The sequence below is a fragment of the Ursus maritimus genome, unplaced genomic scaffold (genome assembly GCF_017311325.1).
Source record: "Ursus maritimus isolate PB19 unplaced genomic scaffold, ASM1731132v1 scaffold_1, whole genome shotgun sequence".
NCBI classification, from domain to species: Eukaryota; Metazoa; Chordata; class Mammalia; order Carnivora; family Ursidae; genus Ursus; species Ursus maritimus.
The window spans coordinates 49,514,974-49,587,062 of NW_024423343.1; the positions used below are offsets into that span (position 1 = coordinate 49,514,974).

At 36.0% G+C, this 72,089-nt stretch overlaps 1 pseudogene; it reads right to left on the minus strand.

Moving 5' to 3' along the window:
- Positions 1-29,134: 29,134 nt before the first annotated feature.
- LOC121104227 lies at positions 29,135-31,294 on the minus strand (annotated as a pseudogene).
- Positions 31,295-72,089: the final 40,795 nt, after the last annotated feature.

Here is a 72,089-nt window from a genome sequence, read left to right on the forward strand (position 1 = left end):
AAGTGGCACAAAGAAGAAAATTCTAAGGTAACTATCCAACACTAAAAGATGATGCCTTGGAAAGTAATAATAATAATAATAATAATAATAATGGCTTAATAAAAGTAATGCTAGTATTATTAAAATTTTTTGAGGGCTTATTATACGTTGGGCATTGTGCTGAGTGAGGCCCATGTATTGTTTCATTTGTATAACTCGGAGTTAGGTAGTAATATTATCTTGATTTTACAGATTAAGATTCTGAAGCTCTGAGAAAAGTTAACTTGCCAAAGTTCACACAAGTGGAAGTGATGGAACAGGAATTCAAATCTAGGTCTGCTTAATTCTAGAGCCCACGCTCTTAACCACCTCACTGGATACATCATCCATGGAGATGTTCAAGCCTAGTTCAGAAGATGGCTTGGCAAGAATATGCAAGAAAGGCTTCCAAAATCAGCTGGATGGTTGAACCAAGTGAATTAAAACTTTCAAACCCTGAGAATATGTGATTCTATGTTTGTATCAGTAAGAAATGTATTTTTATGTACCTTTAGACTTCAGAAGGAGAATCGTGACTAGAGTTTCATCAAAGATGGATTTAAAATCAGTTTTAATTTAAAACACTAAAAAGGAATATGAAATAATTTAGAAAATTTGGTTCCAAAACAAATGTTCTCTTCATATTGTGGGTTAAATTTAGTCAAAGAAAATGGTGCAACTTCTTTGAGAGATGCCTTGCTTCAGGCCCTTGTATCTCATCTAAATATCGAAATCCCTCTTCCACTGATCTCCCTGCCTGAGACTCATCTCAATCTGTCATTTATCCCTGTTCTTGTCAGTCACCACACAAAGCCCCAGGTTTCCTGGCAACTCCATCTTCAACAAAATCCCAAGATCCTTGACCTCCTGAATGGTGGCCTCTGCCATGAGGTCATTCTGTTCCTGTAGGCTTCTCAGGTGGTGGCTGCTTTTTATTCTATTCTAGTTTTTTTACAGCTAGACCTGAAGATGGGGGCAGACATTTTCTTGTTCCTCACTGCTGCTTTCAGATAATTCATTTTCTATCCTCTCTAAAACCCTGAATTCACGCCAAATTTCCAACTGCTTCTCCTTATTGCTCTTATCAACTAACTCAGGGGACATCCTCAACCCCCATTCCTCTATGATTTTAGTTTCTGTCTTACCATCACTTTCTCTACCATTGTGCTATTATTTGTAAAGATGAAGCCTTTAACAATTGGCCTCCAATTTTTTAGATCTTCTCTTCTACAGTGATCTATCTGCCACTCTACCTCAATCACCTATAGCCATTGTCAAAAGACTCTTCTTCCTCTTACCCTGCTCTGCAATTTCTTTTCCCTCCCCCACCAATCTCCAGCTACAACTGTTATTTATCACCTTATAATAGGCTGTACAATTTATAATTTATTATGCTTGTTTTAAATTGTTTCCCCCAGATAGAATGCAAATTCCTCAAGATTAGACATCTTTTTGTTTCTTTGTTTACTGACTCTAGGAGATATTGGCTAGTTACTTTTCAAATCTGTTTCATTCTTCTGTGGGCACACAGTTGTCCTATATTTCCCAGCTACCCTTGCTTTTTGGTATATCCTTGTGACTTCTTTCTGGCCAATGGAATGTGCATGAAGTGACACACACCATTTTGAGGCCTGGCTTCCATGTTCTTTTTCTTCCCCCTTCTGCTGTATGGACACAGATGATCCAACCATTGGCTGATGCTCTCTATAGGATAATGGAGCCACAAGATAGAAACAACCTGGGTTCCTGAATCACCTCCTGATGGTTGCTCACCAAACATACTCATTAATCTCTTACCTGACACAAAAGTAGAATTCTATTGTGTTAAGCCTTGAAAATTGTTATAGCAGTTAGCCCATCTTAAATCATATAAAGATGTATCTCAAGCCCTTGAATTGTGGCTAGAACATGATAATTGCTCATTAAAAGATATATTTTTTCCTTTTGTCTTCAATATGATGGAATTAAAGTCTTCAAAATCACTAGAAACTGCTTAACCAGTATTTCAGAACTAGTAATAGATGAAGTCTAACAGAGAATATAGCCTGACTTGAATTTCCCTGAATTCTTATGATCTATGCCAAAAAAGTAGTTGCTCAAAGCATGATTTCTCTGGAGAACAGGGTCCTACTCTAGCTATAACAACAGAATAGAAAGACTAATGAAATGCTCTGTGAATTGATTTATTCTAGATTTAAGACTGCAAATTAGTTTGTTATTTATTTCATGATGTTTAAAAACCTTTGTTTAGAACTCAGGAAATCTGGGACTGGGAACAGACAAACTGAATTGGATATTTATCATTCTCACATTTCTTTATTTATAGAAAAAGTTCTACAGTAAGCTGGACAGATTTAAAGCCCTTACTTACATATTTTGTATATTTTATACTTTTTATTTTTAATATTTTAATACTTATGATTATCTTGGATATTTGAGGTCAGAAATAACTTTTTTTTTCTAGGAATCTGCCAAGATTTACCAAACATTTATCAAAAATGTTTATTTTGGGGGGCATCTGGGTGGCTCCATGGGTTAAGCGTCTGTTTTTGGCTCAGGTCATGATCACAGGGGCCTGGGATCGAGCCCCACATTGGGCTCTCTGCTCAGAAGGGAGACTGCTTCTCCGTCTCCCTTTGCCACTCCACCCGCTTGTGCTCTCTGGCTCTCTATCAAATAAATAAATAAAATCTTTAAGAAATGTTTATTTTTCTTCATAGATGGGAAAAAGTCTGACGACTTTGAATGACTATGAATGTACAAATAAAAAATTTCCCTGGAAAAGCTAAGTAAGATATAAAGATAATACCTAAATTCAGAATAATCAGGCTTTCTGCTTGATTTCATGTGTGTATCAGTTTTCCTTAACAAATGTCACTATTTGCACAAATGAAATCATGTAACACAGACAGCACAAACTACTTAATGATTCTGTGTATAAGTAGCATGAACACATATACAAATATGACAAGAAACACTATCTCTCAAAGAACCCTAATAACTTGGAGAAGGAAGGAAAATACTATATGCTAGGAACACTATTGCTGTTCTCTTTTCTCTTTTCTGTATTGTATGTCTATTTAAACTGGAACAGAATTCTTCAGTTTTTCCCTTACCTACAATGAATGATTTGTAGCAATAGTATAATCTAGATTAAAAAAAACCACATTTGTCTTCCTATTTAAGTAGACTATTCGATCACATTTAGAGACATTTGACAGAGATCTGCAAATCATATTTTGATTTCCCAATTCACTCTTTTCTTCTGCCACATACTATACATTCTATGTATAATACATGTTGTGATTATATTACCATTGTAACATGGTATTGTAGTTATATTACCATTAATTCCTGATTTATGTCTAACACATGACTTTTCAATGTCCTGTGTTCTTTCAGAATTAATTAGCTTTGTGTCTCTTTGAATTATTAGTAATATTTGTAATTCTAAAGAGGAAAAATCTGAATTAATAGAAACATAGTTCTGACTTGCAAGTTAAAGTAGATTATCCTCTGAAAAGCTTCAATAAGAATTGATTGTGTTTGGTGTTTGTTACATTTTTTTAAAAGACTTTTCTTGAAAAGGTTATTCAAATATACTTCTAACACTTTTTGAAATACTTTTCCCATAAGAATAGCTTTTTCAAAGTATTCTGAAACCTTGATGATTTAAAGATTCAATGCTACTATAATCCAAAGTGTACCATATTTGAGAACTTCAAAGTAGTTTATAAATAATTTCTTTTATAATGTATTATTCTAGTATACAGGTATCTTCACTCTATGTTATAAGCTGTATAAATTGGGGTTAAAATCTTAAACACATCTCTGCTTCCTGTTAGCCTTGTAAATTGTGATTTTAGAAAATGTTTAGTTGGTTATTCACATGGAACATTCTTCCAGGAGTGGTCTGCAAACATTTAGAGATATGTACTGGTCAGTTTTTCCATCAAAGAGTTGCTGTTTGACCTTAGCGTGACCTGAGGGAACCCAGAACCACAAATGAAATCTGGTTCCAAGTGGGGAAAATATATTAGTTGCATGATCAAAGGAAGTACCAAAAAGGTCTAACCTACCCCAGATGGAAGTTTAGTCACTGGGAGAAAGAACACTGTCCACATAGGAAGGTGGAAATCCTTAATTTCAGGGAAATATTCTAGCACCCTTATTTAAAAAAAGAAAATTCCCTAAAAGTCCAGGAAAAAGCAGTATCTGCCTCCTTGGTCTGTATGTGTTTTTGAATAAACTCCCAAGTGTATCTTTGACCTCAGCAGTTTATTGAGAGCAGTTGGCAGGCACAGATTTGGGCCCACATTCCCCTAATCTGCCTTCCAAATTCCTTCTTGCATTTTGCTTAGTTGTATCCTGTGTTTCCACTTGGCATTTCAGTATTTGTCACTGATCCTATTTTAAAAATCAAGCTTGCCGTTGTTTTGGCTCAGGTAGTTTAAAAACAAGAGTTAAAAGCAAAGAACTATTCAGGAGGTCTTGGGAAAGAAGGCAATGCCAGCTGTTTCCTGTTAATAAGAGTGGAATCTGGAAAATAGGTTTCTTCAGCTCTGGTCTTGACTTCTGTCCACTACTCCTCTTCTGGTGTCTGAGCAAATACACATCAACTGACTTATGATGAGAATAAAAGCAAATTCTCTTTCCAAATTTCAGGGAAGTTCTTTGGGAAAAACACAAAGTTGGAAAAGGAGATGTTTATTTTACATAAACTTGTGATAGTAATGAAATGGGACAGCAGTCTGATCCTAAGAGAAATTGTGGCAATTGTTTTAGGGCAAGCCATTCCCATTTCTATGTTCCTCTCCTAGTTCCTACTTCCCTGACTCTCAGAGACTGCTGCAATAAGCTTGTCACTTAACTTTCTTGAAGATCCCTCTTCTTCAAAACTTACTTGTTCTGTATACTAACCTCTCAGAGAACTAGAACTAATTAGTGGATCAACTATGTCAGGTGAAGCTGTTGAAGAATACCTAACGAATGTACTAGCTTTTAAATTTAATTAAGTGTCATTTAAATGCCTTTATTCCAATCACAGAAATTTCTGGTTTTGTGATAGGACATTTCCGAGGATTTTTTTGAATCAGAATGGGCCGTTCAGTAGCTGCCAAGGCACATTACATAGGCAAGAGCTTAATCTACTTACGCGCAAATCAATGTAGGCTTTTATTTTCCCCCAGGATGTTTCTCTATGTAACTTCCCATGTAATCTGAAGAGTACGCCAAATGTCGGTACGGTATGGATTATGCATTTTAATTAGCGTTTACTGGGTACTGTTGGTTAAGTAGGCCTGACTGATAAAAAACAGTTTATGTGACAAAAATCCTGATGTTCTTAATTAGTTCTTGCCTGGAGTCCTTTCAGTAAGCAGATGTCCTATGCTCATAAGATCTGGGGTTAAATCATATCAACTTCAGTCGGTTTCCTGTGGCTTTGCTTTTCTCCTCTTTTTTTATTTTTTTTTACTTATTTATTTTTTATTTTTTTAAAATATTTTATTTATTTATTCGACAGAGATAGAGACAGCCAGCGAGAGAGGGAACACAAGCAGGGGGAGTGGGAGAGAAAGAAGCAGGCTCATAGAGGAAGAGCCTGACGTGGGGCTCGATCCCATAACGCCGGGATCACGCCCTGAGCCGAAGGCAGACGCTTAACCGCTGTGCCACCCAGGCGCCCCTCTCCCCTTTTTAAAGGAGAGATTCAGTTTAGGAGATGAAATCCTACTAGGCAGAGATGAACAGCAAGAAGGTGATACATCAGAAAGGGTATGCCTGAAATGTAATATGGGAGCTCTACAATGGGATAGAAACCCAGCACTCAGGAAGTACAAATGCCTCTCTATTTTGCAAATGCAATTATTGACCAGGGCTATCTATGAGGACTTTTTTGTTAAATTCTATTTTGTATCTATTTACTCCTCATAATCCCTTATAATATACTTTCAACTTGTTTTTGTTGTTGTTGTTGTAGTTTACAATGTGAGTTCATTTATAGAAGAAGCCCCAGATACAGTTAGTTGAAGTCAGTTATCTGGTAAGGATAGAATCATAAAAAAATGATTTGAAAGTAACTATATTGGTGAAATTTCAGCTTGAGGGTAAAAACATGAAATGGATAAAATTTTCAATACTTCTACTACTCCTTCAGTAGCAGTTCTTTGAAGTTACCCATCTTTCCTGCTCGGTAGTGGGCTTCCTTAATAACATATCAGTTAAATTACATAGTATTTCATCATTTATAGTTAAAAAACATTTCATTTTGGTCATGGACACTCCGTTCTTCTCCACACTTGTTCCTGTGTTATTGGTTTGGCAGGGAGGGAAAGGAAAAAGATTTCTCCTGCCCCTTCTCTATGCTCTAGCTATATCAGGGGTTTACTTATCAGGTGCTCAGCCACTTTCAGATAAGAGAGGATTATTAGTTCTTGCTTTAGTAGCAAGGGGTGACAGTTTGGACACTCCTTTCTTGTTGGAAGGATGGAGCCAGAGGACCAATTCAAATGATTTTCCTCAGCCACAGGAAGGGCAAGGGGAGGAATGGTTGTTTTCTAGCAACTCTGTAGTGCTCCAGAATGTCACTCCTTATTTGCTTCCAGTTCTTCTCTGTTGGGGTTAATGTAAAGCGTGAAATCAGCCATAATACCTGGCTTGCTAAAATGTAACTGGGAGGCCGCTGAGGGCAGGGAAGGTTTCTGAGAAGGGAGTCGGCCTTTGGAATGCTGAGGCTTGAGTGAGCACTCTGCCATTGGAATGCCAGGGGAAGTGGACTTCCTGAAACCTTTCGAGCCCAAACAGTCGACCTGTGATCTAAGAGATGGAGGCATTGTCCCCTAGGCTATGTTTAGCAGAACTCTTAGAACACACCCAAATTAGCATATGGTATCTTTCCCGTAAACACATCCTCCCAGTTTCAGTAAGACCCCTTGTCAACATCATGTGCTTGAGGAACAGTGATAAGGATTTGTGATTATCTTGAAGGACCAATAAAAGCGGGAGCAAAGAAGAGCAAAGGGTCTTTGCGTCTGAGCATTGACCCCCTAGCCTTCTCCTCTCTTTCACGGCAAAGTTTAGAGTGGTTTTTCTTCCATCGGTACAGGGATTGCTGGCCATTCCTAGCAGTTCTCTTCTATCTCTCTACGGTTCAAGTCACCAAACCAATTTGGCATCTGTTACTCACTAATTACTTTATGAAATGACACAAACAACTGGCATAAACATGTCTTGGAATAAATACAACCAACTCCTGGTAAGAACATATATCAGTCTAGGGAGGGAAGTATAGACTCCTGGAAAGAGGACTACCAGCTGTGAGCTTTCACTGTGACATGGACATTAGTATATTTTATGAAGGAATGGAGAGTTCTTATGAATCTGACAAGTCTATTATTGGAGATGAGTTAGAGAGTTTTCACTGTAAACTATAATATTTGAGCCATAAAGCAATTTTATGAACCTAAGGTTGAAAGATCTGACCCAAACTTTTCAGCTAATTAGTCATACTTAGGACATGAAATCAGTCTGATTTCATTTGTAGGGCTCTTCGCACTATACTATTTGTATCCATCAGGGCTCAGTCAGGAAAATAGAAACTGTTCTACATATTTCAAGGGGAATGGATAGATGAGAGAGAACTACTTACATTAGTCATGGAGGAGTCCTGACAGTGTACAGGGAACAGTGAAACCACTCAGAAGATATCAGCTGCAGGGAGCTGCTACCACTCCTGGGGGTCAGTGTGTTACTGGAGCCCATGAGGTGGGGGCTGACACCACAGCAGGGGCTGCTCGGCAGAAATTGTGACCACAGAGGATGGAGTTTTCTGGTAACAGGAAGAAATACCTGTCTTCTTCCTTCATCCTGTGCCTTTGTTTTTTCCCCGGAACTTATATATATCTTACAATTTGAAGTTTGTACCCTTTGGTACATTCTTCTACCTGTGCCTTTCCTCTCTTTCCAATTCTTGCTTTTGGGGAATAGATATGCAGTAATCCTAATAGTATTACTTAGGGAAATACGTAGCTTTGGATTCAGAAAAAAACATGGCATGTCTAATAACTTAACTCAAAAGGAGCATATTTGAAAAGTAAAAAGAAGCAATCTCCCAGTACGAAGGGTACTTAATTATTATAAAAATAATAAACATTACATTATCCACACTAGCCAAAGCATGGGAACAACATAAGTCTTGATGGATGAATGGATAATGTGGTGTGTGTGTATATATATAAATATATATATTCACAATGTGTGTGTGTATGAATGGATAATGTGGTGTGTATGTGTACATATATATGCAAGTATATATATACACATGCACATACATATGTATAAATATATATACACGATGTGTATAAATATACATTTATTTTATAATCATATTTTTGTATTATATTATGTTAGTCACCATACAGTACATCCCTGGTTTTTGATGTAAAGTTTGATGATTCATTAGTTGCGTATAACACCCAGTGCACCATGCAATACGTGCCCTCCTTACTACCCATCACCAGCCTATCCCATTCCCCCACCCCCCTCCCCTCTGAAGCCCTCAGTTTGTTTCTCAGAGTCCATAGATATATACATATATTTATACACACACACACAATGGAATATTATTCAACTGTAAAAGGAAGAAAATTCCTCCATTTGTGACAACATGTATGGACCTGTAGATATTATGCTAAGTGAGATAAGTCAGACAGAGAAAGACAAATATGGTATGGTATCACTTACATGTGGAATCTAAGAAAGCTGAACTCCTAGAAACAGAGACTAGAGCAGTGGTTGACAGGGGATAGGGAGTGAGGGAAATAAGGAGATGTGTGCCAAAGGGTACAAACTTCCAATTGTAAAATACATATGAGTTTGGTGGAAAAACAAATATTACACAAATAGCAAATGATAAAATTAAACACAGCCAGTGTATAACTTATTCCTATCTTCATCACACCTTTTACTGTAGTTATACCTCTTTGTCTTTTCCCATCACAGAAAAAGAAGAGAGACAAAGAAGAAGAACCCGAAAGAGAAGAAGAGGGGGTGGGGATCATCAGAGATACAAAATGTGGAAAGAGTCGAAAGAATCAATAACTGCAATTATAAATTAAAATGTTGAGACAATCTTATGTATTCAGAATTTTAATGGACATCCTCCCCATTTAAGTAAGGGGAAGGAGGAGGAATTAGGAAGGTGAATAGGAAAGATTATATCAGACAAATCCTCCTCCTACTGCATTATTTTCCCTTAGGCTGATTTTGATTTCTTGCCACCAGAACAGGTGCCACAGATGTTTAGTCCTCTGAGTTGGTGGTATGTCCCCAATCTCATGTTTTTATAACTATTTTTAACTTTTTTCTTATGACTGAAGTGCATCTAGACTGAGGGGTTTAAATGTAGACAGCAAAAGGAAGCATAAACAGAAAAGAGAATCATCTATTTTCTTACAGAATAGAATATACTTAAAACTTGCCTATAAACAGGGGCGAGAAACCAGACAACTGTGTTGTACTTCAATTCTCATTCTCTCTCACACACACTTTTTTTTTTTCTTTTCTCTTTTACTATTATCTGTCAGGGCTAGTCTAGCGGTTGTTCTGAGTAATTCGCTGTGCTTTAATTTTGTCAATGTCTGTTCATCACCTAGCCCTGGTCTCTAATTGTGGTCAGATAATTTTTTTTGTCACCTCTTACCCCATTTGGAAAAGTTTATACATTGAAAGTCTTATAACTTGAAAGAGGTCACTGATTTTTAATAAAGTTAGGGTTCTTTTTATTTTCTGCTTTTCATGATTAAAAGACATTCATTGAGAATCACAGAAACTATCATGTCAGTAATTTATATCAAAGGCACTCAATATCATGACAGAATCCAGGATGTGCTGGGAGACTGGCAGGTGGGGAAGGAAAGACAGAGAGGAATAGTTGGCAAGACCCATGTGTATCATCTTCTCAGTTTAGAAGCACATATGGTGCTTCATAATGCTCTGCTCAATTGCTATATAGTTTTAGTCTACCTCCTATTAAAAATAAACTCTATTAAGGAGAGCATTTCGGAAAAGTCATGAATCTCATACTATAATTGACAGAATTTTTCAGGAGGAGGGTTTTGAGTTTAATATAGAACGAACCTGAAAGATAAATTGAGACATCTACTTTTTTAATGAAAAAATAAACTTATTTCTAAAAGATGTTTCCACTCTTTAAAAATTGCTAATGAAAAATTACAAATTACATGTCTTCGATTGATGTAAAATTTTAATGCTGTGAACAACAGAAAACAACAAAATATAACAAATATCCCCCCCACCCTGGTCCAACCCTCCCAAAGCCATCTAGCATCTGTAATGAAGTCATGCCCTCTTTCTTTTGTAGCTTGATGTATAAAGGTGTAAGTCCTAATTCTAAATCCTGAGGAGAAATCACAGGTCCTGACCTTCAGAACCTTGTAATTTGACTTATATGGTAAGATATAGCTACAAGAGCAAGTTGTAGTGACTCACTACAATGGTTAGTGATGTATTAGGGACTAATCTTACAGTTAGAGTAGTGTGCCGCTGGGAATTAATCATATAAGTTCTACTCAGTTTTCAGGATGATTTTTGGAAAGTGAAAAGAAATTAAAGGGAACGAGACTTTATTTTCTATAATCTTCTCCATATATTAATACCTGAGCTATGTACGCTCTTATCATTTCATATATAGTTTTGTTACAAAGCATGATTGAAGTGGTCTTCAATATTTACACTGTCAGTGTAAGGGGGCCACACTGTCTCCTGATGGCTATCCTCCCTAATGCCTACTGCTTCCTGGATCTCTAACTTAAGAGAAACAGATCAGCTGCCTTGAACAGACTCACTCAGAGCACACTCACAAAAACAGACTCCTACAAAGGGCAAAGGGAAAAAGAGATATGGAAGCAATGCATATCAGTGATAATTCTCACAAATGTACTCACCCTCTGATTTCTTTTATCATTGCCCTGTAAGTTCTGGCTTTCGGATCTGGAGACATATGCTTATTTTCATTAACATGATTTCCCCTAAAAGATAAATATATGACTTTGGCAGAGAATTCAAAACAAATGTGAAAACTGAGAAACATCCAAGTTATTATCTTGACAATTGGCTTTTATACACTAGTTAGACATCCTCAAGAACCAAAGATTTATCATCCATTGACGTAAATCCATGGTGTGGAAAGTCTAAAGATATGCCATGAAACCAAGAGCTTTCTATTCCCAAAATAGGTATTAGTATTTTATCGCCTACTAGAATGATAGAACATGCTATATAGGATAAAAATGAGATTCATAAAAACCTTACATACTAAAAATTCAAATAACAAAATAATTAATCGAGACAACATATAGAATATATCAGATTTATATGTAATTTAGTTCATTCTCTTTGAGCAAAATGACAGAATGAAACTCTGACAAATCAAATATTCTAGTTAGTACATAGTAACAATGTACACGTGATCTTAGCAGTCTTTTAATGAGGTCGTCATTAAAAGCAAACAAGTTACAAAATCTGAAAAAAATGGCATATAATAAATAAACTATATTTAGTTTTTCTTTTCTGACTCCAGAGTTATGTCAGTGTTATTATTTGGACCATAAATTAGTTTCACCTAGCAACTAACTAGCATGGCCCTTAGTAAACATGTATTAAAGAACGAATATGTGGGGGGCGCCTGGGTGGCACAGCGGTTGAGGCGTCTGCCTTCGGCTCAGGGCGTGATCCCGGTGTTACGGGATCGAGCCCCATGTCAGGCTCCTCCACTATGAGCCTGCTTCTTCCTCTCCCACTCCCCCTGCTTGTGTTCCCTCTCTCGCTGGCTGTCTCTATCTCTGTCAAATAAATAAATAAAATCTTTAAAAAAAAAAAATAAAGAACGAATATGTGGAAACATATGCTAATATGATTCTGGTTGACAGAGTAAATGGCTAACATTACATAATATAGGTCACATTTACAATGACCTTACAAAAAAGTTTAACTCATACAGAATGTTAGATATTTTCATACATTTCCAATGATTTTTTTTTACCTCAAATTTACTTGGTAAGTCTACTTGATGAAAGTTTGGCATTTTCTTTAGTGTTACACACAGATACACCTGTCCAATAAAGGACCGAAAGGTATCTTGTCTTTGGTTAAATAGAGCACAGTTTAAAAAAAAAAAAAATCACAGAATATGTGTTAACATATTTTGAAATATTTAAGGTTGGGTTTTTACCTAAACTACATATTTTTCCTGAAATTACGTAGGTTTAGATGTTATCAAATGATAAACTAATTTAAAAAGGCATGCTTGATTTAAAAATAATCTAATAAAAGCCATATATTTTATAATTACATTAAATTATTAAACTGAATTATTTTTGGCAAATGTTTCTAAATTCCCAACATAAAACTCACAAATTGATTTTAAATTTTTTTGTGTGTTTTGGACTTGTAATTAGTTGGAAAAGGAATTTTAATATGTAAGCATAGCCTTAAGCCAGTCATTTCCTGCTCTAGTCACATTAAGCTTCATTTCCAATTGTTGATGTGGGATTCTAAAACTCAATTAATATTTCCTTTTCTAACATGTGAAGGTAATTAAATCAGAAGCAGATTTGCCTACCAATATTCATGACTAAGTAACAAAACACTGCAATTTTCTTCTGTGTTCATTGCATTAATACTCCATTATCAGTTAAATTAATTAAATATGTACAAATGTAGATCTAATGGTGAGCCTGGAATGGTTTTAAAAATAATTTAGATGTGTAATAGTTTTTCATAAACATTACTAGAGGTTGAACCTCACAAGAACAGTCTAGGTTGGAAGGGCCTGTTTTCTTATACTCCTTCAATACTGTAATGATTACTCCCATTTATCAAATGTGTCTTTGAACCAAGGACCCTGGTGACTAAGTTACATGCATTATCTCTCTGAAACTTCATGACACCCCAGTGAAGTAAGTTCTATGATTAGTGATACTTTATGGCTGAGGAATCTAGAAATATTCAGTAGTTTCCCCAAGGTCACTGAGTTGGTAAGTGGTGAGGCTGGGAACACATCCAGGCTTATCTTTACCTCTTTTGTCTTCTTACGTTCAGATGAAGAAACTGAAATAGAGAAAGCTCCTGTTTAGATTGCTAGCAAGGAATAGAGCCAGAAGCTGAACCAGTTACTGTGAATACAAATCTAGCACTCATTCTACTCTATCACCAAGCTCTGCCAATTTCTTCTCGTCTTTATAAATGTGTCCACTGAAATCATGTGAGGTTAGCGATGGCTTTCAGTAGGTCTAGATTAGCGGTTGTTATATATATTTTGAATTGTATTTATCCTCTGAGATATAAATATATCTTATTTCTGTGATTTCTACTATTACAGTCAATTGACCTTCTTTCTGCTTTCCTTCCTTCTTTTTATAAATTAGATGATTGCTATAATTGTATCAGGGGTTTTGGGTAGCGGTAATAAAGAAAACAACTGAGTTTTCTTGCATGGACTAAGCATAAATATATAATTAGGTAATGAATGTTCAGTATTTTGTGGAGCTTATGGGAGGAAAGAGGTCCTGTGCATATATATATTAACATAGTACTGCAAGTATGTAGTCATGTGTTTTCTTGTTGATGTAAATTGAGATATATATGCACATTCATTGTATGTACTGAAATTATTTAAATGGATAAAGAATCCTATACTTTGACAAAATCTGTGCACATGTGAAAAAATGTAAAACTGCAAGATCACATGAAGAATGATCTTTTTTAATTTTAAAAATATACTTTTTTAATTTAAAAAAATAGAATGTGGTTAACTGAGAGACTCTTTTAGAAAAAATTACTATACATCTGTGTGGCCAATTTGATAATTTGGCAAGGTATTGAAGTAAGAGAAGTTAGTCCTTTGTGAAATAACCTTCCTTTTCTGAAATCTTCATCTCCTTCTTCATGTGCCGAAGCCCTCATGCTCTCTTCTCTTTGGCTTTTTAAGAAATGAGTTGATGTCAGTGATTTATGTCTTTGTGGAACTTTAGGTCAATGTCTTACTTCTCCAAGAGTTATTTGCATGTTAATATTTTAAAGTAACGCCACAATAAAAGCTTTTTTCTCGACATAATTTTAGGGATTATGTAGAATGTGGGGGGGGGGAGATTTGGAGGGAGGGACATGACTTATTGAACATAGCTATCTTCTATTCCACATCTACATAAAACTGATGATGAAACCAACAGATCATTTAATAGATGTTTTCACATGTATTTATTAAAAATGCATTTCACTGTCACTAAATGTCCATTGTATTGAAACTATAGTTAAGCAATTGATGCTACAGTATGATAAACTCAGCACTCTAGGTCAATGTATTCAATAATGTGTCTATAATGTGTTCAATAATGGAGTAACACAATGTCTTTATTTTTCCTAGCTAACAAATAATGAATGAAATATTCTCATAGAGCTTTACGCTAAGTGGAAAAATTATTTGCTTTAATTTTATTGCTTTGAAAGCTAAAGACTTATGCTAAGAAAATGTTTCTTTTGGGGTAGAACCTCTCAGAACTTTGGTATGAAATTCTTGGAGTGCCCTCTTAAGCTCACTGCTCTGGGGACTCAAAATAAAACTAATGTAAGCCTACAGTTTAGCTTAGCAGTTTGCAGGAGAAAGGAGAAAATCTTGAAAGCTCCCAAATATTTGTGATGGCTCTGGAGCCTCTTTTGGTTGTGTTCTGTTATGGGATGTATTTTATACATTTTACATTTGATCCAGATAACTCAGTAATTCACCATGAGTAAAATAGACTGCTTTTGTGGGACCTACCTCTGTTCAGTGATCTTGCTAATGAGATCCTATAAAAATGGTGTGGATTCTCTGGCCATTTCTAATACTATAGATTGATTTCAACATTATCTTAGGTATAGGATTAGAGTAGAGATGACTGGAAACATGAATGTTGGGTCTAGCCATGACTCACTACTATTGCAGGCTTAAATCTTAGCTTATAAAATGTTGATGTTTGAATTTACTGAATAACTTTTTACCACTTAAAATTAGTTTTACAAAATTCAGTCCCACAGAAACTGGATTCATCCAGCTTTAACAAACTTCACAGAGCATAGTAGAGGAGTATTAGACCTAAAATACTCTTGGAAGATATTTAGATTGCAAAATTTCTATTCACATTTATTGAAAATTTTCTCTGTCTGGATCACTATTGGATTAATTTTTAATTAAAAGCAAAACACCTTGGGGTGTTTGGGTGGCTCAGTCGGTTGAGTGTCCAACTGTTGATTTCCACTCAGGTCGTGATCTCAGGGTCATGTGATCCAGCCCATGTCAGGCTCTGCACTCAGTGGGGAGTCTGCTTGAGATTCTCTCTCCTTCTCCTTCCACCCTTCCCCCCGCACCCGCTTGTGCTCTCTCTCTAAAATAAATTAATAAATTTTTTAAAAAACTAAAAAATAAAAGCAAAAAACCTCAGAGGAGCTAAATATCTAAAGATATTTTGCTTATATTGCATGAAGCAAGGAAGAATAGAGACAGAGTTTAGTTAAAAAGAAGTGAAAAATATTGGGGAAGAAAAAAAATCTAAAATTTTCCAAATTAACGATTCATGAAGAATAAACTGCATGCCAGTATCTTTTCATACATTGTATCTCTTATTCTTTACAATATCTACAGAAGATATGGTTGTTCACATATTTATTTAACAAATATTGGTGGAGCACTTAGTTTATTCCAAGAACTATTCTAGGTGCTGTAGACATATCAGTAAGCAAGAGAGATATGGCTCCTATTTTCATGGGGCTTACATTTTGAGAAGGAGCAACATACCATATACAGTTAAGTACAGGGTGATATGATTAGAAGTGTCACTTGAATTAGACTGGTATTTTTGGTTGGATGGACAGACCAAGGATCCTGGCAGCAGCACACACTGAAGATATGAAGAGAAGGTGCTGAAGTAGGGAATAGGAATCTCAAATGTCCTAAGTCAGGAAAGAACTTTGCATGTTTAAGGAATAGAAAAAAGCACAGTGTGGCTGGGGCAAAATCAGTGAGAGAGAATGCTGGGGAGGGGGGGAAAGTTATCCAGAGGGTGCTTTTAATACGTGAATCAGAGCCCATCATTCTTGTTCAAAATCCACCAACAGCTTCTCATTACACATAGAATAAAATCCCCAAACTTGTCAGGGGCTTCCAAGTTTCCCCACAGATATGATTCCTGCCATCCATCCAACCACCTGTCCTCTGCTTTACTTCCCACCTGCAACACACCTCCTTGTTCACTGGTCAGTATGCTAAGCATCCCCAACCTCAGGATGCTTTTATTTGCTGTTTCCACTGCTTGGAATTTTCTTTCTGTAGATATGTGCATTACTTCTCCATTTTTAAAGTTCATTTTATTTTCATTCTCTGTTCAAATGTTACAATTTTAGAGAATCATCTCTGAATATCAATGTAAAATCTCATCTCCTCCTATTCCTTTCTTTTCCTTTACCCTGTGTTCTTCTAGTTGCTATGCCTGCATAAAAATTAAATCAAAACTTAATTCCGTAAAACAAATATCATTTATTATCTCTCATCATATCTGTGGGTCAGGGATTTGAGAGTGGTTCAGCTGGGCATTTCTGGCTTGGGGTCTTTTATGAGGTTGCAGTCAGACCATGGGCTGTGACAGGGGTCATCTTTCAGCCTTCACTCATGTATCTGGTCTCCAGTCTGGGAAGACTCAAAGAGCTGGGGACTAGAACAGCTAGGGCTCCTCAATCACCTTTCTCTTTCTCTACAGGGTCTCTCCAGTATGGCAGCTTCATGGTAAGAAGAATTCTTACATGAGGCTCAAGGATCCAAAGGTAAATGTCTTAAGAGAGAAAGAGCCAAGCAGAAGCCATATCATCATTTATGATCTAGCCCTGGAAAGTCAGGCAATGTTACTTCTGCTTCATTCTACTGGGGTTGAATGAAACAGTTGCAAAAGTTTACCCAGCCTCAAGGGAGAAGGGGGGATGTAGGCATTGCCTCTTGAAGGAGAAATGCTGATATAACATTATAAGAACTTGTGGGATGGTGTAATAGATATATAGATTAGATAGATAGATAGATAGATAGATAGATAGATAGATAATCTCTCTCCAATATTTGGAAAATAAAATTTGTCACATTCTTTCTCCAAAGCAGTTTCTACTCTGATTATTGCCTGTCTCCCTCACTGGAAGTCCTATAAAGGTAGGACTCCTGTCTGTCATCTTTGCTGCTGCTGAATCTTCCTTACTATTCACATTGATGCTCAGCATAGAGTAGGCACTCCACATTTTCTATTCTTGGATGAATAAACGTTTCTTGAACCAATTATCTATAAAGCAATGGAAGTATTATGAAAACCAGCATTTTAGAGATGGAAGAAAATTTTATAATATTCTATAAATTGTTCCAGAAATGTAATAGGGTAATAGAGCATACTAAAATTATGTTAAAGGGGGGTTAGTTTTCACAATGTGTGCCTAAATAGAAAAAGAAAAAAATGCTTCTGTTATAATCTTTTGGAAAAACTATGGCTCTTTTTAATGTTATTATATTTACTAAGTTCTCAGTGGTGTAAATTGCAACAGATGAGGAGTGGCAAGTTTAGGTTGTAATCTGCCCTTGCTTACAGATGATAACTTTGCAAATAGCATATCAATCTTACAGTCATGGCTACACAAATGCAGTCATTTAGCTCATAATAATATTAATGAAGATGAGATGTATGGCACAGGGACCTTCACTCTCTGTTTTCAACTGTTTACTTTACCATTTACAATGGGCCTAAATTTCTGCTTCTTTTAAAGTGGGTTGTGAACATACAGAAGGAAACTATTGCTTGGAACTTTTCTGTAGCCAAGAAATATTCATTTGAAACTCATTCTCCATAACACTAAGTGTCATGGTTTGTGACACAAACATGGGAATGAACCTTAAAGCTGTCCTCTTAATAATAAGCCTCAAGGACATAAGAATCATTGCACCAACAGATAAAATGGGTGATTTTTCATGTGAATTGAAAACACCTAAATACTCACAAAGAATGGTTGAGAAATTAATTATATACCACCAGCTGACATACAAGCATTTAAAAAGATGTTGCAAAAGAGAAGGCAAAAAATATTTTTTCATAGCTAACAGGAATACCTAACTAAAACTCCAAAACAATTAACTAAAGAATTAGAACTAATACAAAATTCAACGAGTTATCTGGATAGAACGTATTGTAAGAATACCAATAGTTTTCATATAAACAGATATGATTAGAAGACCAAATGGTAAAATAAGGAAGCATAATACCGACAAAATATAAAACACTTAGGATTGGTGACAAGATATGAAGGAAGGACTAAATTGAGAGACAATGCAGTAAAGAATTTAAGAAGCGTGGCCCAAACTGGCTGCCGCGACATCTCGGCAGGCCTGCAGAATGGGTCTGCAAATTTTAAGTAACAAAGTTGTCACTGGTGACACAAGACAGAAAACTGGGGCTTCTGTTTTCACCACTAGAACTTACCAGAGGATCATCTGTTCTTTGTCTGTCACAGAAAGAAAATGTGTCACCCCAGAACATAGCCGAAGCTGTGAAGGTGGCATTTCAGTCACTTCTGTGGGATCCACGGAGGCACAGGATTTTAAGTCCTAGCATGAACAGCAAACTTGGGGGTTGTTTTGCTCTGGGTGACAGCCTTGGCTTAGAAAACTCTCCCCAGATCTGGTTCCAGAAGACAATCAACAGTTCACCAAGGACGTGGATGCCAAAATGACCAATGGAATGCCAATGGAATTCTCCAGAAACAAGCAGTGGCTAATGCCAACCCCCCTCCAGGGGACCTGAAACCACTTTTTGAAGAGAGGCGTTCCAGCGAGCCTGGCTTGGCTTCCTCGGTTATCCTGGATTCCTCAAGCTCTCCCCAGACCCTGGGAAGTGTTGAAAACCAAAGGGCAATTCCAGGACGAATGTCTGGTTTGTATTCCTTAGATATTCCTTAAATAAAGGCATTACATTCACCTCTGAAATCCTGGAAGACCCTTCAGGGATGGTGTCCCAAGACAGGGAGGAGCCTCAGAGGCCACAGTAGGAAAGGGCCCCCCACAGGCTTCTAGCCGGCCCTGGCCTGCCCGGTGCAGGTGGGCGCCACCTGCTCCCTTCCCCAGTCGCCCTTTTCTGGTCCTGAGAGCACTGCCCCGGACAGCCCTTGAAGGGGCTCATGAGGGTCCTGTTCCCTCTCCCCGGGGGTCTTACAACCTGGGTGACCCAAAGTTTAACCCATTTGTAGGTGGTGGAGAGACTCCGCCCTCAGAACGCCTCTGGAGCTGGCGGGCAGGTAGCCAAGCTGCTGAGCACCCGGCGTGCTGCGGCGGAGGACGCCGCTCGGAGGCAGCCTGAGTCGGGGATTGATACACCTGCGGTGCAGACGGTGGCGCGCAGGCGCCGGGCGCGGAGGGAACGGCGAGCTCTTCTGGAGCATGGGTTCCCCCAGCTGAACCAGGGCCTTCGACTCCGCAGCGGGGGCCGGAGTCTGCCTTGGACCTCAGTGAAGAGCACAGACCCTGCTACCGCTAAAGCACCAGAGCAGAGGCCGATTATCTGAAGCAGTTTGGAACGTCCTCATTTAAGAAGATGGCTTTGAGGAAATAGTCCTTATACCTCAAGTTTTACCCGCTCCTGAAAAATAAGCCTCAGAGACCAGTGCCCCTGGCGGCCGAAACCAGCGGCGCACACAATGCAGATGCAACTTCCTCAGGGAGCCCACCCGTGGTCAAGCTGGTAGAACTTGATTCCTTCGGAGCTCCGGCTGTTCCAGGGCCAGGTCAGTCCACGCGTCCTCAGGCCGGGAGGTCCGTGGTGTCCGTGGTGCCCGCATGGACGTGCTGCAGCACAACCAGCAGGACCTGGACGCGGCAGCGGAAGGATACAGAAGGAGAGACGGTTGGTGAAGAACACCTGTGAGGGGCTCTACACAGAACACCCAAAGGTGGGGAAGATCATGGATGGGTTTGAGGGGATGCTGTCCCAGTGATGGTGGAGGCTCCGTAACAGAACTTGCCAAAGCCAAAATCCAGAGGGTTCTGAAAGAAAAAGGCCAACTTGCTGCAGACCTGAACTACATGGAAAAGTATTTCTCTGACCTCTTCAAGTGGTTTGAGAAATAGAAGGTGATTGAACGCTACTGCACGAATGAAGAATCGCTGAAGTATGTTGAGGTTAACACAAGTAAGAATTGAAAGGGAAGGCCAGAGATACCAAACACTGAAGGTCCACGCAGAAGAGAAACTCAAGCTGCTAAATGAGGAGATCACCCAGGTCTGGAGCAAGGCCCAAGCGGAGGCTTTAGCCATCCATGTGAGCTTGAGGAGGGAGAAGATGGGAATCCAGGTGCTGGAGAAGACCATTGAGCAGAAGACTAAAGTAAATGATGAACTTATCAGAATCTGTGACCTTATTTCCAAGATAGAAAAGATCTGACATGGAAATTCCTAACCAATATCTGTCTCCCTTGTCTGTTTCTCTTTCAAAAGATCTCATGTTCTTTCTTGACTCTTCAACTTGTTTTTAAACTGGATTGCTTTAAAAAGAAGACTAAATAGTTTCCCTTTAGTCAACGACGAGAACTCCGGAGGAGGAGGTGGACGGGAGGAGGACGAGGATTATTTAAGAGTAGAGGCTTTGGAATTACACAAATCTAGGTTTAAATCCTGACTCTGTCATGTACTAGCTGGTAGACTTAATCTTTTTGAGTTCAATTTCCTTATCTATAAAATGGTTGCAGTAATTGAAATATTGATGTGAGATTGACAATGTATGCCTGGAAAAAGCACTCGAAAATAATATCTATTAAATATAATTTAAAATGCATCAAAATATTATTAGTAAAACTGTAGGACTTACATAATAGACAGATGGAGCAATAAGATAGCACAGATGCTTCAGGGACAAATACTAGTATATATAAAAATATAGTTTGATAAAGGCCACAATACAAATCAATGAGGGCAGGAGAAAAATTTCAATAAATTGTTCTAAGCTGTGGGTGAGATCTTTGGAAAGAATAGCTAGATGTGTGCTTTTCACATAAACAAATTCCATAAAAGAGCACTAAATAAACAAAGTGAAACTATATCAATTAGAATAAAATCAAAGTCAGTAAGTATTGGATATTGACATAGGGAAAAAACTTCAAAGGCAAAAGAGCAATAGCAGAACCACAGAGAAGAGATGGACAGATTTAACTACATAGAAAATTGGAACATTCATGTATTGCAGAAAGGGAATAAATTGGAGTAAATGTTAAGGAAATTAGATTTATAATCCTGGACAGAATATTTCTCCTATACAAATTTGTTCATAGGAACTGGAGATGCATACAATCACTAATATGCAAAAACATATTTATTAGAGGATTATTCATCATAAAAGAAAACTGGAAAATAATTAGGGATGGATAAGTAATGGTAAAATCAAATGATAGTATACTATGCAGTAGTTAGATGAACAATTTTGAAGAAAAGTTAAGGGAATGGAAAAATGTTCATAGTAAAATTTTAAAAGGATAAAGCAGTATGCAATTTTATAAACCTCTATATCATAATCTTATTTTTAGTGGTTGTTTTCTCTCAGGGGTTATGGGTAACTTTCATTTTTTACTTTGCATTTTTCAGTATTATTTCAAATTCTCTATAATAATTATATGTATTTTAATACTCAAGAAATGTGCATAATGCTGCTCCTCATATCGTATTAAGTAAGCAAAACTACAAAATGCATATGCAGATGGTCTCGACTATATAAATAAAAGTATTTATTTTTAAATCATTTTAAAATTTTAAAAAAAAGCCTGAAAAGAGGGAGTTTTATGTCTGTTTGGCAAACAGTGGACAACCTGAGAAAGTTCACGCGCAGGGCACCATGTGATCAGAGCAGCAGTTAAGATGAATCGCCTAGGAGGGTGCTAACAGCTGGTGGGGAAAGGTGACTCAGATCAGGCTGTGGTAGACGGAAGGACAAGAAGGGGTTGATATCAAGTTATTATCAGGAGCAGAACTGAAAGTACTTGGAGACTGGGAGTGGGACATGAAGGACAAGTAGGAGCCAAGAACTCAAAAAATTCCCTGAATTTAAAAAATACATATAATTATTGTAAAAAATTTGAAATAATAAAAGAAAATACAGAATAAAGCAAAATAAAAATAAAAGTGCCAGTTTACAGAAACATGGAAATTTGGAGGAAAAGCTGGTGTGAAAGAGGTAAGTTAATTTTTAAAACTGTGTGAAGTTTGTGGCAAGAAGATATTAAAGACATATTTAAATATCTCCTTTAGTTTTTATTATGTAATACATAAACAGTAAAAAAAAATCAAACATGAGAGAAAGGTACACATTAATATCAACTCTCCTACTGAATTTCCTACAACTACTGGAAGTCCTACTCTTTGCTAGTAACCTCTTTCAATTATTTTCATTTTTATTTCCTCTGGTGATCAATTCCATATCTCCTCAAACCTTGATATCTTAATCTATCAACATCAAACATTACTTGATCAATGTCTCCATACTCTGAAAGATGAGGAACTTGTTCTCTGTTCCTAGCTTTTTAAAGTTAAATTATTATATTGGGATCCTTTTGGTAACAATTGTAACAAATTACACTTTTGTAAGTTTATACTTAAACTTCTATATCTTGATCGATCGACTTAAAACAGTATCATTGAATTCCCCACAATATAAACGGAGAATTTCAGTGATTATAAACTTCCTTCCACTTCTCCTTCCTCTGTTTTTCTCCCAATATGTGGCAGCTATACAATCACTTTTATTGAAGTTCAGAACACTTGTATTTTTTTTTCTGTAACTGTAATAAACTAACTCATATTTTGTCTAGTGGTTGAATTCTAAAAACTGATACACAGCATTTGATAATACAATTATGTAAATTCTATTGATGTAGAACGTGTCACATATTTGGGGACCCGCTTGAGAAAGAAATACAATTCTTTTTCTCTTTGCTTTTTAAACAACTTTATTGAGGTATAATTTATACACCATACAATTCATCCCTTTGAAGTATACAATTTCAAGATTTTTAGCAAACTTACCAAGTGGTACAATCTTCACCATAATCCAGCTGTAGAACATTTCATCACTCCAATAAAATACCTGTGTCCATTTACAGTCAATACCCTTCCTACCCCCCAGCCCTGGGTAGACACTAATTTACTTTCTGACTCTACAAATTTGCCTTTTCTGGTTTCTTCCACTTAGAAAAACTGTTTTAAGATTAATATATATCGTAGCATGCGTCAGTATTTCCATTCCTCTACAGGGTTCCATTATTTTGATTAACATCTTGTTAGTCATTCATCAGTTGATAGGCATTTGAGTTGTTTCCACTTTTTGGCTATTATAAATAATTCCGCTGTGGACATTTGTATGCAGATCTTTGTGTGGACCTATATTTTTTATTTATCTTGGATAGATACCTAGGAAATTTAATCCTATATTTTCCTAACCAGTCTACTCGAAGAAAAATGTCCCAATTATCAAGAGTATCTGGAATTAATTTTTCTTATATGCCATCAACTACTTTAAACCCTTCCATATTTTAGTTTGGTTTATAATCTAACCATGCTTTTATGTTCATATTTTTCCCTCTAGAGATGTAAAGCAATTTTTAAATTAAATATTTCATAAATATTAAAAGGTATAAAGATATTACCTGTCGAACTATATATTTACACCCTGTTTAAGAAATAAAACACTTCCAGGGGCGCCTGGGTGACTGTCGGTTAAGTGTCTGCCTTCGGCCGGGGTCATGATCTCAGGGTCCTAGGATCTTGAGCCCCATATCGGGCTCCCTGCTCATCAGGGAGACTGCTGCTCCCTCTCCCTGTGCCCCTCCCTGCCCCCGCTCAAGCTCTCTCTCTCAAATAAATAAGTAAAAAAATCTTCAAAAAAAAAAAAAAGAAAAAAGAAAAAGAGAGAAAGCACTTCCAAAACAGCTGAAGAAGTTTATGGATTTAATTTCAAAGCATCCTCCTCTCTCTTTCTAGAGATTACCATTATCTAGAATTTAGTGTTTATCATTCCTATGCATTTCTTTAAACATTTACTCTGTATGTATTTCCTAATTAGCAAAAAAATTAAACAAAATTATACTGTCTAAATTCTTACTGGACTTGGTTTTTGTTCTCAACATTATTTTCATGAGATTTATCCCTGTGTATAGTTTTTTTTCTCCAAGATATACATTTTCACAACCGTATTATATTCCATTTTGTGAATATGCCAACATTTATACATTTAATGTGAAGTTAACTGGTTAACTGGTTAAAAAAATTGTTTTGCTACTATAAATGTTCTTGTGTATGTCTCCTGCAATGGATTGGTGTTTGAGTCCCCCAAACTTCATATGTTGAAACCTAATCCTTTATGTAATGGCATTAGGAAATGGGGCATTTAAGGGGGCGTTTAGGTCATGATGGTGGAGCCCTCATGAATGGGATTAGTGCTTTTATAAAAGAGACTCCAGAGAGCTCCCATGCCCTTTCTGGACACAGTTGAGAAGATGACTGTCAACAAACCAGGAAGCAGGCTCTCAGCAGACACTGAATGTGCAAGCACCTTGATCTTGGGCTTCCCAGCTTCCAAAATAGTGAAATTAATTTCTGTTGTTTATGAGCCATCCAATCTCTGGTATTTTGTTATAGTAGCCTGAATGGACTAAAATGTTTCCTTTATACATGAAAGTATTTTAGAGTACATACATCTTCAACTTTTCTAGATATTGGCAAATTTCTTTCCAAAATGATTTTGCCACCAACAGGAAATGAAGTTCCTATTGCTCCACATCCTTCCCAGTATCTGGTATTGCCAGATATTTTTTTCTTCCAAATTATTGCGTGTGCAAAGTTATACCTAAGTAGCCACCTCTATTTCACCGAATACAGTTAATTTCTAACACCTTCTGTTATGCTTCCTGTCCATTTATGTTTCTGCTTCAGTGATTTTCTGGCTGCTATTTTTATCTATTTTTATATGAATTTGCTTGTGCTTATCTTCTGGATTTCCAGAAATTATTTATGTATTTTTGGTATGAAACTTTTGTTGGTTATGTTATATGCATCACAAATAATTTCTAATTCTTCTTTTGGAAATTTTGGTAGTCTCTCTGGAGTAAATGACAGGTAGGTTTACTGTCCAGTTTAATAAAGATAATCATGTTTCCTTCCAGAGAAAAGGTTTGACATGCTTTCTGCCCATTGTAAAAGATCCAAACTCTCTAAGCTCAAAGTTCTTCTCTGACAATGCAAGTCACTGTCTGTGCAGGTATCATCTGGCTGTCTTCATGTCACCTTGTGGGAATCAGAGCTCAGAGAACCTGTACCAAAATGCCAGTACTGTGGCTATGGATTTTGGTGTGAAGAGTTAATATAATTCTATTATATTAGGAGGATATATAGGCTGGTAGGCTGTTCTGATAGCTTGTATGAATGGTAAAATCTCAGAATCTTCACAGTTCTTGACATCTTTTTCTATTTATTAATAAAATAAGGCATACCAATTTTATTGATCTTTTCAAAGAGCCAACTTTTTATTTTGTTGATTACCTCTATTGTTTTTCTGAGTTTTATTTCATTGCTTTCTGCTCTGATATTTATTTATTTATGTTTACCTATTTTGCTTAACCTCTTGATTCTTAGCATGGGGGCACTTGGGTGGCTCAGTTGGTTAAGCATCTGACTCTTGATTATGGCTCAAGTCATGATCTCAGGGTCGTTGGATAGAGTCCTTCTCCCTCTGTTCCTTCCCCCATTCTTGCTTTCTCTCTCATTCTCAAATAAGTAAATAAATAAAATCTTCTAAAAAACGATTCTTAGTGTGGATCCTGAGGTCATTGATATGAGATCTTTTTTCATTTCTAATATAACTATTTGGTGCTATAAATTTCTCCCTAGTTACTGTTTCAGCTATATGTCATAGATTTTGATATGTTGTGTGTTTCATCTTTATTCAGTTCAAAATACTTTCTAATTTCGTTTTCAATTTCTTGTTTGGCCCTTAGGTTACTTGAAAGTGTATTATTTAGTTTCCAAGTATTGGGAATTTTCCAGATATTTCTGTTACCGATTTCTAATTTAATTCCACTGGGGTCAGAGAATATATTTTGTCTTATTTGACTCTTTTTAAATTTATTGAGACTCATTTTATCACCCAGGATGTGATTTCTTTTGGTAAATATTGAATGTGTGCACTTTAAAATAATGTATATTTTGCTGTTGTTGAGTGGAATGTACTATACATGTCAATTAGTTCAAGTCTACTGATAGTGTTGTTTGGATCTCTTATATACTTACTGGGGTTCTTGCTACTTGTTTTATCAATTTTTAAAGTGAGGATTATAAAATATCTGACTACATGACTTTAATTAGGAATGTGTCTACTTCTCCTTAGAGTTGTATTATTTTTGCTTTCATGTATTTTGAATCTCTGTCATTATGTGCATCTTCATTTTGACACCTTCACTTTTTAGAAGCCCATCTGTGCATTCAAAAGTATATTTATTATAATTTTTCCAATATTGGAAATGCTTTTTGGCTTACAAATTTTTGGAATAACTAGTCTGCTATACTGTTAAAACTTCACACAGTTTCTGGGTTTTTTCTTATCAATTAAGAAATAATATGCTCTCATTTAATCCATAAAATAATCTTCTTAGTTTGTTAAGATTCTTTTAAAATGTAATCCATTTTTTCTTGAAGCCATCTTTTTTGGATCCCCTTAGTTTCTTGTTCTAAATTGAACTAATTTCTTCCTAACCCTTCTTCACAGAAGTAAATCGGGGATTTTGTTTTTAATCTCCATGGCTAGTTAGGTACATGTCTCTGATTTTAGTCATTAATTACTTTTTTGTTTTTCAGGTATACTGATTCATGTAATTATTTTATTTATTTTTATTCATGCAATTTTAGAAGAGTATTTGAGTGATATGCTTTCTGAATTTGGTGCTTCTGAATACGTTATCATTTATCTTTGCTATTTGTTGGGTGTGAACTTATAAGTTTAAAACTATTTGCCCGCCAATTTATTACATGGTGCTAGTGTAACTTTAATATGAAAAACAAAGTTAGTGCCACAAATATTTCAAACATTACACTCGTGAATAAGGATGTAAAGTTTTTAAACTAAATAAACACTAGCAATGCACAAAGCAATAATGTTCTGTAACAAATTATTTGGAAAGTAGTTCATGACCAGTAAACCTACTAAAATAAATAATTACACTATAATCTAAAGGAGAGAATCATGCAATTGTATCAATAAATGCTAACAATTTAATAGAGCAGTTACTATGTGCCTGATATTGTTCTAAATTCTCTATGTATATTAACTCATTTAATCCTTACATCAACTGTATGAGAAAGATATTATTATGTTCCTTTATACATAAGGCAACAGACACATAAAGTAACTTGCCAAAGATCATATAATTCTTTAAGTGAAAGGATAGGGATTCAAACTCAGGTAGTTTGGTTCCAGTCTATGCTGTACTTTATCTTGTCATCAATAGATACTGAAAAATCATTTTATAAATTTTTGTCAACATTCCAGTAAAATATATTAGGTAATAAGAATGAAGGAACTACTTATTATAATACAGATAATTTATCTGAACACAGAATTAAAGCAAAAGTGATGGACCATATGAGAGATAAGAGACAAATAAGATCAATTTTTATGCTACATTTAGGATTATTTTCTCAACTTCTCTCCAGTACTCATATAGAACGTTTTGTTTTGGCAAGCATATTTTAATTTCTTACAATACTTTCTTGTTATCTTATTTCTCTGTCTCATGTCAGAATTTTTTTGGTTTAGTTTAATTTTATGAATGCAACGTCTCAAATTTTTCTCAACAGATTAATTAGGAAAAAAAAAAGTTGAGTGTTATTCCTTAAATTCTATTCTGTTCTCTCCAATGTGATTTATTTGATTTTTATTCTATTAATACCTCTTGTAGATGTTAGTTATAAACTAGAAAAGAAAAATGCTTTGAATTCTCTACATTAACAGAAATAACTTTGTGATGCTGCCTGAGGCTGAATATTATATTGGTCAAGGATTTAAATAATAAGCTGTTCTATGTAGCTTATTGTTCAAATTTTAATTTTATTTTATGGAACATTTAATGCAATAATTAAGCTTTTTTGTCTATGCAGTGTGTAATCAGTATACCCTGAGTTCTTAAATATCAATAATGACGGAAGTGAGATAGTGAAAGAAAGAGCAAATGAGTTTTAATGACAAAATTCACCCACACTTAAGTAGAATAGTCCTCATTTTTTACATTGCAATATTATTGGTGAGCTAGCCAATGTGAGGGTTTGAAATATCTTGGCATAATTAGGAAATCATTTGTGACTTGAAACCTCAAGATTATAACCTCAAGGACTGTGGTGTTTGGCTTACGTAATAGTAATGGTGGAGTGCTTGCATTTTATAGAGATTTTTCACTGTGATTCATCTTTGAGAGCAGAATTCAGATGTTGACTATCTCATTAAAGACAAATCAGGTACGTGTTTATTAAATAAATGTACCTAGAATTGTAAATGAAGGCGCAGGGAAGTAAAATTAGTACTTTCAGAGCAATGACTAACTTATTTCTGACTATTCCGGTAAATGCTCATAGGGGTGAGGTTGTGATTACGTAAAGCGGTCTGCTAGCTAAAGACATCACATTCAGATGGAGGTCAGGAAAATACCTTGCCGAGAAAGGAAAACCGAAGCTTCAGTTGATTTAACCTCTTCTTCTTTCGAGAAACTTCATTTTCTGCCGATGTTATTTCCATTTTCTGTTCACCAGTGTGGAGAAACGCCTGTGAGCACTGGGTGGTGGTTCCTATCTACTGGGCTGCCGGAGCAGCGGGGGCTGCAGACCCGGGTGGGGGGACCTCGCACTCCAGGCTTCAGGCGGGAACCTCTGAGCAAGCGCAGACCGCACCTTCCGCCAGCCCGCGGGCTCCCGCTGAGTAGCAGCGAGTTCGGAGCTGGGACAGTCCATTCACCCAAAGTCCATTCACCCAAAGTTCACAGCCTCTTCAGCAGCGGCCTGCTCTTCCTTTTCAATCTCTTCAGGATCTCTGTGCAAGTAGAGACCAGGCCTGACATTCTGCGGCTGCTCAGGGGCACAGTGCCACCGGCCGGTGCCCCTCCCCCCACGTCAGACCCACTGAGCGAGCTCCCTTGTTGCTCGGAGGTGGCAGTGGCCACGTGGAGCAGGGTCGGGGGTTAACGTAAGACGCCTCTGTGAGAGCTGGTGGTCAGCTCCAGGATCAGTTCCTGTGGGAAGTTGTGGCTCCCAGAAGGCTGTCTCCATCTGCTTAGAGAAGGTTCCAGGGCCAAGCAGCTAGCAATAGGAGTGGCTCCAGTGGCAGCGGCAGACTTTACAGCTCACTGGTCTCTGTTCCCGGAGGGCATGATACTGACGGCGGCCAGGTTTTCAATGGCAACAATGGCACGAGCTGCCGGCGGAAGCTTCTCCTAGGTCCTCTTCAGATCTGTGAGGTAATGACATCACTTACCCTTCTGTAGGTGATAATTTCATTTGGGAGTTAAGTTTGGGGCCACCCAAGTGGGTTCCCACTGCAAGGAATTTGAGGGCATCCTGCTCCTTTATTTACAGGACATCAAGGGCTCTGACACTGTGAAAGTTTCCTGTTATTATGGAAGCCCAGAACAACACCTGTGGGGACTGTATCCCAATAGTGCAGAAAAGCTCACCTCTTCTAATTTGTAAATCAGAAGTCACTTTCTATAAAATTTTGCAAAGATGCCATATATATATATATATATATATATATATATATAAAATGATTTTAACTACTAGATGCATTCCGTGTTTAGACACACATAGTAACTTTATATTGGAAGACTTTGTCAGTAAAATCATAGAGCCCATTTTAAAAGATTGGCTTTAGGGGTGCCTGGGTGGCTCAGTTGGTTGAGCCTCCAACTCTTGATTTCTGCTCAGGTCCTGATCGCAGGGTCTTGGGATCAAGCCCCGCATCTGGCTCCCCTCTTAGCAGGGAGTCGGCTTGAGATTCTCTCTCTTCTTCTCCCTCTGCCCCTCTCCCCCTGCACATTTTCTCTCTCTCATAAATAAATATATCTTTAAAAATAAAACAAAAAAATATGAAGGACTGGCTTTAAATCTGGGAAATATCTGTTTCTTTGTTTCCTCAACTAATTAAATGGGAATATTACCTACTTCATGGGCTCTTTGTAAGAATTTTTAAAAGGTAAATAGGTACTGGCCATAGCATCTAACACATGGTAAGTACTCAGTAAATACAAGATATTATCATCTCTCTACTATCTATGACTATCTCTACCTTAAACTTCAAGGTAACAAGCAAGGTTACTTGCAGGGAGGAATAAAACTACATGTGCGTTTCCAAACAAGCAAGAAGAGATACTGCTTTTATGTGTATTTTTCTTAGCAGCTTGCAGATAGCAATAGCTGTTATGGAGCTCATACTCAAGGTCTGTGCTTGTTTCAAAGAAAGCTCACCATGTGTTGGGAGCTTGGCAGATGACTCAGTTCTGATTCCTTTTATGTTCACTTTCTCTCATTTTTCTTCTAAAATGCACGAGCAGCACAGCATCAATTTCTCTCCCTCCTTTTCTTCTTCCCCCCACCTTCACACACTCCCTTTCCTTCAACACACACCCATACACATACACACACACGCGCGCGCGTGCATCCACACTAGTTTCATTTTATTTATCTTTTAATCCCCACAGGATTCACGGAGCAGGCTGTGTGCAGCTGCCGTGTTTTCTTCTGGTTAAATTGGCGGTTACCTACTGTGTGGAGTTGCTAGGAGAAGGTGAATAAGCATGATTACCGCATCATTGATGTACATAGTCTCTCAGTAACAACCTGTGGAGCTCTGTGGTCTGTCTTCTGTATGGCTCTATGTGTTATTTCCTCATTGTTGTCATTAATACTTGTTGCCTTTATTGTTACAGCATGATCTATCTTTAACTGTTGGTTCCAGATCAATTAAGAGACAAAAACCTTGGCATTTAAAACAGGCACTTTTTTCTCAGGGTGGTGCTGCTGACACTGGTTCCTACCATCTGCTTTCTCATTACATCCTGCCCTCCTTCCATTGGTAGAGAGGAATTCAGCTTCTTCTGGTGCGCTAAAGTCATTCACGTTTCTCTTGTGCATAATAGATCTTGTAAACTGTAGGAATTCTGATGTGCTTCAGTGCACCGAACAGTAACAGATGAGCTGCTTTTGGGGAGAGCTGGAGCGCTCAGTCGGTCAGTAGCACAGTAGCAGGCTCACATGTGCGGATTGTTCCTGTGAGGTCAGAGGATCTGTTTATAATGCTGTCTGCTTGGGGGAGGGGAAGCGGGTGATGAGAGCAGTGGATATGCCTGTCAAAGTCAATAGCAATTCTGGCAGAAGCTGTCCTCAGCTTTGTAAATCTGCAATGTTTTGATAGATGAGAGATGCTACTGTATAACTGTTTGGGATTTGTAGTGGACTGAGGAATGTTTGTTCTAGCTGCTGAAACTGACTGTAACTATATTGCCCTAGGAGTACCATCATGGGGTCAACTGCTACAGAAATTGAAGAATTGGAAAACACCACTTTTAAGTATCTCATAGGAGAACACACTGAAAAAATGTGGCAACGCCTGAAAGGAATGTGAGTAAGCTCTTTGCTTGGTTCTGTGTTTTTATTCCCCCGCTCCACCCAGAATTTGACTATTAACATGACTAATTGTTCCTACTCTCTGAATTTGTGAACTAGTGTTTCCTTTAGAAAGATTTTCTCTTAGAAAATAAAATGTGTCAGTCTCAGCTAGCAACTTGCTTGAAGGGTGGATAATCTTTTTTGCACCTGTAGGTTTAATATAAAGTAAGGTAACTCCCTGAGAATTCACTTCACTGTTAAAACACATGGCTTCTTTTATACATTCTGCATGTATTCTTTAGATAGGTGATTTAGATATGCAGAAACGAACTAGGAAAGATGCTTGCCAGGATACTTGCAGAAATAAAATTTCCTTCGGAAAAATAGAAAGATTACTACTGGTAGTTATTTCTCTGTGATTAGATTTTGAAAAAGCAAGGGCAGGATTAATGTGATACTAAGTGTTTATACTCCATTGTGCTTATTCTTTGTCTTAATTGATATATCTTTAAGAAAAAATGTAAAAACACTAGTAACATTCCAAACTTATTGGAGAGTTTTAGCTTTAAATTAACCAATTCACTTCTTCTGAAAGTACAGACTAGCTCATGGTATAAAATAGACCTTACTAAGATGGGTCAAGAGATGTGCTTATGTCAAACATGAATTGTAAGTACCGGAGTCAAACTTTAATTGCATTGCTATTCACCTTGCTATTTAAATAACATTTAAGTTTTTTTGTTGTGTATGCTACCAAGTTCTGTTTAGTTCTCCAGAACCCTATGTTTACATGCTTTATTTTAATTATGTCATAATTTAAACATCAGCTTTAACATTTCAATAAAAATGTGCAATATGAATATTTACAGGCCATTGCAATTGCTTAACATATTTGCAAATCTCAAATGAAAATATATTTGCTTTTCTATAGTAATAGCTAAAGGAATCCTATACAATGCAAAACAGAGGTTTTCTAGGATTCATAGTTCTAATGCTGGATTTACATACTATTATATACAATGCAACATCTGAGTAAATTTAATGTTGCTGTTTTGATATATGATTTTTTAAAAGAAAAATTATGTCAAACTTTGTTTAGAGGAAAAATTCCTTCTACTTTCCTCCATTTGAATGCATTTAGTGATGTTTAGCTATTTAAATAGCATTCTCTGTATGTTTTCTTCCACTTGAAGTAATAAATGGCATTACAGTACACTGGATAAGAGCATGCTAATAATGCAAACAACATTTAACAGAGAATAACTTTTAAAAAAGGAAGCCATCTTACATCATTTGAATGAATTAGAGAAATATGTTTTTAAGATCCATTGAAGATTTAAAATTACAGTTTTTTGGTGAGTTTGTTTTCTAGGGAAACAAATAATCCTATAAAAGCAAATAACAGCTTACGAAGTTAATTAGCATAGATGAAAATTAAACATTGGCAGTCATCAGATGATTTGTGTCCTAACCTAATTAGTAGATGAACATCTGTACCGGAAAAATTATAGATCATATTACAACCTATTTTAGATTTTCTTCCCTTTATCAGGACAGGATGTTTTTTGCTTGATTCTTTTGTTTGTATTTGTTTTATTTTCCTGTAGTTACTTAAATGTATGAATATATGTAGTTACTTAAATGTATGTATGTATGATAGTGAATTTGTGCATATGTCTTTAAGAAATTTAAAAAGTGACTTTGTGTTTACCTAGCATTTTAGAGTGAAGTTATCTGACTTTCAGTTTATCTACTGATCTCAAAGATCAATCTCATTTTATTTCAGTAGAGAGTGACAGAGTAATTCAACAGTAGACCTTTGAGACTTGATAGTCAATGTTGATGTAGGATATAATAATACATGTATGTACTAAGTAAATTTGGTGTGTGTCCACATAGAGCCACTGAATGACCATTTAGGGAAAAAATTACTGAAACTAGTTTTTTAAAAAAATAATCATTATTACTGAACTTGATTGAAATGACTTACTGCTTTTGCATCAAAGAAAGAAGGAATTTGCATTTTGGTACTATTACTTTAACTTGTACTTTGACTTAAGACATTTCCAATATTCTAGGTTTAGAATCGTCAAAACAAAAAGCTCTAAATCTAAAATGTGCATGACTAATGACAGCTAAATTGTTTAATTATGGTCTTTTGTGTAGTCTGCATTCACAGCAGTGATATGAGGGTCTCCTTATTCCATTGCTGGAATTGTCTTGCCTATTTAAAATGTAATATTGATTCAAACAGAGTGTTTAGCTTATCAAAATCTCTGCTGCTAGAGTTTCACTTTTTAAGTGTTGGCAATTAAAATTATACTACTCATGAAAGCTATCAAACAATTCCGCAATAATTTTCTTGGTTTGTTAAAGAAGACTCAATGAAGACCTTTAGATATTTGGAAAGTAATTTTTTTACTTTTACTGTATCTAACTTCACAGATACATTGATTTATCTCAACAGGACATTCTGTTTTTAAGTAGGTTTATAATACATACATTTTTGAGGTTAAATAAAAATAGAGACAAAGGTTAAAGTCTATTTAATGATACTTTAAATACGGAAACATGAGCTACTACAGGTAGATATTTACAGAAAATATTTTATCAGGAATATCCTATACATAACATTTTAAATCACTTTTTTGAGTCTGTAGAAATAGTTTTTAAATTTTGTAACACATGTGAAAACATCGGTAAACTAAATTAAAATATCAGTTATTCTCTACCATTTTGTTGATTTTTTCATTGAGTTTCTTTTAAATCTCCATCATATAATATTTAATTGAGACACCGTATTCAGTGATGTGCCAACAAATCTCTTATTCCTTTGTGTAAACAAGGGTGAAACACTTTCCTCTTCTGATTCCTGATGTATACTTGCATGCTTTATTCTATTAATTTTATTTTGCAGTGATGGCTTCTTTCTTTAGCTTTCTTTAACCCATCTTCCACCACTAATTTGTCTTTCAATATGACAATTTAGATTCTACACTATGACTCATCATCCATGATGGTGGAAATGTTAGCAAATGACTAAGGCATCATCCCCTTCATAAACAACATTTTAAAAGAATCATATACTTGTCCATAAGTTATCAATTGTTTAGGACCAGGAAAACACTTCCTATTTCTTCTGCCATCTCAACATCTAATGGGATTTCTGGCTCAGAAGTTTTCTGTGACTCTGGGACCTATACTATTTCCTACATACTAAGGAAGTTTTTCTAACTCTAATCTTTGCGAAGATTGTTAAGTTTATTGATTCCCATGAGGAAAGTTGTATGTGTTTTCATTTATGCAGGTTTTCCCCCCAATTTTAGAAATAATTCTTTTTTTTCTGTGTCATGGTACTGTTTTTTTTTTTTTTTTAATTTTTTAAATGTAAAAATCCTCCACAGCTATGGATTTTAAAAAAACCAAAAACACATTTTAAAACATTGGTGCTGCTCTTTCCAGTCAATGCCACTGTTCTAAGAGTTTGATCTAAGGGGTGACAGCATTTCCAGAAAACTGTGGTCAAGTAGAAATTTCAGTGAACATGGCATTATAGCAGCAACTAAATCAGACTGTTACCTTATTCTGTTGTTCAGCAGAATGGAGGATAATTTAAACTGCTTGAAACTATAAACTATAGACAAAAATCTGAGACTCACTACTTCATAGTACTTATTACCTCCTCTTTCAGTTTTTATAAATGTAGGACTAGAACCTATGAAAATTTTACAGTTGGAAACTAACTTAATATATGAGAATTAATTTTGCACATATAGATGTTTACCTCCCTATCTCTCCTTATCTGGACAAATGGCCAGATATTAAGATCTAGAATTGTGAATGCAACAGTTCAAAGACTTAAGCTTCTTTTTTTTCTTTTTTCCTCTCATGGGTGGTGAACCTGATGATCAGTAATGGAAGAATAAAATATAGAGAAGCAGAAAGTGAAGGAGAAAGGAAGAAATGTGTAATAACCTTATAACAAATTTAAAGTAACTGTTATTGAAGAGGGCATTGTGTTGAGCAGCTCTCAGGGGCAGTTGCCCAAACCCTCGTCACCAAGAAGATGTAACAAAAATACATATTTAGAATAAAAATTGGCAAGAAGGGTAAAAAGACAGGAGCTATTAGCACCATATTCCCAAACTGGAATCGTATTTAGGATGAAGCAGCATTATAGATGAGCAAATTTGATCCTTTTACTGCCCTGCTTTCTAGTACCCTCTCTTCAATGTTCAGCATCCTTCACAGGGTGTCCCTGTACCTGCTTGACATTTGGAGCCTCCTCTCATGCCTCTTCCTCTGTGGCCCCCTCCCAGTCAGGCTCAAGGTTGCCCCAAAGAAATGCTGCTTACCGCACGTCCGCCTTTGCTCATTTTATTCTCTCTTGTCGAGGGAACCACTCCTTTCTCCTCTCTCAGCCAGGGCTCCTCTTGTTCCGTGTGATGCTTTTAGAGATATGTGGGGATGTTTCTGGTTACTGCAGTGCCTGAGGGTGTTTCTGTACTCAGTGGGCAGCAGGGTCCAGCCACAATAAATGCCCTCCAGAGCTTGGGAAATTCCCTTGTCAGGAAGGACTATCCTACTCAAAATCCTAATAGGGACACTATTAAGTAATGCTCAAGGATCTCTTCTTAAATTTCACTTGCAAAGGAAATCCTTCTTGACCCTCCATACTGGGTTAGTTTCCTGTATTTGGCTCATAAAGTAACTGGACTTCCCTTTTCATAACAAAATCTACCTTCACTACTGGGCCACAAGTTCCTGAGGGCAAGACTCATGTTCATTGTGTTTGCTTTTGGATCCTCAGCACCCAGCACAATACCTGGCACGTAGGAGATCACGTAATAAATCCTTTTAAATCAATCAATCAATCAATCAATCAATACATAAAATTTGGAATCTTATAGTGGTTCTAACTTCAAAATTAGAGAATCAGTTAGACTGCCAAAATAGGGCCTAAAGCCAGGTTGGAGGAGTGGAGATAGTTTCACAGATAGAATAGGGATAGAGAAGATGGAAAGAAGTAATATGTGTTTATCATCTATTGGTTGTCAGAACTTTCCAAATATAACATATGTCTATTCTTATTTACTTTTCCAATGATTTCAAAAAGTAAGTATCCTAAGTTTTTAAACAGCTAGTATCTGGTGAGACTTGCATTTAAACACAGATCTGCCTAACTCTAAAGCTCTTTTTTTTTTTTGTAAGATTTTATTCATTTATTTGACAGAGACAGAGAGCACAAGTGAGATGGGGGGCAGGACAAAGGGAGGGGCAGAAGGCAGAGGGAGAAGCAGATTCCCAGTTAAGCGGGGAGCTCTACACAGGACTCCATCCCAGGACCCTGAGATCAGGACCTGAGCCAAAGGCGGACATTGACTGAGCCACCCAGGTGCCCCTCTAAGGCTCTTATTCATCTTACTTTCAAAACAAAAAAAGAAGATATTCTCAGAATGATCACAGAAAAGATGCTGATCCTTAAAACTTAGTCCATGGGCTTTGTGGTAGGCAGACTCATTGCCCCCCAGACATGTCCATGTCCTAATCCCTAGAATCTGTGAAGATGCTACCTTACATGTCAAAGGGGAATTAAGGTAGCAGATGGAATTAAGGTTGCTAATCAGCTGACCTTGAAATGTGGAGATTAGCCTAGATTATCCAAGTGGGCCCAATGTAATCACAAAGGTTCTTAAAAGTGGAAGAGGGAGGCAGAAGAAGTCAGAGTGCTCTGATGTGAGAAAGACTCAACTTGTCTTTGTCAATGTTGAAGATGGGGTAAACAGGCTAGGAGGCAATGTTTGTGGGCAATCTCTAGAAGCTTGCAAAGGCAAGAAGGAGATTCTTTTCTAAAGCCTCCAAAAAGAATGCAGATCTGCCAAAACCTTGATTTTAGCTCAGTGAAACTTGCATCAAATTTTTGACCTACAGAACAGGAGATAATTCATTTATCTTGTTTTAAGCTACTAAGTTTGTGGTAGATTTGATGCAGCAGCAGTAAGAAACTAAATACATTCCTTCCGTAACAGAATACCAGAGTGCTTAATCAACATGACCATTTTTATATCCTTACCCTCTCCCCCACCACTGCCCCCAACACACACATTCTCATACAGACAGAATGCCCAGAGGTGAATCAGTCTCTGCTGATCTATGAAGTGGAGTAGCTACTCCTTATCTTTAGCCGTTAAATAACTCACTGTCTTCCATCTAACCCTGGTTTACATGTCTAGATCACCAATTTCTTACCAAGCTCTAATATTGAGAGCTTATAGTGGACTCATTTCAAATATCAAGGAAGAATGTTTATGCTCTTTTTTGGAAATTGTTGATAAATCTCAGTCTCATATTGTTGATGGTTTTGATGGATTAATCAGAAAAATCAGTTTAAAAATTGTCCGTTAGTCATAAATCTAAAGAAAACCACCTCACAAAATCTATTGTTATATAAATATAATCTTAATATAAGTTTCAGTCCTTATGTAATATTATGTTTATAGAAATAGATATTGTTGAGGTGAAATACCTTAGAGATTAAAAACCTGAACTCTAGGGGTGCCTGGGTGGCACAGCGGTTAAGCGTCTCCCTTCGGCTCAGGGCGTGATCCCGGCGTTGTGGGATCGAGCCCCACATCAGGCTCCTCTGCTATGAGCCTGCTTCTTCCTCTCCCACTCCCCCTGCTTGTGTTCCCTCTCTCGCTGGCTGTCTCTGTCTCTGTCGAATAAATAAATAAATAAATCTTTAAAAAAAAAAAAAAAAACCTGAACTCTGAATCAGTCAGGTATTTTCTAATACCATCTGTCCTTCAGCTCTGTGATCATGGAAAATCTTTTAACTTTTCTAAACTTCACTTTTCTTATTTGTAAAATCCAATTATTTTATTCATCTTTCATTCACTTGTTTAATAAATACCTGCTGGTTGTGTGCTATATCAGGTGCAAGTTTAGGCACAGGGACTTACATTTTAGTAGAGGAAACAAATATCAAAAACAGTAAAAAATAAGTTAATACAGAGTAAGAAGTGACCTGAAGAAAATGCACCAGGTGATGTGATCAAGAGTTACTTGGGAAGGTACTTTGGATAGGAATGATTTATCTTAGAAGGTGACTTTTCAGCTGAGACATAGTCAAAAATTGATACCTGCCTCATGAGATCTTGGGGTGGGGTGGGGCTAATGAATGATATCTCTAATCCAAGTTCAGGAGTAAGTGAGAGATAGATTTAGGAGTCCAGCTGATGGAGATCAAAATGTTAGCTTTATTGCAGACTAAATTTCTGTTGGAGGATAAGATTTTGCAGCTAAATAAGCCAGAACACCCTGGAATTCAATTTATCCACCCAATCTGCGGACCTCCTCAGCAGGAGCAAAATCTCTCCTCCTACATATGCCTCGTGGCCTCTAACAGATGAGACTACGCTTTCTACATGCAGAATATCCTTTCCTCACCCCCTGAGAAAGATAATTTGCACCCCTAGGTGTAATTCTTTATCCACAATTCCCCAACCAAATGTTCCTCCTCCTCCTTTGTGAAAGAATGTGAAAAGTTTCAAAGGGCGGCCTGGAAGGCTTTTCCAATTGAAAGTCCTTCCACTTAAAAGGGAAGGATTAGGATCAGGGAATCTGAATATTGCCCAAATAAAGGTAGTGAAAATTAAATAAAATAATGTGTATAAGAAATACAGCACAGTACCTGGCATACAGTAATCTTTTAAAAATATTTAAGTATTGCTATTTCTATAATTTTATCTATTCTTATATGTATATCAACTCTGCTATTTAACAGCTATATGATTTTCTCCAAGTTTTTGATTTTTCGATACCTTAGTTTTTGTATCTGTAAACTGGGAATAATATCATTCCCTATCTCCTAATATTGAGAAGGTTAAATGAATAAATCTTATGAACTTCTTAGAACAGTGTCCAGAATCCAAGAAATTCTAGCTGTTATCATTATTATTGCTAATGTTATATGCAAATGCAGAATTCTATTTTTTTCCAAGTAATTTTCTTATCAGAATCAATGGAGAGAGTTGGGTTGTCAAGATGAGAAAGGAAGACCTCTCAGGTCAGTGGAAGTGCTCTCACCAAGATTCCCAGGTTTTTATACTCAAGGATTTACATTTCCTTGGGGGAAGGAGTGATGGGCATGTTAGGAGAGAGAGCTGAGGAAGAGAAGTGGGCTGACCTTTGAGTTTTACTGATAGAAGAATTGCTGTGATGGATTCCGCACCCTTAATTCAGCATCTTGTAGTAGTCTTAGGATGGATTTTAGGGCTGTATAATCATGTATAACCCAGGGCTAGTCTGATTTCCTGAGTTACTCTGGCTTGAAAATCATTCTTTAGGTCTTTCCTTATCCCAGTCTAGGTCTGGTTCACAAAGGAGTTGACTTCTAAGTAATTACTGTCATGTCCCGTAGTCCTTCCTTTTGCTGATTCATTTTAGAAAATACCAAATTACCATTATATTATTAGATTTTGTCCCTTATTCTAACATATTTCAATCAGCTAATCAAATGTAAATATTTGAGCAAGTCTGATTCCCATCCGAAAGGTCTGTGCTGTAAGCCTTTTGGATATGAAAGGAACTGTTCACTAACATGATTAAACAGATGATAATGTTAAAGGCTCATGAGAATCACAGTATTCCAAATATCTGGTCTGAGCAAGTATTAGGCATGAATAACTATTTATTGTTAAGGAAGGACATAAAAGTGGTAATAGGTCATGAGAGGCATATAAATGAAACATTATGTCCCTTCTGGTTTCTCCTTTTAAGCTACACTTTCTTGAAATTGTTTAAAGAGATTGTATTTTATTTTATATTTTATAAACTATTTAAAAACACACATTTTTATTAAATAGGCCAGGAAAATGCTCAATGCAGGTAATTTCTGCTAGGTAAAGCTTTGATATTTATAGCTACTTAAATTCACTTATAATTAGTTGTGAAAAAATAGTAAAGTCCTAAGTACGGTGTCCACAGGGCAAGAAAACAGAGGTCAACATTAATTAAGCTCTGCGTAAGAGTGGAAGGTCGAAGGATTCTTGGAATTTTGTACATGAATAGGGTACTTGGTGACTTAGAAGAAAATAAAAATAGACTTATTAGAAAAGTGATAGTATGCAGGGGTGCCTGAGTGGCTCAGTCAGTTAAAAGTCTGCCTTCAGCTCAAGTCAGGATCCCAGAGTCCTGGGATCAAGCCCTGCTCCTCCAGCAGGCTCCCTGCTCAGTGGGGAGTCTGCTTCTCCCTCTCCCTCCCCTGGCTTGTGCTTTCTCTCTCTCTGTCTTTCTCTCTCACTCAGTCTCTCTCTAAAAAATAAATAAATAAAATCTTAAAAAAGAAAAGTAATATGCTGACTCTGGTCTGCTTAACTGTGGACTTTCTAAGACGTGTTTCAAAATAAATAGCATTTGGAGCAAGATGAAACACCGAACAACTTGGGAATCAATCATATTTTTTAGTTAGCTTAAATTCATAGTTGAATCATAATAGTAATCATATTGTATAATTTTTTGTGCTTTATAATTTCTAAGAGATTTTTCTTTTGATCTGTGTGGTTCAGCACAATTATCCCATTTTTTTCTGATATGAAAACTGAGCCTCAAAGACAAATGACTTGACCAATGTTTCCCAGGTAGTGGGGGGAAGGCCAGATTCCTAGGCCCATATCTTTCTTTTCCGATCAACACTGCTTAGATAATTTCATTTAATACTCACTATAAAGACTCACTATAAAACCTGACATTTTAGGAATTAAAAACTATTCTCTTGTTTTGATTTTTCCACAATCCTGCCATCTGTTTGCCTAGTTTTGCATACTCCAAGGGGAGTTATCACTTGGCACATGCTTTAGATGTCAGAAACTCCCCGGTTCTATTTCTTTCCTTCTCCTAGACATGCACTACTATTACCCCTTTAATCAACTTATTTTAATGATGATCCTAGCTAGATTTTCAAAGGAATTTGACTTTTCCTAAACCCTCTTGCCCCTTTGGAGTTTGGATACTTACAAAATTATTTTAATTTATTTGGCCTTTGGTATCTTAAACAACAGAGGAAAAACCCCCCAAAACCCTGCACAGTAGAGACATCTGGGTGTCTGTCCCTGAAGATTTTGTTTACCAGTAGGAATAAATCTAGGGGTTCTATTGATTAAAATTAGGTATTTTATTCCTGCTATGCTGCTGCTTCTTGTTCTAAAGGATTTTATGCATACAATAAAATTCTTTCCTGAAGTAATATGGGCACAATCTTTTCTCCTTTTATTTTAGAAAAATCATCTAAATGGAGTTTATCTGCTCTATTTCTGACAGAGAACATAAACTATGTAAAGGCACACAGTATTTTTCTCACCCATTTTTGGACCGCATTTGGAGGTGGTTGTTAGGCAGATTAAGGAGCTCCTCTTGAACTTTGAGAGCTCTCAAATCTCCAGTACTTCCTACGGGGTACCAAATGAAAAAGTGTCTTGGGGCGCCCCTCTTGATATTTCATCCTCCAGCAGATTTCTGCTTTGATATCTCAGGTTTTCCAAAGAGTTCTCTATTTCTCAGAAATTCTTTCATGTTATTGTTCACTATTGCAATATGGCCCAATTTGTGATTCCAATATCCACTCTTGGTGATCCCTGCCATACTGACTCTGACTTTGGCCATGCAACTAGCTTTGGCTAATGGGATCTTAGCAAATGTGACACAAGTGAAGGTTCAGAAAGGGCTTATGCATTGGAGTTTATTCTCTTTTGCTGCTCTTTGGAACTCTCATACCAGCATGGGAAGAAGTCTGGTCAAACCTACTGGAGGACTAGCATGTGAAGCAGATATAAACCATTCCAACTGAGTCCCCCTTAGACCAGCCAAACCATTAACCACCAGATATGTGAGCGAAGTCATCTGGGACTATCTAACTTCCTCAAAGTCATAAGGAAATAATAAATGTTTATTGTTTTTGGCCACTAGTTGCAAGATTGTTTGTTGCACAAAAAAAGTCAACTGATACACACCGAAAATCAAGCTTTTGGCTTCTACATTTTTCAGATAATTCTTCTCTGGCTTTCAGAGTTTTTTTCCTACTACCACTCTGCTTTTTTTCCTTCTCATCATTTCCTTTCATTTACTTCTTTGATCCAATCAAAAGATTATGAAAATAAAAAGCGATTTTCAGAAAATCAGTTCAATAAAATTCCCTTCCACTTATTTCCACCAGCAACAATATCAAATGCATGTCCCTACTTACAATATTTCTTCCAATACATGATTTCTCAATGGGCTCTGTGTTGAAGTGTGTTGCTTTTAGGTTTCATGAACAAGTATAGTTTCCCACCAAACAGAAGAGAAACATAGAATAGGGCAGGGAAACTTCATGGTTGCTTAAGGAAAGATAGTTCATATCCTGTTACCCTGGCAACAGGCACTGGGAAGGCCAGGGCTCCCCACACATCCTGTTGCCCTGACAACAGGTCATGCAGGGCATGGGAAGGCCCAGTTTCCACTCTTCTAGGCCTCTTCTTTGTAACCACAAAGAAAAGGGAGAAAGTGATTTTCCATCTTGTTCCTCCTTACCTACATATTTCTTCTATTATCTGAATCACTCCAGTATAAGTTTATCTTTTCAGATGTAGGAGAGGGTAAGAAAAACATGACCTCAATTTTTATATTCATAAGCTCTGAAATATTTGTTAATTTTTGATTGGGTCAAAGGAGTAAGTGATAGGGAAAAAAAAAGAGAGAGAGAAGGAATCAAAGCAGTAGGGGGAATAAGTTGTGAAAACCAGATAAGTACTATTTGAATAATGTAGCAGCCAAGAGCTGATTTGGGGTATGTATCACTTAGCTACATTGTATAGGCTTAGCTAATTTTGTGTTCATCATAGAAAGTCACATATATGAAATGATTATTTATTTTGTTACTTTTATTTTGTGAGCAATGTATAACTAAATACCATAAAATGATATATTATAAAATTTTTATTATTTGCAATTCTGTATAAATTTTCCCTTTTTATTTTAATTCAGCTTTTCTTTTCTTTCATTACTTATTCTTTCTTACCATAGAGAGTTGATAAGGAAGCAGTCTGATTCAATTCTTTTTTTCCTTTCTTCTCTGTTCCTTAAGCAATTGTTTTGATTGTGTTAAAGGAATACACTTCACATTTATTTTTGGAGCTCTATATTACTTTGTCTTCACAATTTATGGTTTATATAAAATAGTTGTTTAATCAAAACTGACATATACCATTAGTTCTGCTATTACTAATCTCTATCAATTTTTCTGTAATTTAAAATAAAAATTTAGCTGACTCCTTTGCTTTTAAAGATGGAATAACAACTTTAAATTCTGTAAAACAGAAGTCTTTAACTTTCATAAGCCAGAAGTCTTAATGGTGAAGAGAAAATGCCTGGCAAAATCTTCTCTTAAAAAACTGGACAAAGGGAATTGTGGAGAAAAGATTTTGAATTTAAGCTGAGTGAAAAAGGGAGTATAGGCTGGTTAAAAGCCAGTAGCTTTGTGAGACTGTAAGCATGTTGAAGTGGAATTTCTAAAAGACCAGGTGGGAAAGTTGGAGCCTAATCAGAATATCATTAAAGTCAGAGGAAAAACACTCATGATTATCTGAGACTAAATTAGGTGACGCTTCTAAATACTCTGTTTGCGCTTCATGTATTATTGTTACTGTTCACTTAATTGTTCTGCATTTTAGGTAGTCCCACTCTTCCTCTTCTGGGGTAACAAGGGCAAAGAGGTAGAAGCCATCTAATTATTATTGTATCTTCAGTGCCCAGCATAGCACATTGCAAGAAGTGAAAGCTTAAAAATGTTTCAATATGTATTAAAAAAAACCACAGTAGGCCATATGCAACAACCTTACATTTGAAAGGTATAGCTAGTAAAGCTATAGTTGTGCAGCCCCAACATTAATTCAATCTGGAAGATCAAGAAATTTTTTTGGAGGGTATTTATACTGCTTCTGGAGAATGAAAGAGAATGGGTATCAGAACCTGACCGGTACAGGTTATTGGGGCTATGGTTATGTCACAGACAAAAACAAAAACAACAAAAGACAAACCTTGTAACATGGAATTTAGAATCTCAGGATTGTTGTAAGGGAGAAATAATGCAAAGTGCTCAGACCCTGTGTGTGGCATACAAGAAACATCTCCAAATGGTAGTGTTACTGTAAATTACATTTGTGGTTCAACGATGTGTAAGACAGCATGTTTGTTTTTGCCTATTCCTCTGCCAAATATGAGATTAAAGTTGACTCCGGGTAACTAACTATATGGTGGGTAGGAGGCAGAGGAGATTCAAACACTGACTGAATGACTACTCCAAGACTGTGATTTCTTAATATCCATACTACTTATATCCTAATAAAACTCTAATTTCTGTCTCATTATGTAATTGAATAGCTAGGATTATGTTGAGAATATCTTTTCATCGTCAGTGAATATTCTGGCCTTAGGTGATCTTACAGCCCAGGGAATTCATGGTGAGTGAAGACGGCTGTATATTCTGTGAGAGTTATTGCCTGCTGAAGTTTCCAAACTCTAGTGAGTCAGGCAGAAGGAGATAAGCTGACCAACTTGGATGGCCTCAGGCTAAATACTTTATGTTAGCCTCCAGGCTCCAGTTAGTTGTCCACTACTGAGTTGAAGGTTTACTAATTCTATCTTTGCACAGTCCTTACAGAGAAACCTACCAAGACAGATAGTCTTGAAATCTCACAATGTGATTATACAATTTTAATGGTTCTTGAGTTTTATTTTTACCAGACATCAAGTCCAAGGTATATGATGAAGCTCGAGATAAAGTCATTATTTTCAAGCTATCATTTAATATTTTTGTTCTGACTTCATCCTGTTATGTGAATCATATTTCAATTAGAAATAAATATTTGCAAAATGTGTATCAAAAGATGCCTGTGTAAAGAGAACGTATCTATCCATGATGGAGTCCTGGGTTAAGGAGAGATCACATATGCTTATGGACTGAGAATGTTCCAAAATGAAATTTACTCTAATTGAACATAATAAATAAAAAATAAATTAAAAAAGAAAAATAAATAAATTAATAAACAAACAAACAAAATGGAATTTACAACCAAAATATATATATATATATTTTTAAAGATTTTATTTATTTATTCGACAGAGATAGAGACAGCCAGCGAGAGAGGGAACACAAGCAGGGGGAGTGGGAGAGGAAGAAGCAGGCTCATAGCGGAGGAGCCTGATGTGGGGCTCGATCCCATAACGCCGGGATCACGCCCTGAGCCGAAGGCAGACGCTTAACCGCTGTGCCACCCAGGCGCCCCTACAACCAAAATATTAATATCTGGTTTAAAGGATTAAAATATTCTTGGCGTTAGTGCCCAAATGGCTTTATTATATATACTTTCCCTCGATTTTACAGACGGCATTTTGTAGCAGATTTTCTTATTCTTTACCACAGACTGTTTTATTTTTCTAAAAAAGTGACCAAATGCAATGCTAAAAATGTTTACTTTTACTCTTATATTTCTTTGATTTCTTTTTTTAAAATTTCAAATTCTATACTAAAATAGCTAATGTCTACTTCCTGTTATTAGACAACCTGGTTAATTAGAGCACCTGGAAAACAAGAAATATGATGGAATGACTTTAGAGCACTTTGGAATTAGAAACATGTTACCAAGTAATCTTAAATTCCCTAGAAAGGGGAAGTGTTTAAGATCAGAAATAAGGAAATAAAAAGATACTCTCCTTGATAAATTCAGATTGTTAAGTATATGTCTTATGAGTATAAAAGTAAACACTAATTTACACAGTGTGAGTCAAATCTTAGCCACTGATTAAAAATATCTTAAGAATGAGAGTCTTTGGGGGGCCTGGGTGGCTCAGTCGTTATGCGTCTACCTTCGGCTCAGGTCATGATCCCAGGGTCCTGGGATTGAGCCCCGTGTCGGGCTCTCTTCTCTGCTGGGAGCCTGCTTCTTGCTCTCTCACTCCCCCTGCTTGTGCTCCCTCTCTCACTGGCTGTCTCTCTCTCTGTCAAATAAATCAATAAAATCTTAAAAAAAAAAAAAGAATGAGAGTCTTTCGTAAATAAAGTTGTAACTTAAGTTCACCAGCACAATACTGACACTTGTAAAAATATTGAAGTACTTTGGAAAGTAGGGCTAATATTATTTGATTAACCCACTTCAGTTGACTTATTAATGCAATATAATTTATTTGTTCATTCAATGAATAAAATTCATCACTGGGTACTTAGGGAGCTCCAGGATTATTCTGGGCACCAGGGATACAATGATAAGCAGTACAGTCATGATCTTTACCTTCACGGAGTTAAATTTTGGTGGTGAGGATGGATAATAAACAAATAAATATGCAATGTAATTTTAATAAAAGCAAACAGGGTAAGGCGACAAAGTGGGAGGCTCAGAAGTAGCTATTTTAGAAGAGTTGTCAGGGAAGGGCTTTCTGTAATAGCAATTGGTAGAGAAGGACGTTAGTGAAGGGAGGACTGAGTTATGCCAAGGCCTAAAGCAATGGCATCCCGGACAGGGGGAGGCAGGAGCACAACCCTATGAGGCAGGGTGCATGTGACATATTTGAGGAAAAACAAGACCAGGAGGGCTGGAGCACAGTAGGTGAAGGAAGGAGTGAAAGAAACAGGAATGGAAAGAAAGACAAAAGTCACATCATCTAAGACCTAAAAGGCTGTGATAAGAGATTAGGATTTTATTTTCAGCCTGGGAGGAAGCTTTTGGAACTTTGGAGCAGCAGAGTGGAGGATCTGATTTATGTTTTAACAAGACTTCTCTGAACAAAGAGTAGAATGGTGGTTCCCAGGGTTTGCAGGTGGGGGAAATGTGGAGATATTGGTCAAAGGGTACAAACTTCCAGTTATAAGATTAACAGGTTTTGAGATCTAATGTACAACATGGCGATTATAGCTAATAATACTGTATCATATCCTTGAATATTGCTAAGAGAGTAGATCTTAGATGTTCAACTACAAAAATGAAATGGTAACTATGTGAAGAGATGGAGGTGGTAGCTAATACTATGGTGGTAATTATTTACTTATAAATAATTTAAAATTTATGATTATAAATGCATTTTATAAATGTATCAAATCAACAGGTTGTACACCTTAAACTTAAAAAAAAAAAAGAAGGCATCTCTGCTCATTTTGTGGAAACTAACACTGACAAGGAGGGAAGTAGGGAAGGATAAGATTAGAAATAGGAGGATATATTAGGGGGTTAAGGCGGTTGTCCATGGCAACATTGGTACTTATGGAGATGATAAGTACTCAGATTTAGGACATATTTAAAATTAAAGCTGTAGAACTCATTCATGAATTGGATGTGGGAATGTAAGGATTGAAATAAGGCATAATGCCTTGTTTTATTGTGTGTGTGTGAGAGCAAGAGAGAGGGAGAGAGAGAGAGAGATCCTGAACAAATGGGTCATGTATGGTCCCTTATCTGAAGCCTCAGATTAAAATGTGACCCAAATTCATAACTTTCGGATTTCAGAAAGGTAATAAGGTACCTATTCCAAAAATTACTAGATATTCCCAGTGGGGTCTGGGGTAGCTCCCAATGGATATTTCTGCAACAAAACATAATGAAGACGATAAATGGCCTCTACCAGTTCAAGTCAGGTTTTGCTACCAAACGAGTTCAGGTCAGATCAGATTTTACCGCAAAATGGACATGTTTGCTGTTTAGAGCTTTCAGATTCTCATAGCTGTGGATAAGGGGTTATTAACATTTACCATTTCCTGAAACGGGAAAGATGGTGGTAAAAACAAAAAGCTCTTTTGGTTCCATGAATTTTGAGAAGCCTATTAGATATCCAGGTGGCCTTACAAATAATTGGACAGCTGGACCTATGAGAGGTCAAGGCAGAAAATATAAATTTGTGAGTCATCAATATACAAATATATTTAAAATCATGGAACTAGATGAGATCATCTAGGGAGTTAACAAGAGTGTAAATGAGAAGAGACTCAGGGCTGAGCCCTCAGGTACCCCAACATTTAGAGCTTGGGAAGAGAAGTCAGGGAAGGAGAAGGAGGACTGGCCAGTGTGCTGTGGCATCCTGGAAGCCAAAGATGACTACTTTTAAAGAACAGCAAATGTCCAGTGTCAAATATCACTGAGACATCATGTACATGGATTGGGCAGTGACCATTGGCTTTTGCATTATGGAGGTCTTTAGCAATCTTGGCAAAATACTCCCAAAAAAGTAGTGGGACAAAAATCCTCATAGGTGCGGGTAGAAGAGAGGACTGGAGGTGAAGAAGTGGGAGCAATATGTACAGCTAACTCCTTTAAATAATTTTCTATAAAGGAAATCTTAGAGATACGGTGACAGCTCCTTTACACTTTGAGTGTAAAGCATTTTGTTAAATGTGGGGATATTATTGGAGAATTCTGATGGGAATGATGATATGAATGATTCTGTAGGGAGTAAAAAAAAAATCGCTGTGGAGAGAGAGAGAAAGGAAGATCTCCATTGCCCTAAATAGGTGAGAGATAAGGACTGCTTAAGCACAGCAGTTGAATCTAGGAGCAGGATGTCTCATCCATGGTAACAGGAGGGAAGCAGACTATTTGGGAACATTTGCAAGTAGGCAGGTGAAAACTTGGTGATGGTCCCCTCTGGTTACTTTTATTTTCTCAGTGAAATAAGAGGCTATTTGTGGAGAGTGAGGAGGGGAGAGAGGGAGTAGAGATCTGAGGAGAAGGTGTGAAACAGCTCAGCAAGGAGTGTGACTAAGGAAGTGCAGTGGAACTGGTGGGCAGTGCTGAGCGTGCACCTCGATCACATATTTCAAGTGTGATGGGTTCCCATCCCTACGTGATTTTTTTTCCTGTTACATTCAGTTCAGCTGCTTCTATGCAGGCTCAGAGCAGATGCAGAACTGGGTTTACAGAGTTCATATATTGCCAGAGAATACCAGTGCCATGGATGAAGAAGGGCTGAGGGCCTCTTTAAGGTTTAAGGTAAGGGAGAGGTGAGAATATGAGGGAAAGGTGGACAGTGAAAAAGTGGCTAAAGTCAACAGATTAGGGGTAGAGATGGAGATAATACACTTCTGGAATGAGATACCAGGGTCAGTACCTTTTGTTCTTCTCACAGACACAGAATGATAAAATAGACATATATTATGTGTAGAGAAACTTCTATAAGAAAGATAATTTGTGAAAACAATAAATGGTAGGTAATTTTATTCTTCTCCCGTTTATAGAAGCCCCCCTGTGAAATCTTTTACCTTTCATTACTAGGCTTTCTCTTCAAAAGAGAAGAGGCCGTTAGGAGTGTGGCCTTTCCTGCAAAGAAAACAAAGCGGGCAGATCTAATTTTAGGATGCTTTTCCTTGACAACAGTCTTTTAAATATTGCCTATTCAATAATGAAAAGGGGCTTCAGAAAATAATGACACTGTTTGGTTAAGGAAATTCAGTCACCTTTTATACTTGAACCTTACAAGGTGTCATGAGAACACATAATAGGGCTTTTCCTTCACCTTTCATCAATGAGTGAAGTTTTAGTGTTTGTAGTATTTACGGCAAATTTCAGTGCATTTCATCAGAAGCAACAGGCCAAGCATGTAACAGGGACTGCTGTGAAATATGGTTTTGACCACAAGGATATGGGAAGTATTTTACTACATAACAGTTGTTCCTCTGTTTACACTAACAGTAGCTTTAATTGACCTAAATAATTCAGACTTAAGTTCCTTCTTGAGAGCCAAACCATTTTGTGAGTCTGCACACACTAAGCAAGCATTTTCCCTTTCTTTGGTGATGATTTTAATGCCAGGAGTGAAGTTTGCCTTGGTTGAAATTTTATAAAACACACACACACACACACACATATACTCACACAAAATAATGATACTTAGTCATGCACTTTGGTGTAAGTGCCGTTCAGTAACTATATATAATTTTGTGCTGATCAGGTATAAAGAGAAGTAAAATTCATTGTTTCCTTTGATTTTTATCACAGTGTCATTATACACAGAATTTTGTGGGTCATAATATTAAAGAATTATGAAACTTCAGTGTAGAGGTCACTGGTAGATAGATTTTACATTTACTTTTCCCAGGAAATTGAACCTTCTGTTTTTGTGCAATAAACTGATTTGGGGATAATTATATATGAGTTACGTGAATGCTTAAAAATTACTCTTCTGAAATGTTTGTTGAATTTCTTATTTAGCATTGTGTGGTTGATCTTATTTGAAGTTTGGTACTAAGTTGCTTACCCCAAATAATTTTTGCAGCCTAAGATCCTTGGTCAGATGTTCCCTAGGAAATGCTGTACATTTTATTGTTGGTAAATTAGATTTCCTTCTCAGCTCCTAGAGCTCTCTCTTGATTTCCCTGCCTTTGAGGATTGGCCTGAATATGAGCTGAGACTGCATGATTCCTGTTTATTCTGCCGTCAAAGATATACTCAAATGTCTAAAACTGCCAGTCATATGTTTTGACTGGGTCTTTTAAAAAAAATATAAACTTGGCTTCCTTGGTACTAATCCTATACATTGCATAACACTTTTACTTTCAAAAATTAATTCTTATTTTTATTAAAGTAATAAAATAGTACTATAAGACAATGACAACAATGTCCCCCCGTCCCCTACTCCTTGGAACTACCTAGGTCTGCTTCCTGAGACATCAACTTTCATCTTTTAATTCTTTCTTTCTGTAAATTATCTGTATTTCAAAATAATAATTTTGTGTAGTTGTTTCTTGATTTATCTGTTTCAAGTATATCTACTGACTTCCTATAGCAGTGACTGAAAATTTAGCACTTCTACCAAGCTCTAACCATGGCCCTCTTGAGTTATCCTTCCCCATTCTCCCAATATGGTTCTATTACCTTTCCCATGAATCAATATTTGGTGTTAGAGTCTTGTGACTGATTTGTCTTCACTTCTGAGCCAAGAAAAGAAATGTGAATGTTTCCTGTAGAGTACAACCCTCTTGTTTTTACTGGAATTAATAAATGTCTTGTTTTAATTGTTGGCTTTGATTACTGCATACCTATCACTAATTCTTTCCAAATTCAGAAAAGATTTGTAAAGCACCCTTTAATATTTTCCCCACATTTCCAAGCACATCATGTGCTTTTCTGTCTTTCTCTTTTCCTTGGAGACATTGTCCTTCCAGCCTTTGTCCCCAGCTCCATCTGGGGTTCGCCAAGCCTGAGGCACAGCCTAGCCTGGGATTGCCCTTTGCCTTCATTCTGGGAAATCCCTTCAACACCCTCATGAGTTGGGCCTGTTGTTTGCTGGATCCTGTGCTTTCTCGGTTTACTCTCATTTAGGGGATAATAGCTTCCTGAAATAGGGCACTTGAGAAATACATTCATTTATAGTACATTCATATATGAAAATATATTTATTCTATTTTGATATAGCTTGTCAGGCTCTGAAATCATAAGTTAAAATTTTTTTTCTCAGATTTTTAAAAATACTGCTTTATTGTCTTTTAACTTTAGTACTGCTAACAAGAGGTTTGGTGCCATTTAGCCCTGATCTTTTTATGTGATGTTCTTCCCAACCCTCATGAGTCAGGAATTTCTCCTTATTCCTCTTTCCTCTGAAATTTCATAATGGGTGAGAATTTTGTACTGTGAAGTTGGTTGGTCCTTTTAATCTAGAAATGCATGCCCTTCATGTTTTGGAAAATCTCTCCATTTGTTAATTTGATAATTTTCTTCCTTCCATTTTCTTCATCTATTCTTTCTGGGACTTTTATGTTGCTCCTTCTGGATTAAGCGTCAAATTTTATTATATTTCCACTCTTCTCATCTATTTTTGCTTTTTTAAAAAAATAGAAAAGCTTAAACATCTATTTATCATCCCCTCCAAAAGTTTCAAGATCTGACCTCATTCTTATTTTGATTGATTCTTCTTTGTAGCATTCTAATTTTTTGTAGTGCACACAACATTTTTCATAGATCTGAAGTCCATTTTTGTTGGTTAACAATTTTTCTTCTACTTGAATAGTCTCTTTCTACTGAGTTACTGTTTTCTGTGTGTTTGTTTCAGTTTGTCTTTCCTGTTAAAGACTTTCCTCAAGGGGGCTGTCTGATCACTTAAAAGAGACACACTAAAAAGCTGATGCCTAGTGTGAATGGATAGTGTTTGTTGACTTGGGGGCTTCATAATAGGGTGGGAGGTACTCAGCCATCTAATTAGGTACAAAGTGCCAGCATCCAGAGAAAAGTCTTTTCTCTGAAACCATTTATGTTCCACTGGAAAATAATCTAACCTCAGTCTAGGACATTAAAACCTTGTTGCCTACATTCTAGAATGGGGTAAGGAAAGGAGTTGGGGTCATACCATTTATTATGTAGTTTTTTACTTAGTTTACTTTTTTTAAAATACAGCAACTCACATTTCTCACCTTTGTGGCTTAATTTCACCAGAAAATAAATATCTAGTTTTCCATAATGATGTGGGAGTAATACTTGCTAGGTACTTCTCTATATATTGACTTTCAAATAAAACCTTACTTTGAGTTCCACTTTGAGTCTCTAAATTCTGCAACACTGGATGCCTTTAATTTCTGCATCTTTTCATGGTTCTTCAGGGTGAAACTTCTGTTTCTAGCTGGTATTCTTCACTAAGATTTCCATGCTTCCATCTATTTTTTGAACTTCCAGAATATGATTATTCTCTTGTGTCATGTGATCTTTTTTCCATTCAGTTTGTTCTTCTGAGGAATTTACATTTTTACATCTTTACTATCATGTTGGAGGAGTCTTAGAAGATAACAATGATAAGTGCATGTTCAGTTAGCCATGGTTAAAAAGTGATGCACTTAAGTTTTCCAATACTTTAAAAAATTAATTCAAATTTTATTTTGCACTTTAGTTTTCTTGAAAACCCTGAGAAATAAGACCATGTACTAACTCCATTTATCATATAAGGAAACAAAAAGAGATTTTTTTTTAAGATTTATTTATTCATTTGAGTGAGAAAGAGAGCAAGTGAGCACATGCAAGTGGGGAGAGGGAATCCCCCAAAAAACTCTTCTGTGAGCGTAGAGCCCATTGTGGGGCTCAGTCCCAGGATCCTGAGATCATGACCTGAGCCTAAATCAAGAGTCCATCGACTGAGCCACCCAGATGCCCCCAAAAGAGATGGTTTTCTTGGAGTAATTATATTACAGAGTTCAACGCAGAAAACAGAAACCAGGCTGCTATTTGAAACAGAAAGGGATTCAACATAGACTCAATAGTTTATAAAATTATAGGAATGTTTGTAGGAGCTGGAAGTCAGGGGCCACCACTAAACTAGCAAGTTAAAAGATCAACATCACAGCTGTGATTCAGAGGCAGGAACAGCTGGGCTGCCATCACTAGTGCTACTACCCCACTGCCAATAGATATCCATTGGAGCCAGTGGCTGGATATGCAAAGGTGGAATCCAGCCAATACAACTGTCTCATGGCAGTTGTCAGCCCAAATCAGTAGTAGGAAGATGGCTCCTCCTAACTTTGCCTTCCAAATATTCCAAATACTTTGAGACTGCTTTTCATTGACATCACCTAATTCATATCTAGAACCTTAGCTAAAATGGTCTGGTTATAGATTTTAGCTTTTGAATCTCTCCAAAATGGAACGTCTCAGTCTGAAGCACCTACTATAGTGATATAGCTGGTTTGGACAGAGTGAAAATTGGAACCCAGTTTTTGTGACTTTCAGCATTTTCCTTTCTACTGTTTCATTTTAAAAATACAAAATAATAGAAAATAGTATAATAAAATACTAATATTTAAATGTTAAAGAATATAAAAATCACATTAAAATTTGTTGTCCAAATGGAATTATTATCTAAAATACACTAATGGTATAATTGACATGTTCTTTTTTTGAGGCTTTTGTCCTTAACAGTATTTGATAGTATCCAAATATATAGGATGATATTTTGATTCTCATTGCATAGAGCATATGGATCTATGTTATATGCTTAACATCATACTAGACTGCTTGAGGGATAAAGAAATAAAAGACAGTCTTTCCTGTAACTGGGAAGATAAAGCTAACTCCTATAATTGATGATAATAATTAAATATGGAATATATGTATTTTTCTTTATCTGTTGTTTGTCCAGAACTCTGTATTTGTTATTTCCTTAAATCTCCATACAAACCTTATAAGTTAATATTGCCATCCTCACTTTAGAGAGTAGTAATAGACACACAGGAAGGTTAGATAAATCCACCAAATTATGCTAACATTGGACTCTAGCATGGGATTTAAATATTGTGTTTTTCCTTTTATGCTAAGATGCCTCTTGAGGAAGTATGGGATGAACCTTGATGAAGGGTAGGGTTTAGACGGGGAGAAGGGTAGGACAGGTGTCTCAAACTCAAATTCCATCAGAGGCCATGATTGATGGAGGTGAATTGGGTGGGGACTGTGGTAGCTCAGAGTATACTTGTTGCCTCTTGGGACAGCAGCCTCTTAGTTCAGCTTCTTTTTCTTTGTTGGGATATCAGCATGCAGTGGTCAGGTCTGATTTCAGAGGAAAGTCAAAATCCATATTTTTATTTATAGTTTTTGATTTAAAAATGTTAGCAAACAAGCCAAACTTTAAATCAATGGGTCAACACTGTTGAGACCAAGGTACACCCCTGTTCCACACACGAAGGCCAAGGACAATGCAAAAGGTGCCAGCCAAAGTCATATACTACATGCTATACCACCTGTACAGGAAAACAGTGCAAAAATGAAATCTCTGGCATTAGAAAAACCATCCTCTAATCTATATTGAATGAGGGAGGATTTCAGGACTTATTTGGAGGGAGGGCTGTCGGTGTGCTGCTATTCTCATCAACTCTAAAGAAAAATGTAGAGGTGAGAGACTGGCTAGAGCTGCCTTTGTTTGTCAGCAAGGAGGAGTATCCATTAGGCTTTGCCAGGAATATCGGGCAAGGAGGAGTCTGTCCTTCTGCAGGCCAAGTGAACCCTTAGAAAGAAGTCAGCCTGGGTCAGTTCAAAGGAGATCCTGCCTACGATGATTGCCTGGATGTGTAGAGCAACCCTAGCAGAGAAAGCCTGTGTAGGATGGACCAGTCAAGCTAGGGATGAGGGAGGAATTCCTTGGTCAGGTAGAGGACCAGCATGACCTTCCTTAGGAATTGTAGTTAGAGGACCACAGAGAGAAGATCTCCAAAAATCCTGTGTATATGTGGATCCCACTAGAGAAAAAGTCAACATCTAGCAGGAACCAACACAGGAAAGCAATTGTGTCTGCTGTAAAAAACTGCACCCTTCCCCCTAATTCCCTTTCTTCTTTGGCCTCATAAATTACAGAGTTGGGAAGGAAGGAAATTCTAACCTGAAGCAGTTCTGAGCTTGGGGTTGGGAGGGAAGGCTAGAAAATGCTTCACTTTGAGAGAAAATGCTAATTATTACACTGGATGTTTGCATTTTGGAATTATGAAATAAAACTCATGACTGATAGGGACCAGAAAATCTGTGGTACCTGGATTTCATCTGATAGTAGAAACAAAGAAATCCGGAGGGTAGGTGTGGAAGAACAATGAGGAAAGAAAAAGAAAAGACTCCTTCCTGACTGTTGTATGTTCCTTAAGCATGTGTCTACAAGTCAGGTGTCTATAAGCCAAAACTCTCTGTTCTGCATTTGCAGTGTCTGGGATGGGGAAAGATGGTTGGGGTTGGGGTAGTATGGATGAGTACTGGGTGGAGAAAGCACGATCAGTATTACTAAGTAATGAAAGATACAAAACTTTATAAGTAGTCTGCATTCTGTTTTGTCTTTTTATTTCTTTTCATTGTAGAATCCAAATGACCTTGTAAGGCCCTTACTACACATTTGGATGAGTTAACGAAACTGACGGTGCTAATGCTTTTAGACATGTAGATGGTAAAAGGTTACCTTGGCTTAGGAAATAGCCCCATAAAAACCATTAAACTTTCTTCAAATGAGAATACATGACATGTTGATGACTCAGTAAATTATTTTGTATGCTCCTCTGAAGCCCACTGCAAATGATTTTTTTAAATGTACATTTCTGAAGGATTTAACAAAATCACCAATTAAGAAACATTATCATTCTCTGATTACATAACTACTAAAGTGCCATCATCTGGAATTTGGAATTTGTTCACACACTGGTAAAAAATACATTGCAAAAGATAGTTCAGAAAGTCCTCTTGCTGATTGGAAGTTTGTGTAAGTTAAGGGAGAATTTTTGTAATATATGGCAAGGAATGCTTTGGCTAATTGTTAAGGTTTTTGTTCTCTGAGTTCCTGGTAGTGTTCTGTTGTTTGTGGCTCTTGTAGCTGCTGCAATGATGAGGATGAGGTTAGCACAGAGTAGATGTTTTACACAATAAAATAAGTGTGGTTGACAAGGCTGCTGGTCCACTGCCCAGTTACTGTCACCCTAATAGAACACACGGGCATTGCACTGTCTGACACTCATTCTGAGCCTGGAAATTGTTTGTGTAATTCCCACACAGTGAAGTTTGTGAGTAACAAAGGCAGCACTAATGACTTTTTGGCATGTGGTATCTCTTGTCACAGAATCTCTTTGAGGATCAGACTTTATTTAAAAACACGTTGCACCAGATAAAAAATATAATCCATTTAGCATTGTTTTGAAGTATAATAATAAATAACATTTTGTAATTCACAAAAGAATAGGAAAATTGATTCTCCTTAAGTGAAACTAATTCACAAGGTGGATATTTTTCTCTTGATCCATGGTTGATTTTAAGAGCATATAGACAAGTTTCTAATCTATGTGATGGTTTTGTAACCTTAGAGTTTCATTTACATTAATAGGTTAGACAGTTAAACTCAGAATCCCAGGAAGTTTGATAAAATCTTGCAATTAGAAATTTTATGTGAGTTTTACATATGAAACTGAAAGAGTAGACACAGATCTTTATTTATCCATTCCTCATCCCTCCATCCTATTCACTCACAAAATCACTTACTCAATAAAATGTATTGAACTTCTACCATGTGTAGAGCTTGATGCTTGCTTTTTAGGTGGATAAAAAGAATAATTGTAAACCTAAGAAGTGGGACACTTAAAAGCTAACAAGAGAGTTAGACATTAACACAAATAATCACATAAATAGATATATTTATATATTCGAATGTGTGTTACATATTTACATATGTAAACACATAAATACCTATATGTGTATATATGCCCACACCCATAATCACTGTGTGCATACAACTGGGTGTCTGACTTCTTTGTTTGTTTTATTAGAATTTATTCATCACTGCTATATTTTCTTTATATATTATGGTTTACATGGTGACATGGAGTTTACCTCACCTTTTCTATCACTGGACAATTACATTGTTTCTACTTTATGGTGGTTATATAGATAATACTAGGAAACATCTTTCCCATATTCTATATTTTTCCTGCAGACAGATTTCCAGATGTAGGTTTGCTGGGTGAAATCTAAATTTTGAGTGACCAACTTTCCAGTCACCTTGTTATTATTTTCGAGTCCATTCCTAGCAACTCACCTCCAGAACTTTTTCCACCTTACTGGGACCTCCAATTTATTATCCCTTTACACTGTCTCTCTCATTTCCCTTTGTTCCCCTCAGGTGCTCATATTCCCCCAACAAGCTTCAGACACAATGGTCCATCACTATATCCCTTGCTTGAATGCTTATTAACTCCCTTGTTCCTCTCATGTATATACTTCCAGAAAAATCCTACTCCTGGTTAAAGCATACTCTCAGATCATTTCATGCTTGCACTCATGCAGGAGAAAACTACTGCTCTTCTTATTGCTCTACTCAAATGTTACCTTTTCAGGCAGGCTTTCTCACAACAGTACCCCTATCTGTAACCTTTTACAGTACTTTAGTTTTACTTATAACACTTACCATCAAGTATATTATTTATTTGCTTGATTGTCTACCCCCCATTAGAATACAAAATTAAGAAAACATGCACTTTTATTTTTATTTTGATCATGTTCTTTTTCCAGGGCCCAGATCATGCCTGCAACCTAGTTGACATCCACCATTTTTTGTTGAATGGATGAATGAATAGCATTTATACATTCAAGGTGTTGAATCATATCAAATTGTGTATTACATAATTTCTGTGAGGGCTAGTTTCATCGCACACTTACAAGCATTGCATATTATTTTAATTTTTTGGTAATTTAGTGAGAAAAATACAATTAGATGTTTTGATTACTTATATACTCCACTTTTCATTTTCACATCTTATGTATTGATAATTGATTTGGCATGTTATAGTAGACATGGATTTATCAATATTTTATTAATGGTGTAAAGTTAATATTTAAATTATATGGGTTAGCACAGTACAATATCTAAATGGAAACAAAGTAAAAAACAAAATGCCTTTTGGAATATCTGATCTGCCAAATAAGGTGGCGATTTGGACCTCTATTATATTATTTCTTTTTCATGCATTGCCTCTTAGATATCATTATCTGGTTTATTTGTGATCAGTTGTTTGTTTTTCCCTTGAGTTTGTATATCCAAAAAGATGCAGTTGTGAAGAAACCACTGTAGTGGATTAAATTTTGATAAAATAAGTTTTGACATAGGAAAAGATGTACTCCAATGCTATAGTCATTATAACTGAACCATAAGGTTCATCATATTTTAATACTGATAGATTGTCAATGGTGAATTGCACCTTAGTTATAACTTTCTGATTTATTAAAACCGATAAATGTGATGGAACTGGTTTTTTAGCAATTTGCAGAAAAAAATAAGGGTTGATAATAATTGAAACTACTATGTGTGTTCTATTTAACTTCTATTTTATTTGCTCAATATTGTAAGCCACTCTGATAAGATTTACTTTTGATAAATGACAAATACAAATAGTGGTGTATTCAGATCTTGACATGTGAATTTAATAATTGATATTTTTTCTGACATTAATTTAGGGAAACCCCTTTGAGCACATTATTCATGAGCCTTTCTGATACAGAATACTTTCATTGTAAACTTTCTTGGGAAGCCAGATTCAAATAAAAGTTTTTGGTTTAATAATGACAGCTCTGAATAGCCTTATTTAGATATAGTTTACATATCATAAACTCATCCATTTTAAGCATACAATTCAATGATTTTTCTTAGCGAATTTATAGGGTTATGTAGCCCTCACCACAATCCAGTTCTAAAACATTTCCATTGCTTCAAAAAATTTCCTTGGTTCAGTTTGGAGTCATTCTCCACTCCCACCCACTCCCATCCCCAGGCAAAGGTTGATTTGTTTTCTGTCTATAGATTTACTCTTTTTTTTTGAAATGTCATTTAAGTGGAATCATGCAATATGTAGTCTTTAATATTTTTGTGGTGGATATCAAAAGGTCATTCCTTTTTATTGCTGAATAGCATTTGATTTTATGGATATGCCACATTTTGTTTATTCATTCACCAGTTGATGGACAGGTTTGACTGTCATATATAATGCTGTTGTAACATCCACATACAAGACTGTGTGAACATGTGTTTTTGCTTCTTTTGCAACTGTTAGATCCAATGTTAAGTCTGTGTTTAATCCTTTAATAAACTGCTAAACTTCCAAAGCGGCTATATGATTTTACATTCTCACCAGTAGTGTGTAAGAGTTACAGCTTCTCCACATTTTCACAAACACCTGGTACGGCAATCATTGTGGTGGGAGTGTAATTGTATCTTATTGTGGTATTAATTTGCATTTCTCTAATGACTGTTGATGGTGAACATCTTTTCATGTGCTTATTAGTCATTTGTGTAGCTTTTTTGGTAGAATGTCTATTCAAGTCTTTTTCCTATTTTTAAAATGGTTTAACTTCTTATTTTAAATTTTAAGAGTTTTTAATTTATTCTGGTTACAAGTGCTTTATCTGATATGTGACCTACAAATATTTTTTTTCTCCGTTTAGTGCTTATCTTTCATTTTCTTTTTTTTTTTTAAGATTTTATTTATTTATTCGACAGAGATAGAGACAGCCAGCGAGAGAGGGAACACAAGCAGGGGGAGTGGGAGAGGAAGAAGCAGGCTCATAGCGGAGGAGCCTGATGTGGGGCTCGATCCCACAACGCCGGGATCACGCCCTGAGCCAAAGGCAGACGCTTAACCGCTGTGCCACCCAGGCGCCCCTATCTTTCATTTTCTTAATGGTGTCTTTTGAAGAGCAAAAGTTGCTAATTTTATGGAAGTCCAATTTATCATTTTAGTGTTATATCTAAGAAATCTTTACTTAATATACGTTCAAAGGATTTGCTCATTTTCTGCTAGAAGTTTTTGTAGTTTTAATCTCACATTTAGGTCTATCATCCTATTTAAGGAAATTTCTGTGTGTGGGTTGAAGTTACGGTCTAAGTTCATGTTTTTGCATATGGATAACCAAATGACCTGGCAACATTTATTGAAAAGCCCATCTGTTTTCAACTGGTAACTTTATTAAAAATAAATTGATAAAAATGTAAGGATTTATTTCTGGCCTTTCAATTCTGTTCTCTTTTTCTATGTCAATTTATACTAATATTAACTATCTTGATTACTGTAGCTTTAGAGTAAGTTCTAAATCACTTAGTCTAAATCTTTCAACTTTGATCTTTTTTCAAAAAAAATTGTTTTGGCTATTCTATATTCTTTGTAATTCCATATCAATTTTAGAATTAGCTTTCCAATTGTGACCAAAAAAGCCTGGTGGGATTTCGATAGGGATATTATTGAATCTATAAATCCATACAAAAAATTACCACGTTAACAATAAATATCAAGTCATCAGCCCATGAACATGGAAAGTCCATTAATTTTTTTTCTTCTTTAATTTCTCTCAGTAATATTTTTATAATTATCATTATATAAGTCTTATACTCTTTTATTAAATATATTCCTGAATATTTTGTTCTTTGTGATATTTTGAATGGAAGTTGTTTTATATTTTATTTCAAATTGTTAGTTGCTAATATAAAGAAATACAGTTGAATGCGAACTAAACTTACGGTGTAATCATTTCACAGTACATGTAGGTCAAGTCATTATGCTGTATGCCTTAAACTTACACAGTACTGCATGTCGATTATATATCAATAAAACTGGGAAAAAAGAATTTATAATACCAAAGGTAGCACAATTAGAAATGGAAAGCTATAATAAAAAATAAATAAAACTTAAAAAAAGAAATACAATTGAATTTTTTATATTGAGCATATATCTTCCAACAGGCTAAACTTATTACCTTCTGGCAGGTTTTTCTCTTATAGATATTTTTAGAATTTTATACATACATGAGTAGGCTGTCCGTAAAGGCAGTTTTACTTCCTTTCTGATTTATATGCCTGTACTTGTTATATCCTCCACTATGATATGAGTAGGAATGATATGCAGATGTCCTTGCCTAGTTCTATTTTAGGTAGAGAGTCTTCACTGTTTCTCTTAGATGCCCTTTAAGTTAATGAAGTTCCTTTTTATTCTTTGTTTGTTGAATTTTTTTTAGTCATCAATATGTATTAGATTTTGTGAAAATTTTTCTGCATCTATTGGGATGATGATAAGCTTTTGTGTTTTATTTTATTAATATGATATGCTGTATTAATTAATTTCCATATTTTAAGCCAATCTTGCATTCCCAGAATAAATTCAACTTGGACATTATGTATAATCCTTTTATATATTGTTTTATTTGGTTTGTTGCTATTTTGTTGAGTTTTTTTAAAATAAATGTTCATGAAGGGTATTGTTTTGTAATTTTCTTTTCTTGTGATGGTTTGCCTGACTTTGACTTTATGAAATGAATTCAGAAGTATTTCTCTGGCCTATCAGTGATGAAAGAGTTTGTGTAGATTTAGTATTATTTCTTTTTACCAAATAAATTACAGAATTTACCAGGCAAGCCATCTGGGCCTGAGTTTTCCTTTATGAGATTTTTAATTACTGATGTAATTTCTTTTCTTGTTATAGATCTATTCGGAATCTCTATTTCTTTATTAGTCAGTTCTAGTTATTAATATCTTTCTATTAATTTGTCCATTTTATCTATGTTGTCTAAGTTTTTGGCATAGAGTTGTTCAAAATATTCCTCTATGGTCCTTTAATTCCTGAAGTGTTGACAGTGATTTCCATGCTTTTATTATTTTATTGTTGATATTTTCAAAGAGTGAACTTTTGGTTTCATTGATGTTCTCTATTGTTTTATGTTATGTATACCACTGACTTCCAAATCTTTAATATTTTCTTTCTTTGCTTGCTTAGGATTTAGGTTGCTTTTTCTTTTGTAGGCTGTTAAAGTGGAAGCTTGGACTATTTATTTGAAATCTTTCTTTTTTTTCCAATATAGGGATTGAAAGCTATACATTTACTTTTTTAATAATAATTTTTTATTATGTTATGTTAGTCACCATACTGTATATCCTTAGTTTTTGATACAATGTTCCAGAAAGCTATACATTTACTTTTAAACAATGCTTTAGGTATATCTCATACACTTTGATGAGTTGTGTTTTCATTTTTATTAAGTTCAAAATGTGCCCTGATTTCTAGTGTAATTACGTCTATCCATGAATTATTTAGAGCATATTATTTTATGCATTTGTGGATTTCTCAAATTTCTTTCTGTTGTTGACTTCTAATTTAATATAGTCGTGGTTGGTAGGAGACCATACTTGAATGATTACAATTATTTTAAATTTATTGAGAATGATGGGTTAACATGTGGTCAGTTCTGGAACATATTATTTGTGCACTTGAAAAGTAAGTGTATTCTGTTGTCAGGTGAAGTATTCTCTAAATGTCAGATCTAATTGATCGATTATGTTCTTCAAGTCTTCTATATCCCTGTATATTTTCTGTCCAGGTTTAATCATTGAAAGTACAGTACTGAAATCTATAACTATAATTGTTTAATTTTCCATTTCACCTTTTAATTTGGTCATTTTTTGCTTCAAATATGTGGGACCTCTGTTAGGTATACATTTATAATAGTTATATCTTCCAGATGTATTGGTCCTTTTATCATTATGATTGTTCCTCTTTGTTTATAGTTACATTTTTTATCTCAAAGTTTATTTTGTATGATATTAATATGTTCACTTCAGCTTTCTTCTGAGTGCATGGCTTATCTTTTCCCATCCCTTTATTTTCAAACAATTTATATCTTTGTATCTAAAGTATGTCTCTTATAGACAGCATATGGTTGGATCTTGCCTTTTTGTTCAGTCTGACAATCTCTAGCTTTTGATTGGAATTTTAATCAAACCCATTTAATGTAATTATCGATATGGTCAGATTTACATCTGTCCCTTTCCTATTTGTTTTCTCTATGTCCTATGCCTTCTGCCCTCTATACTCTGCTCCAAATCAAGTCAGCCACTTCCAGCAATGAAGTTCCTGGTTTTCAAGGCCAGACTCACTACAGTAAAACTACCATGTTGACCTAGCTGGGGGGAATGGGTGGGGGTAGCTCCAGGTCAGAATGCCATAGATTTCCATTTTTAACTGATGTTCAGTAGTTTTTGGTGAATATGTTTTTTTTTTCTTTTTCTTTTTTTTAAGATTTTATTTATTTATTTGAGAGAGAACCAGTTGAGGGGAGGGGCAGCAGGAGAGGAAGAAGCAGACTCCCAGCTTGAGCAGGGAGCCTGATGTGGAGCTCAATCCCAGGACCCTGGGATCGTGACCTGAGCTGAAGGCAGACGCTTAACCGACTGAGCTACCCAGTCATCCTGAATATATGTTTTCAGTTTGTAGTTTTTGCCTTTGGTTGATGTCTGGAGCCCTGAGAGTGTTTTTGACAATTTTTGTTTGGTTGTATCACCGTTTTTTGATAGAGAATATTGTTTTAAGTTTTTATTTTAATTCCAGTTAGATAACATAGAGTGTTGTATTATTTTCAGATATACAATATAGTGATTCAGCAATTCCATACAGCACCCAATCCTCATCACAAATGCACTCCTTAATCTACATCATGTATTTAATCCATCCCCCCATCTACCTCCCTTCTGGTAACCATCAGTTTGTTCTCTATAGTTAAGTGTTTGTTTCTTGGTTTGACTCTCTCTCTCTCTTTTTTTCCTTTTGCTGGTTGATTCTGTTTCTTAAATTCCACATATAAGTGAAGTCATATGGTATTTGTCTTCCTCTAGCTGTCTTATTTCTCTTTGCATTATACTCTCTAGCTCCACCCATGTTGTTGAAAGTAGGAAGATTTCATTTCTTTTTATGGACGAGTAATATTCATATATATTTGATAATATTCATATGAATATATATATATGTATATATATATATATCACCTCTTCTTTATCTATTCATCAATCGATGGACACTTGGGCTGCTTCCTTATCTTGAATATTGTAAATAATGCTGCTATAAACATAGGGGTGCATATATCCCTTTGAGTTAGTGTTTTTGTAGTTTTTTTGGTAAATACCCAGTAGCGTGATTGCTGGATCATAGGGTAGTTCTATTTTTAACTTTTTGAGGAACCTCCGTACTGCTTCCCAGAGTGGCTGCACCATGTGAAGAATATTTTTAATTTTTTTGCTCCTCCATTGCCAGAAGTCCCCCAAATTTTGGATTTGATGAAACATTTTGATGAAACATTTGAGCTTTCTTTTTTCCAACAAATGAAAATGGTCACTTAAAAAAACCTATGTTTATACTCTTTTTTTCTTACACTTAGATTAGATTGGTAAAATTGAGATAGTTCTTTGGAATTAAAAGCTCTCCTCAATACTGATTTATTGTTTGATATTACGGAAGTCTAAAGAGCAGATAATGACCTAAAGTTATATAAATTTATTAAGTCTAAGGTTTGTTTTTTAAATCTATACTTTTAACTGTCTATGGTTATTAGTAGAGTGAATTTATTTTGTACTTTGTTGGTTTTGTCAGCGTAAGTTGTAGTTAAAGGTATAGAATGTTAATAAGAAAATGTAGTGACTGTGTGTAAATTCCCCTTTCCTTTGAATAGGTAGTGAAAGCAAGCAAAAGACAGAGACTACTTCTTAGATCTTAGGGGTCCTCAGGATAGAAAGATCCTACATTTCCAGTTCTGTCTATTAGGAATGCCTAATTGAGCATCTCTGTCATCCAACTTTTGCTTAAATACCTCCATTCATGAAGAGCTCACTAGCATCCTGATGGAGTCCATTTTGTTTTGATAGCTCTAATATTTGACTCTCAAATCTAAAATGAACTAGATAAAAAAGAAACATTCTAAATGTTAAGTAGGCAAAAAAAGAAAGGAAAACACCTTCCAAATGCTGAAAATATTTCATTCTAACTATAGAAAAAGGAAAGAATTTCCGCTAACTCCAAATGGTTAAAAGCTGATTTGATCATCATGGAGAAACATAGAGAAATTTATGGTATGGAAGTTTTCATCCTTCTGAAGGGCCTGACTCAAAGCAAGCACCACAGATTGTGGGAATAGCTAGTGACTGAGGGGGATCCTGGAATGCAGGAGATGTGAGTATGTGGGAGAAGTCTCAGAAAAGCACTCACCTTGCTTTTTAGTCCAATCCCTTCTCTATTCTTTTATATCTTGCTCCTGCAGAACAGGTAGCACATGGCCCCAGTGTATGCTCTGGTAAGTGAGGGTGGATCAGAATGACAAAGTCTCATACTACTGGTAGGAGGCATCCATTTGGTGGGTAAGAGAATTGACTGTAGGATCAGATGGACCTGGGTGTGAATCATGCTACCCTTTGGTAGAGCTGAGTGACCAAGAGAAGATAGTTTAGCCCTGGTCTTAGTTTCCTCATCTATTAAATGGGGCTAATGATAACAGTAGTTTTTACAAGCAATAAATAAAACAGCATATGACAAGCACTTAAAACACCACTCCGACAATTACTGAACATTTGATAAATGGTGGTTATATTTATTTATCAAGTTAATTCAATACGTATTTACTGAGTACCTACTACATGCTAGATACTGCACTAGATGCTGAGAATATAAACAGTAACACATTTTAAAAAAGCCATTTAAAGCAGTAAACACACAAATTTTGGCTTTCATGGATCTGATATTCTAGTGGAAAAAGTCTAGATGGGATAGATGTACATATACGTTTAAACATATGAGAGGCCATGATATTATTTATTTATTATTATAATTTTAGTAATAAAGGGGCATGTATTTCTTGAGGTTCAACAAAAAATTTTGTTCTATTATAGTCTGTGATGATATTAAACACCTCTTTTTCACACAAGGTAGTGGACCCTTCACAAAATATTTCAAATATTTCATTTCAAAACTTCTCAATCACTTTGGTGACTAAATTAATATTTTTTTGTTTTTTAAGATGGGATCCTGTGTATTTAAAATTATCAGCCTTATATTCAAGTGCAAACATTAGAAGGAATGACTTTCTCTATTTAAGCAACTGCTCACCCCATCTTCTTTTCTGGCATCGGATGCTCTGGTGTCGAATCTTGGGGAAAGGACAAGACAGGCAAAGTGTTCCCAAGTTACTGCAAAGTACAGGTGATGGCTGTAGCAGGGAAGGAAAGGCAGTCCTATCCTTTCCATGAATATAGACTTCCCTAAAAAGTGACCTCTTCCCAGTCAACCATCTTTCTATATTAGGAGACATGCGTGAGAACAAGTATTTCTGGTTCTGTTAACTGGCTCTTTGTCAGAAAAGCCTACATGGTGTGGCCATCTCTAACTGGTCTTTTGCTTTTGCTCATGGCTGTGGACTTGAATCACCATGTGCAGCTTCTAGCACGTGGCACCATTCTGTCTTATGTGTTAAATAGAATGAATATTGCTTGACCACACACATGGTAGTAGACTTTTGCCATTGTTGGCGGGGGATATGATATTGGATTCTCTTTGGTGGAAAATTATTAGTTTTTTGATAAACTTTCCTTTGTCTTAGCTGCCATACATGTAAATGCTATTGATGGTCAAGCTGGTAAGGTCTCTTATTGTTTTCTAGTTATTATTCTTCAGCATAATGGTGCTGAATGTTTAATTGCAACAGTTCCTTGTAACTGAGAGGGAAAAATATTTTATACCATGATTTTTAAGTTGTATTCTCTGCATGAAACAGATGTGGTAGAATCATTTTAGCCATCTTACCAATGACAACAGGACAGAATTCATATTTAGACAACACTGTTAATTTTCTATGGAAGATTACATTGCCTTTCTTCCCTATGTATATAAAGGAATCAAAGGACTTCTGTGATAAAAGCCTATTACAAGGACCTCTGATAATGAAAGAAGTAAAAACAGGAAATAGTGATGCAAAATAATATATCTCACGACAATTAATATTTCCAGCACACATGATATATACTTTATTATCTGTGCAATGAATATTTATTAAAAATGCAAAGTATAATAAAAACTGAAATGCGACGTATATTTATCTTTTGTTGGTAATCTTTTCAGTCTTTAGTGTTGTACCAGTCTGCACGTTAACACATTTTCGTTCTTTGAGGCTAGGTCTAAATCAATCATGTGTCCTAAGTCTGCTTGCCTGCCTGCTTGCCTGTGTTCCTTTCTTCCTTCCTTCCTTCCTTCCTTCCTTCCTTCCTTCCTTCCTTCCTTCTTTCCTTCCTTCCTTCCGTCCGTCCGTCCGTCCGTCCGTCCTTCTTTTCCTGTTGTTCCTTTTTTGAAGAGAAGGGTAAAATTACATCTGCAAACTTGACACTAATGATTCTGTCAATTAGAGGTTGAATTAGAGCTTTCTCATTTCAATATAACTTGTAAAGCCCAAATTTATCTAAGAGTTGTTATGATTGCTAGCATGGTAAGTTGTCAACATACCTATCTTTTGGATGAACATTCGAGTGGGAGTAATGTAAAGACAGGAATATTGCTTTCATGTATCCTTAAGATTGCCTACAATTGCTGATTTTTATAAAAATGAAGTTCACGTTTCATGCTTTGAGTTTGTCTAAGAAAATTCTAACACTTCCTATATAGACTATCCTATAAACATGATCTGAAAAGATTATCCTTTACTAGAATTAACATTGACATCTTTTTGAGTTTGAAGTATTTAAGGTTTTCATTCTTTATCCTCATTTCTAACTAAATGGAATCAGTAGGAAGTAATATATATGTGTGGATTCCGTAACTTCAAGTTAAAGGAAGCATCATCAATCAAATCCACAGTGTTTTGGAGTAAGATAATACATATTCTCTGTTATAAAATAATACAACAGGAAAGGAGTCATTTATCAGATATTGTGATATTGTAATTTTAGTTTGAACAAGAAAATGTGATAGTCAAGTTGGCAAAGGCCAGACCAGGGGCCGGTAACTTTTGAAAAGTGGTAAGCTAATTCATGACCCCTTTATTTCTTGTATGAGGAGAGATGTGACATGTTCACTGTATTAGCCTCCAAATGGGAACCAAGACATGAGAAGTTAAATAGGAAAAGGCCAACTTTTCCAAACTAAGAAAAGGCCAAGGAATTGCACAAATTTTTCCAAGCAGTGGGACAAATGAACTAGCAAATATATCCAGGCATATTGAGTCCAGGTACCGTATTTGGATCTGCATTGTGATTTTCCCATTTTATCTTGGTTTTGACAAAAAGGAATTTGCAGAGATAAATGACTTGGGGGAATATCCGGGCACATAGGAATGCCCCTGAACTGGGAGTTGTATACATGTGGCATGTACATAAACCTTCTCTGTCTCATCACATATCAGGCATTATTAATCTGTCATAGCACCCTTTCCCCTGAGGTTGGACATGATCCACACAGTGCTCTAGGCATCCACTGCCAATCTGTCATAATTAGGAAGAACTTATTTTTTTGTGAAACAGGAGTAATCAACACAGGACTTGACTCATAGTAATATCCAATGGATATTTGTTTCATAAATGAAGTAAACAAGATTGTCAGAATTTATAAAATTCCATTGATGTTTTGTGAATTGTAGCAAGTACATACCAACAAAGAAATTTCTTTTTAGAGTTGTTTATTTTCAGACTTCTAGTCAAAAGAAACAGAAATTTAGTAATGGATTATTTTTATGCTTCAACTCATATTGGTTTGAACAGCTTCTTTTTGAGATTAATTTCAACCCTGCCTGCAGACATTCTTTAGGTCTCCTCCATGTTGAAGGGAAGCTGTCCTTTGTCATGGCAAGAATATGAGTCAAGCTCCATGGCTTCTGCAACAAAACGTCATCTCTTCCTTCTGTGCACCTGGTACTTAGAGAAGAGAGACCCTCTAGTTCTCCACAGAGGACATATGCATTGCCTGAATGATTTTTTTGTGACTGGAGTTTGCACTATGCCATACCGCTTCTGTCAAAAGCATGGAAGGGCTTTGGATTTCCAAATCTTGAATAAGTCTTTACTCAGTTTACAGTAAATATGCAACCTTGGGCTTTATTTGGCTTTGATTCTCTTATCTGTAAAATGGACATTACTATAATAGTGCTTTCTACTTCTAGTAGTTTTCTGAAATGAAACTACATAAGTGAAAATGCTCATAAAATTTTAAACAAGTGTCGGGGCAGGATATGTGGGGGTTGAAAGAATTGTCTTTGTAATGAAAAACATTGGGGTTTATATCTCAATTTCACTATTTACGGTGACTCAAAGTATATCCCTTGACTCCTCTGAGTCTCATTTTCTTCAACTCCCTGGAGGAAAATGGATTTTATGAGAATTAAATTGTCACATATATAAAGTGGCTGACACTGTCACTGGTGCCCATTAGCCAATTAATGACAGCTATTATAATCAATAAATACTAGTTGACATAATAAAAATTATAATCAGAGAAATGCTAAGCACTTTACATTTTTTATCCTCAATCCTCAGCATGTGTCAGATTATCAGAGAGCTACACATACAAGTTATTTTGAAGTATCCTGCAGTGCAATTACTACTACAGAACCTCAGCACTCTATGATTGGCTTTTTATTGATGTTCTTTTAAAGTGATGGAAATAGATGCATGCCTTTGAATTATTATGCTGTTTATTTTGTTCTTTGCTGTCCTTATATAATAACCCATGTGACAAATTCCTAACATTTTTAAATATGTATCTCCTTTTATGAGATGAAATGAGTTGTGTATAATACATAATATCTCCCTCTTTACCTCAGCTGGAAGCTTAGAGCTATGTTTTGTTCGCAAAGCTTTAGCCATATTAAGAATTGAAACTTCCCTATGTAATCACTACTTCTTGATCACTTTTATTATTGACATTTTCGTTTTCATGTTAAAATATTCTGGTTCTATATCTTCATTCTTTTGGTAAATTGGCCCAAGTCTCTTTTGACATAATTAGATCACTGAAAATTAGAAAAATATAAGCTATTCAATTCTGATGTTTGATTTCATCTTTGCTATCTTGCAATATTCTGAATTAATTTTATTAAATTCGGGTTAATTTTGAAACTCAAATAAAATGCCCCAGTCAGCATAGCAGTGTGCTGTATATTAATCAAAATAATGTATACCTTATGAATTCAGCCTTAAAATGGGTAACACTAATTGTAATAAATACAATTTTGCTAATTAGTAGTTCATCAACCTGTGGGTGTAGAACTTATACATTTATTGTCCAATATTTTGCCTTTAAAAGAAAATTTGTGGGACGCCTGGGTAGCTCAGTCGGTTAAGCATCTGCCTTTGGTTCAGGTCATGATCCCGGGGTGCTGAGATTGAGCATGGAGCTCCTTGCTCAGTGGGGAGGCTCCTTCTCCCTCTGCCTGCCGCTCTCCTGCTTGTGCTCTCTCTCTCTCTCTGACAACTAAATAAATAAAATCTTTTTTAAAAAAAGAAAAGAAAAGACAATATTAGAATAGCCCTTTCAACATTAGTGTTTTTTTTAAGCTCATGGATGAAATTTAAATTTTACTGTGCTCTTTTGATGACAAAATAAGAAAATTGGTTCTTTTCTCCTGCAACTTTAAATGCACCAAGAGGTAGAATATCCTACCTCTTCAGTACTTTTACATGTTATCTGAAGGGTAAAACTGAATTAACAGAAATATTATTATGTAACATTTTAGGAAGCAAGCATTTAAGGATTTTTTTAAAAAGCCGTACTTCCATTCATAATGCTCTTTTCTAAATATATAGTCTGAGGAAGCTCGTAAAACACTTTTAGTAAGTTAAATAAAATGGAATTGTACCTTAACTTCATTAAAAGCAACAGAGTTGAGAAAAAGATCTACTGCGTTTATAAAGCATTTTGTGGTACTTGCATAATGATGGAAGAAAGAGTGAATGGCCGGTATTTTTTCTTTCTAAATGATGTAAAATGATTTCAGTCACACACAAAAAAACGTAACTTTAGCTTTCCTAGGATGTGTTG